Raw genomic sequence first — 72,089 nt, 5'->3', positions numbered from 1 at the left:
AAATTAATTTATACTGTAATGAACAGTACTGAGATGTTAAGGATGGGAGGGCCGCATGCTGATATGTTGATGTGTGTCATAATGTTTATAAGGGCAATGTTAATGTGTGTCACAATGTCTATAAAGGTATGTTCTGTCTAATACCCTGGAACTACTGTACTAAACTGTAAGTGTATGTCACATTTAAAAATTTGCCCCTTAAGTTTTTAAGACAGTACAGTACACTATGCCCTCCTGAGTGATTAGGTGCAGGGTACTAGAATGAACAATTCCTTTGATTGTGATGTCATAAAGATGCTGTCAATTTAGCATTTCATTGGCTGTACAGTATGCTGCCATTATACTGTATTTTTTTTTACAGGGCTGGAAGCATGATGGCAAAGAAGGCGGGAAAGGCGCCGCCGAGCTTGTTAGTATTGTCAAGTACAGTACAATACTGTACATAGTGATTTATACAGTATTTTCAATGTGTCCCACCCACCTGTCCTGACCAGCCCAGATAACTCACCACTCAAAGCATGCTCTGTGATTGATGCCTGTGTAGGTGCATTCATCCCTACACCAATCACAGAGCTTGCTTTGAGAGGGAAGAATTTCCTTAGTTGGAATCAGGATTAAAGAGCGTCTCAGTCACAGCTTGGTAACCACTCTGCAAAGCTGTTTCCTCATAATCAGACTTGCTGTGTGGATCATCTCTGGCCTTTGAAACATCTCCTACTAATTTTCTCTTTGTGTTCCTGCTGTTGAAATCTTCTGCTGGCCTCACTTGTTCCTGCTGGTTTCTACAGTTTCTCCATACAGTATTTGATCGGTAATTCTTTCATGTACTGTTTTCATTTATTTGTATATTTAAATTAATATCTTACTGTACTGTACGGGCGGCAGCCATTTTGTCAACTTGCTATGTGATCGAGTCCGATGTATCATAATGTGCATGGGCTACTGTACCATACTATACAGTAGATGTAGGCAGTGCAGCTGCTATGGGGCCCAGAGCTGAGAGTGGCACATATTTCCTGTCAAAGTTACATGTTACTGTACAGTATATTCATTTTTGAGGCATTAGGTGGCATGTAGAAGTCCTTTCAAACTTTTTACATGGGGCCTGCAATATACTGTACTGTATCTACAGTAGGTACTATATGCACCTTGGCCTGCTCATTGTAGGGTATCCGGTCTTTAGGTTGACAGTAAGTAAGTTGACAATGTTTGAGTTGACCACTATTGGTTGACAGTAAGTAGGTCGTCAGGGATGCTAGGTCAACAGGGTATTTAAGTCGACATGTTCTAGGTCGACAGGTCACAAGGTTAACATCCCTGTTAACCTACTTGCTGTTGACCAATAGTGGTTGACTCAAACATTGTCAACCTACAGTACTTAATGTCGACCAAACATACCACACCCCATTGTAGTGTGGTACAGTATAACATGAACTGTAGGACATTTTAATGCTACTGTATAGGGACCGAAGCTCTGTAATGAGGCACAATATGAATGGGGAGCACTATAAAATATTTGCACCAGTTTTCACGTGTAAAATGTTGCAGGGTATAGTGCAGTATCATAATGTGCACAGAGCTTGGCTATCTCTATCGCCCCTGTGTATTGTAGCTAGGGCATTCAGACGCTCCTTCAGCTTTGCCCTGTAGACTGAACCTGTGCCGTCGCTCACTCCATAGCCAAGGGCTTCCACGGGGCAAGGGAAAATGGGCGGCAGACGTTTTTGTCAACCTCCTATGTGTTCGAGTCTGGTGTATCGTCATGTGCATAGAGCTCGCATATCCCTATCGCCCCTGTGTATTTTAGCGAGGTTATTCAGATGCTCCTTTAGCATTGCCCTGTAGCCTGCAAAACCTTTGCCATTGCTCACTCCATAGCCGAGCGCTGCAATGAGGCGGGGGGGGGGGGGGGTGTCACGCGTGGTGGCCATTTTGTCAGTTTGCTATGCGATTGAGTCCGGTATTTCGTAATGTGCATAGAGCTCGCTTATCCCTATTGCCCCTGTGTATTTTGGATAGGGTATTCAGACGCTCTAGCATTGCCCTGTAGCCTGCAAAACCTATGCAGTCAGTGGCTCGATAATTGAGGGCTTCCATGAGGCAAGGAGTCACGGGTGGTAGCCATTTCAATCGAGTCTGCCCTGCTACAGAATTGTATGTGTACTGTACGGTGCATAAAACCTTATCATAGCCACTGTGTATTTAGATATGCTCCTGCAGCTTTGCCCTGCTTTATGTAAAACTTGTGTGCACACTTCTATTGAATGTGAAAGTATAGTACAGTACAATAGATACAAAAATACAAATATAATAAAGTGTCTGGAAAAAATGAACATGCATTCGCACTTTGGAAATCGAACCCGGGACTCTAAGCATGGGAAGCAGAACACTTCACCACTTGGACACATCGCCGCCAAAAGATGAATAAGCACATTGGTTTTGATTATGCGGTAATAGCTATGGGATTAGGACACTAACATACAATATCCCTAACAACAATAGACCACAATGTACCTGTAACACATTCGTTTGCATCCATGTACACTACTCATTGTATTTGTTGATTTGTCTGTGGGACTTGGACGCTCACAAATTGCTAACATCAATGGACTATACCAGAGGTTCCCAAACTGTGTGTCGTGGCTCCCTGTGGTGCCTCGGGACACATGCAGGGGTGCCCTGGATTGGTGGTCCAGGACCAATTCCAATTATTCATGGCCAATATAATAGGCAAAACCAGTGCTGGTGGCTGCCAGTCATAAAATATGTGGCCAAACAGAAGCAAATCTTGTACCTCACCACACAACTGACCCTAAGGATGACATATAAATGCGATCTACTTAATGTAATTGTCAGGAACTGGTGCAGAATACGGAATTCGGGATCAGGTACCAAGTGGTTGACGTTACCCAGAACAGAGGCGCGGAGTCTAACACGCCGGAAGGTTTTCACCAGGGAACCCCGCAAGGGGATATGGGCTTCGCGGCTTCCGACGTGCAGGTCGCGGCCCCCTGTCTGGGTCACTTGATTGATACCTGAACTGGACTGGAGTTATGGTAGAGGTGTTGTATATGACCAACCGCAGGGATACACAGGAACAAACAGGAATTGAAGAAGGTGGCAGGGTGCACACGGCCAGATGGTACGCTGGGGCCGTGGAGATGGAACAGCAGCAGGCACTCCAGGGGTGACACAGGAGGTAGCGGCAGTCGGCAGACTAGAGTTGTCAGCAAGATGTTGAAGCTGGAATTCAATACTGGAACAAGGCAATACCCACTGGACAGATGAACTGAGACCAGAGAGGAACCAGGAAGCAGAACACCACATGGAGTAGTTATAACTGGCAAAGCCTCTTGGGATTGAGAGGCTTAAAAGAACAGGCTGGACCAATCAGTTGTGAGCACCAGACAGGACCCCAGTAATTGATATAACATGCAACTGCAGTGCAGACTGAGCAGGCTGACAAGCTGAATAGTAGTTTCCAGGTAACGAGCTGTAATTACAGAATCCAGACACCTGTGAAGTCAGTTGCTGAGTGCAGGAGCAAAGGCACTGGGAGACAACTATGCAGGAGCTAGCTGTGACCTGTAGTTCCACAAACTGAAGCAAAGGTCATTTATAACAAAAACAAAACATGAGTGCTCAGGATTGTAACAGTACCCCCCCCCCCACTTGAAGAGGGGTTAAGAACCCCTAGAACCAGGCTTATCCGGAAATTCACAGAAGAAAGACCTCTTAAGTCTGGGTGCATGAAGAAACCGCTCTGGTACCCAGGTTCTCTCTTCCGGACCGTAACCCTTCCAATGCACGAGGAAATGAACTTGACCCCTCCTGAACTTGGAATCCAGAATTTTTTCCACAACAAACTCCTTGTGACCTTGAACTAACACAGCGGCAGGCCTTCTGGAAGGAGATCTTCTAAATCTCTGGGACACAAATGCTGGTTTCAACAAGGAACAGTGGAAAGTGTTATTGATCTTAAGTGATTTTGGTAAAAGGAGTCGAAAGGCTACTGGATTAATCTGTCTAATAATCTGGAATGGACCAATGAACCTAGGCCCAAATTTTTGAGAGGGCTGGCGTAACTTGATATTTCGAGTGGACAGCCACACCATGTCACCCACTTTAAGAGTACAAGGTCTTCGTCGTCTGTCAGCAAATTGTTTGGAACGAACAGAGACTTGGTTGAGTGCCAGACGTACTCTCCTCCAAATTTTCCTCAGACGAGCTACAGGATCAAGGGAAGAAGTCTGTTGCTGCAGGATGTCAAAAGCGTTAGACCTAGGATGGAACCCAGAGAGACAAAAGAAGGGTGACATGGATGAAGAAGAGTGACTGGAATTATTATATGCAAATTCAGCAAATGCCAGATGGTCCACCCAATCGTTATGGTACTTGGAAACATAACAACGGAGATACTGTTCAAGAGACTGGTTCACTCGCTCAGTCTGTCCATTGGATTGCGGATGATAACCAGAGGACAGACTAAGATTAATATTCAAGGCTGAACAGAAAGCTCGCCAGAATTGAGCAATAAACTGAGTTCCTCTGTCGGAGACGATGTCCTGTGGTAATCCATGTAATTTAAAGATATGTTGGATAAACAAGGTTGCCAATTCCCTGGCACTGGGGAGCTTGCGAAGAGGAACAAAGTGAGCCATCTTACTGAACCGGTCTACCACAACCCAAATGGTATTGTACCCCGATGACTTGGGAAGATCAACCACAAAGTCCATAGAAATATGGGACCAAGGTCTTGAGGGAACCGTAAGAGGCGTAAGATGTCCCATGGGAGTTTTACGAGGAGTTTTATGTTGAGCACAGATCTCACAAGCAAGAATGAACTCTCTAACATCTTGATACATAGAAGGCCACCAAACTGAGCGAGACAATAAATCCAGAGTCTTAGAAATCCCTGGATGCCCAGAGACTCTTTTTACATGAAATTCAGATAAAACTGCTTTCCTGTACTCTTTAGGGACAAAGAGGAGTCTTGAGGGAGTCCCCATGGGTGCAAGAGACTGTTTGGCTTGAATCTGGGAGACTAAATCTTGAGCAAGACCAGCATGGATATTGGAAACAGGAATAATTGGTTCAGAAGAGCAGGATGAATTTTGAATTGGAAGGAAGCTTCGTGACAAGGCATCTGCTTTAAGATTCTTCGATCCTGGCCGATAGGAGATCACATAGTTGAATCTAGTGAAGAATAATGCCCATCGTGCCTGTCTTGGATTCAGTCTCTTGGCTGACTCAATATAGGATACGTTTTTATGGTCAGTGAGGATTGTAATCACGTGTCTCGCCCTTTCCAACCAATGCCTCCATTCTTCTAGAGCCCACTTGATAGCAAGCAGTTCACGATTTCCAACATCATAGTTGGCTTCGGCAGGAGAGAACTTTCTGGACAGAAAAGAGCACGGGTGAAGTTTAGAATCCACTGGATCTTTCTGTGATAGGACTGCTCCCACTTCAGAAGCATCCACTTCCATAACAAAAGGCAGGTCAGGATTTGGATGACTAAGAACAGGTGCAGATATAAAGGCTTTTTTTAACTTGAGAAAAGCTTGTAGAGCTGAAGGTGACCAATGTGATGGATCCGCACCTTTCTTGGTCAAAGCAACAATAGGTGCAACAATGTCTGAAAATGAACGAATAAATCTCCTGTAATAATTAGCGAACCCAAGAAAGTGTTGTATAGCTTTAAGGTTAGTAGGTTGTGCCCAATATTGAATTGCTTGAAGCTTACTGGGATCCATGGAGAACCCCTTGGGAGAGATGACGTATCCTAAGAAAGCGACTTCCTTCACTTCGAATTCACATTTTTCTAACTTGGCGTATAGATGGTGCTCCCGGAGCTTTTGCAACACCATCTGGACATGGACTCGATGCTGCTCAAGTGACCGTGAATATATCAGGATGTCGTCCAAGTAGACTACAACAAATTTTCCCAGGAATTCTCGGAGCACATCATTGATAAAATCTTGGAAGACGGCAGGAGCATTTGACAATCTAAATAGCATAACAAGGTATTCATAATGCCCAGAATGTATGTTGAAGGCCGTCTTCCACTCGTCACCGGCCTTAATTCGTATGAGGTTATATGCCCCCCGAAGATCAATTTTAGAGAAGATTTCCGCCATCCAGAGTTGATCAAACAACATGGAAATCAAAGGCAAAGGATAAGAATTCTTAACCGTGATTTTGTTGAATCCTCTATAATCAATGCATGGACGTAAGGAGCCGTCTTTTTTTGCCACAAAGAAGAATCCTGCTCCTACTGGTGATTTTGAGGGACGAATAAACCCTTTGCTTAGGTTCTCCTGAATATAGTCTTCCATGGCTTTAGTTTCTGGCAAAGAAAGAGCATATAATCTACCCTTAGGTAATTTATCTTCAGATACCAGACTGATGGCACAGTCGTAAGGTCGATGGGGGGGAAGAGTATCCGCCTCTTTCTTGGAGAAGACATCCGCAAATGAATGATATGGAGTCGGTAGCCCCTCTGGTATAACTTGAGAGCATCGCACTGGCAAGGACAGACATCTTCCTGTACATTCTGTACCCCACTGTAAGAGTTCTCCCGTCTTCCAGCAGATGGATGGATTATGGGATTTCAACCATGGAAGCCCTAGGACTATGGAGGCCATGGGGCAATTGACAAGGAGGAAAATAATCTTCTCCGAATGCAGAAGACCAGTAGTTAAATGAACCGGAGGAGTTTGCTGAGACACTTGCCCACTGAGGAGGGGGTTACCGTCAAGGCCACAAATAGTCACAGAAGGCTTCATCTTTAGTATAGGAATGTTCCAGGACCGGGCGAAAGAGATATCCATAAAGTTGGCAGCTGCACCACAATCAACAAAAGCTTTGACTGAAACTTGCTGAGTAGGTAGACTAATTTGAACTGGAAGCAAGACTGAATTTTTTGGAGAGATTCCAGCCAGACCCAGGAGTAACTCCCCTATTACCCCTGGGTCTTGTCTTTTCCCGACTTCAGGGTGCAAACATTAGCAAAATGACCCTTTGCTCCACAATATAAGCATAGGCCCATCGATCGTCTACGAGATTTTTCCTGAGCAGAAAGACGAAAGGCCCCAATCTGCATGGGTTCACTGGAATCTTCGGCTTCTTCCAAGGCTACTGCTGAGGGAGATGGTGACCCTCCACCTTTCTCCATCCTCCGTTCCCTGATCTGACGATCTACTCAAATTGCTAACTGCATGAGATTGTCCAGGGTTTCAGGAGTAGGATACTGGACAAGGTAGTCTTTAATTTGCTCAGTGAGGCCTAAGCGGAACTGACTTCGGAGGGCTGTGTCATTCCAACCACTATCACCTGCCCATCTACGAAACTCAGTGCAGTATACCTCGGCCGTGTTTTTCCCTTGTCTCAGAGCTCGTAAGTGAGCCTCTGCAGAAGCTGCTCGGTCCGGGTCATCATAAAGAATTCCTAGAGCGCTAAAAAAGGCATCCACTGTGTGCAAGGCGGGATTCTCAGTTTTTAATCCGAACGCCCAGGACTGGGGTTCCCCCTGCAGGAGGGAGATAATGATACCTACTCGCTGAGCCTCAGAACCAGACGATAATGGCTGGAGTCTGAAATATAGCTTGCAGCTATCATGGAAATTATGGAACTGTTTCCGGTCACCTGTAAACCGATCTGGAAGATGCAGCTTTGGTTCAGGCCCAGAAGCTCTGGTTACAACCAATGACCTGCTAGTTTCTTCCTGGGTGGAAACTCGGAGCTTTAGATCTTGCAGTTGCTGCGTCAAATTTTGTATTTGACCAGCCAAGATTTGAGCCGGATTTTGCTGTGACGGGTCCATGCCCAGGAAGTGGTGGGCCAGTTATAATGTCAGGAACTGGTGCAGAATACGGAATTCTGGATCAGGTACCAAGTGGTTGACGTTACCCAGAACAGAGGCGCGGAGTCTAACACGCCGGAAGGTTTTCACCAGGGAACCCCGCAAGGGGATATGGGCTTTGCGGCTTCCGACGTGCAGGTTGCGGCCCCTTGTCTGGATCACTTGATTCCTGAACTGGACTGGAGTTATGGTAGAGGTGTTGTATATGACAAACCGCAGGGATACACAGGAACAAACAGGAACTGGAGAAGGTGGCAGGGTGCACACGGCCAGATGGTACGCTGGGGCCGTGGAGATGGAACAGCAGCAGGCACTCCAGGGGTGACACAGGAGGTAGCGGCAGTCGGCAGACTAGAGTTGTCAGCAAGATGTTGAAGCTGGAATTCAATACTGGAACAAGGCAATACCCACTGGACAGATGAACTGAGACCAGAGAGGAACCAGGAAGCAGAACACCACATGGAGTAGTTATAACTGGCAAAGCCTCTTGGGATTGAGAGGCTTAAAAGAACAGGCTGGACCAATCAGTTGTGAGCACCAGACAGGCCCCCAGTAATTGATATAACATGCAGCTGCAGTGCAGACTGAGCAGGCTGACAAGCTGAATAGTAGTTTCCAGGTAACGAGCTGTAATTACAGAATCCAGACACCTGTGAAGTCAGTTGCTGAGTGCAGGAGCAAAGGCACTGGGAGACAACTATGCAGGAGCTAGCTGTGACCAGTAGTTCCACAAACTGAAGCAAAGGTAATTTATAAAAAAACAAAACATGAGTGCTCAGGATTGTAACAGTAATATTTCTTTCTAAATTTCTCAATAAGAAATTTTTGACCTAGGGGTGCCGTGAAAAAAAAATCTGATATTCTAGGGCACCGTGATTCAAAAAAGTTTGTAAAACACTGGACTATACTGTGGCTTTATCATGTTTGCATCTGTATATACTGTACTACTGTATTTACGTCTGTACACTGTAATATACTGTATGACATACTGTAGCATATTGTAGCATAATGAGACACTCCAGTAAAGTAGTTCTTACTAATTATTTCAGTATTGTATTTTAATGGAGACCACACTCATACACAATGGTGATTTAAAAAGGCGACATCTGGTGGATGATCACAGGTATTACACTTAAAGGTAATGCCAAACGCTCTGGGCACCTCCCTATGACTAGGCACACCTCCCTACGACTAGGCACGCTGCGTATGCTCGATCGCGACTAACGCCTCAGCCAGCCAAGATAACAGAGGCTCCATCTGTATATCAGTTCTCAAATTAGACACATTGATAAGGTGAAACCCATATATTCCTGTTGAATGTAAGACTTACAAAAATAAGCCTCATTGAGTAGTAAGAAATTGATCTTAAATTGATGTCATATAAATGAATTACAGTTCTATGTCCCTGCTTCTAATATAGAACACAGGGATTCCCTTTACTGTAGGTAAGTATCATCTGCAAAAGATGATAAATGTAAAAATGATCACACTTAGTATAGTGATGAGCCGGTTCGGATCCTCGGAATCCGACCCGCCCGAACTTCACCTTTTTTTTACACGGGTCCGAGCGACTCGGATCCTCCCGCCTTGCTTGGTTAACCTGAGCGCGCCCGAACGTCATCATCCCGCTGTCGGATTCTCGCGAGACTCGGATTCTATATAAGGAGCCGCGCGTCGCCGCCATTTTCACACGTGCATTGAGATTGATAGGGAGAGGACGTGGCTGGCGTCCTCTCCGAGTCCGTTGTATTATATTAGAACTTAGTTAGTTATAATTGTGGGGAGGATTGGGGACGGGGAGCAGCTGTTAGGGAGTACAGTGCAGGGTTTTGAGTTTAATCCGTTGTTTCTCTGCCTGAAAAAAAACGCTCCACCATATCTGTGCTCACTCAGTGTGCTGCACTGCTGCATGATATATCTGTGCTGAGTGCACTGCTCACACTGCCTAATTGTGGGGACTGGGGAGCAGTTATAGCAGGAGTACAGTGCACCGTTTTGCTGACAGTGACCACCAGTCCAGTATACGTTTGTCTGCCTGAAAAACACTGTGGTGTTTTTTTTTTCTTTCTTCATGCTAGTTTGTTTAGCAGTCTGCTTACACTGCAGTGTCCACCAGGTCCGTTATACAGTATATTATATATATAATTAAGCACTAAGCAGCAGTACGGTAGGCCACGGCTGTACCTACCTCTGTGTCGACTCGTCACTCGTCGTCCATAAGTATAAGTAATACTATCCATCCATCTACATTGTATACCTGTGGTGTTTTTTTTTTTCTTTCTTCATACTAGTTTAGCAGTCTGCTGCTGACACTGTCCACCAGGTCCGTTATACAGTATATTATATTTATATATAAGCACTAAGCAGCAGTACGGTAGGCCACGGCTGTACCTACCTCTGTGTCGTCACTCTCGTCCATAAGTATAAGTAATACTATACTATCCATCCATCTACATTGTATACCTGTGGTGTTTTTTTTTTTCTTTCTTCATACTACAGTAGTTTAGCAGTCTGCTGCTGACACTGTCCACCAGGTCCGTTATACAGTATATTATATTTATATATAAGCACTAAGCAGCAGTACGGTAGGCCACGGCTGTACCTACCTCTGTGTCGTCACTTGTCGTCCATAAGTATAAGTAATACTATACTATCCATCCATCTACATTGTATACCTGTGGTGTTTTTTTTCCTTTCTTCATACTAGTTTAGCAGTCTGCTGCTGACCCTTCCACCATTTGCACGCCCCCTGCAAGTGTTGAAAGGAGCACCCGCAGTCCAGTTCCTGATAGTGAAATTGAAGATGTCAATGTTGAAGTACACCAGGATGAGGATATGGGTGTTGCTGGCGCTGGGGAGGAAATTGACAAGGAGGATTCTGATGGTGAGGTGGTTTGTTTAAGTCAGACACCCGGGGAGACACCTGTTGTCCGTGGGAGGAATATGGCCATTGACATGCCTGGTGAAAATACCAAAAAAATCAGCTCTTCAGTGTGGAAGTATTTCAACAGAAATGCGGACAACAGATGTCAAGCCGTGTGTTGCCTTTGTCAAGCTGTAATAAGTAGGGGTAAGGACGTTAACCACCTCGGAACATCCTCCCTTATACGTCACCTGCAGCGCATTCATAATAAGTCAGTGACAAGTTCAAAAACTTTGGGCGACAGCGGAAGCAGTCCACTGACCAGTAAATCCCTTCCTCTTGTAACCAAGCTCGCGCAAACCACACCACCAACTCCCTCAGTGTCAATTTCCTCCTTACCCAGGAAAGCCAATAGTCCTGCAGGCCATGTCACTGGCAAGTCTGACGAGTCCTCTCCTGCCTGGGATTCCTCCGATGCATCCTTGAGTGTAACGCCTACTGCTGCTGGCGCTGCTGTTGTTGCTGCTGGGAGTCGATCGTCATCCCAGAGGGGTAGTCGGAAGACCACTTGTACTACTTCCAGTAAGCAATTGACTGTCCAACAGTCCTTTGCGAGGAAGATGAAATATCACAGCAGTCATCCTGTTGCAAAGCGGATAACTGAGGCCTTGACAACTATGTTGGTGTTAGACGTGCGTCCGGTATCCGCCGTTAGTTCACAGGGAACTAGACAATTTCTTGAGGTAGTGTGCCCCCGTTACCAAATACCATCTAGGTTCCACTTCTCTAGGCAGGCGATACCGAGAATGTACACGGACATCAGAAAAAGACTCACCAGTGTCCTAAAAAATGCAGTTGTACCCAATGTCCACTTAACCACGGACATGTGGACAAGTGGAGCAGGGCAGACTCAGGACTACATGACTGTGACAGCCCACTGGGTAGATGTATTGCCTCCCGCTGCAAGAACAGCAGCGGCGGCACCAGTAGCAGCATCTCGCAAACGCCAACTCGTTCCTAGGCAGGCTACGCTTTGTATCACCGCTTTCCAGAATAGGCACACAGCTGAAAACCTCTTACGGCAACTGAGGAAGATCATCGCAGAATGGCTTACCCCAATTGGACTCTCCTGGGGATTTGTGACATCGGACAACGCCGGCAATATTGTGAGTGCATTACATCTGGGCAAATTCCAGCACGTCCCATGTTTTGCACATACCTTGAATTTGGTGGTGCAGAATTATTTAAAAAACGACAGGGGCGTGCAAGAGATGCTGTCGGTGGGCAGAAGAATTGCGGGCCACTTTCGGCGTTCAGGCACCGCGTACAGAAGACTGGAGCACCACCAAAAACACCTGAACCTGCCCTGCCATCATCTGAAGCAAGAGGTGGTAACGAGGTGGAATTCAACCCTCTATATGCGTCAGAGGATGGAGGAGCAGCAAAAGGCCATTCAAGCCTATACATCTGGCCATGATATAGGCAAAGGAGGTGGAATGCACCTGTCTCAAGCGCAGTGGAGAATGATTTCAACGTTGCCACACGTGAAGTCAGTTCAGACACTGCCAGCCTGAGTCAGGTCATTCCCCTTATCAGGCTTTTGCAGAAGAAGCTGGAGGCATTGAAGGAGGAGCTAAAACAGAGCGATTCCGCTAGGCATGTGGGACTTGTGGATGGAGCCCTTCATTCGCTTAACCAGGATTCACGTGTGGTCAATCTGTTGAAATCAGAGCACTACATTTTGGCCACCGTGCTCGATCCTAGATTTAAAACCTACCTTGGATCTCTTTTTACGGCAGACACAAGTCTGCAGAGGTTCAAAGACCTGCTGGTGACAAAATTGTCAAGTTAAGCGGAACGCGACCCGTCAACATCTCCTCCTTCACATTCTCCCGCAACTGGGGGTGCGAGGAAAAGGCTACGAATTCCGAGCCCACCTGCTGGCGGTGATGCAGGGCAGTCTGGAGCGACTGCTGATGCTGACATCTGGTCCGGACTGAAGGACCTGCCAACGATTACTGACAAGTCGTCTACTGTCACTGCATATGATTCTCTCACCATTGAAAGAATGGTGGAGGATTATATGAGTGACCGCATCCAAGTAGGCACGTCAGACAGTCCGTACGTATACTGGCAGGAAAAAGAGGCAATTTGGAGGCCCTTGCACAAACTGGCTTTATTCTACCTAAGTTGCCCTCCCTCCAGTGTGTACTCCGAAAGAGTGTTTAGTGCCGCCACTCACCTTGTCAGCAATCGGCATACGAGGTTACTTCCAGAAAATGTGGAGAAGATGATGTTCATTAAAATGAATTATAATCAATTCCTCCATGGAGACATTCACCAGCAGCAATTGCCTCCAGAAAGTACACGAGGACCTGAGATGGTGGATTCCAGTGGGGACGAATTAATAATCTGTGAGGAGGGGGATGTACACAGTGAAAGGCGTGATGAATCGGACGATGATGATGAGGTGGACATCTTGCCTCCGTAGAGCCAGTTTGTGCAAGGAGAGATTGATTGCTTCTTTTTTGGTGGGGGCCCAAACCAACCAGTCATTTCAGTCACAGTCGTGTGGCAGACCCTGTCGCTGAAATGATGGGTTCGTTAAAGTGTGCATGTCCTGTTTTTACAACATAAGGGTGGGTGGGAGGGCCCAAGGACAATTCCATCTTGCACCTCTTTTTTCTTTCATTTTTCTTTGCGTCATGTGCTGTTTGTGGAGTATTTTTTTGAAGGGCCATCCTGCGTGACACTGCAGTGCCACTCCTAGATGGGCCAGGTGTTTGTGTCGGCCACTAGGGTCGCTTAGCTTAGTCACACAGCTACCTCATTGCGCCTCTTTTTTTCTTTGCGTCATGTGCTGTTTGGGGAGTATTTTTTTGAAGGGCCATCCTGCGTGACACTGCAGTGCCACTCCTAGATGGGCCAGGTGTTTGTGTCGGCCACTAGGGTCGCTTAGCTTAGCCATCCAGCGACCTCGGTGCAAATTTTAGGACTAAAAATAATATTGTGAGGTGTGAGGTGTTCAGAATAGACTGAAAATTAGTGGAAATTATGGTTATTGAGGTTAATAATACTATGGGATCAAAATGACCCCCAAATTCTATGATTTAAGCTGTTTTTTAGGGTCTTTTGAAAAAAACACCCGAATCCAAAACACACCCGAATCCGACAAAAAAAATTCGGTGAGGTTTTGCCAAAACGCGTCAGAACCCAAAACACGGCCACGGAACCGAACCCAAAACCAAAACACAAAACCCGAAAAATTTCAGGTGCATATCACTAACTTAGTATATAATTTTTGGCTTTGATTTCAGTACAAATGCTTACAAATTCCATCACATACAATTTTTCTACTATATAAATGTTTTCACAATACTCATTCTATTGTTATGTTTAAACCATTAGTTATAAAATGTTAGCACCTTTGTTTACAGAATTTAGGAGTAAATGTATTATGGCAGCATGAATACTATGACACTCTTCCTGCTTCACCTCATTACTGAGGCAAAGCAGGAAGGCACATCGGTAACATCTTGTCTGCCGAAGCAGGGGAGTGAAAACTCCCCCCTCCAGCAATGCCTGAGACCAGAGTGCATCCGCGTAGTGCTGATGCACTGTGTCTCCCTGCCTGGCCGGCTCCACTGTGCATCTATGGGATCTCGCTACCTACGCAAGATCACACATGCAGCATGGAGCTGGCACCCGCCACAGCCAGGGACAGATCTGTTCCTGCTGTGGAGATAGGGCATCGCCACCTGCTGATGACCCTTCATACAGTGCACTGAATATTGGCGTGCAATCTTTCAGATCGCAGAGCCGATATCGACATAGGTACATAGCGCCCCTGTCACTGAGCCCACACCGCCAGTGTCATACATGGGAGAGAAGCAGTATCAGTGCACATAACGTTCGCTGATACCACTTCTCCCCATAACAAAGGATAATACATTTACCAGTATAATTTGACTAATCTACTGTAGATGGAAAATCTATTATGTTTATTTAAACCTGGATAAAAATATGCTATCTGGGTAAGTTTGATCACAAAAAAACCTTCTACACTCTTATCAAACTAGTGTAATACTGTAAAATTGATGGTGTATTATTGTTCTGAATTTTGCCTTCAGTCTGTTAAAATAATACTACATCTCCCAGAATACTTCTGGGAGGTAGTTTATTGGTGGAGGTGTTAGGAGGATGCATAGATTGATTGGAACCCTGCAAAGCTGAAGAACGCAAAGCAGATTGATACTGTAAGAAATATACAAATTCTGGTGCGCTGTCAATATCAGCTGGTAGGGGGGATGTCAGTCCCCTAGATAATTATACTAAAAAGAAGAGATATACCAGCACTTACTGATTAATGCCCAGTTCATGCTTCTGATGAAGCTGGGCACTCATAGCCCAGTGACTCACTTTAAGCTATGAGCTCTTTGTCATCTGGACTCCTGAACTACAATCTTCTGGACCTATTTGGACTGTAATACTCTCCATTGGAACAAAATCTGCATGGTTTGTTTAACTTGTGGATCATTCCTTAAGACCCATCCATCTGCAATTTTGTTACTAAGAGACTGCTACAGTAGGAACTGTCAAATCACAATCTGGAAATACCTTGTTGCTAACAGTGGAGAATTAATGGATACTATCTGGAGAGGGTCCTAATCCAATAATTTAAACCGTACATCTCTAGTAGCATTATTCACTAAGCGCTGGTATACGGTATCTCCTTTTTATAGTGTAGCAGGTTATTTACCCATTGTAGCTTTTAAACAGGCAGGTTATGGACAATGATAAATACTGAGGTGTTATTTAAGTAGGTATACAGTAATGTTAATTTGGTTGTGTTTACTGTGTTAATGGGAAGGGTGATGGAGCATGGTGAAGGCTCATGTGGGCCTTTTAGGGACAAGAGACACATTGGTATAGGAGGGGTACCCGGATGAAGAGGGGATTAAACCCGCAAGAAACCGGGGGTGGTTGGAAAAAGAAGGAGTGCATCTGTGAGGGAGGTGACTGAGAGAGAGACCCATCGGGAGCGCCTTGTCAACTGCAAGGGGAGGACATCTGCTCTGCCTACCGTGAGATGGAGGATTCCCTCGGGAAGTGGAGTGCTGGTGGCGAGTGGTATGACAATTGCCAAGCCGGGGATGAGAGTGTGAATGCAACCATGGCAGTGGGGAGCACCTGGCTACCGGCTCCAGCAACAGTAACTGGGGACGCCCATTGGGAGGAGATCCCATAGGAGGAGCCCAAAGCCACCCCCTCTCTCTCTGCTGATCAGTGAGTGGAGTAACGCTGATCTGGCCCACCGAACAGGAGGGAGCTCGACGCTGACACCCCTCCACCTCTCCCGTCATCTTAACAGCAGTTGGAGCACAGCAACCGCTGGAGCCGCCCAGCAGGAGAGGACAGCCTCATAAGACACCTCCCTCTTATACACCACATCTACAGTCTAACCTAGGGGTGGGCAACATGCGGCCCGCGGGCCGGATGCGGCCCGCGGACCGATCGTGCCTGGCCCGCTGTGCCCCACCAGAGTGCAATGACAAGCGGCCCGACAGGCCGCTTGTCATTGCACTGCTCGCAGACGCGGCGCCGCTGAGGAAATCCCGGTCACGTCACAGGGTCAGCTGACGGGATTTCCTCTGTTACCATGCGCGCGCTGGGCGGCACGGGGGGCGGGCACTGCAGTGAGCAGGAGCGGCGGCTGAGTGAGGAGAAGAAGCGGTGGCCAGCGAGCGGGAGCAGGAGAGGCCACATCAGCAGCGACTCCAGGCGGCAGCAGCAGCGCGGATCATCGGACAGTGGGGATCGTCTGCCACTGTGACAAACAGGTAAACCCCCTGTCCAGCCAGCCCCTGGATCAACGCTTCAGCTGCCATATAGGTTTAGGGGTGGGGAGGCCGCGGAGTTAAAATCTGCAATATGGGTTTAGGGGAGGGGGGAAGGGACTGTCTGCCATAATATGTAAAAAAGTGGGGCGCTGTCTGCCATAATGTGTAAAAAGGGGGACGATGTCTGCCGTAATGTGTAAAAAGGGGGACGATGTCTGCCGTAATGTGTAAAAAGGGGGACGATGTCTGCCGTAATGTGTAAAAACGGGGGCACTGTCTGCTGTAATGTGTAAAAAGGGGGACGATGTCCGTTGTAATGTGTAAAAAGGGGGACGATGTCTGCCGTAATGTGTAAAAACGGGGGCACTGTCTGCTGTAATGTGTAAAAAGGGGGACGATGTCCGCCGTAATGTGTAAAAAGGGGGACAATGTCTGCCGTAATGTGTAAAAAGGGGGACGATGTCTGCCGTAATGTGTAAAAAGGGGGACGATGTCTGCCGTAATGTGTAAAAACGGGGGCACTGTCAGCCGTAATGTGTAAAAAGGGGGACGATGTCTGCCGTAATGTGTAAAAACGGGGGCACTGTCAGCCGTAATGTGTAAAAAGGGGGACGATGCCTGCCGTAATGTGTAAAAAGGGGGACGATGTCTGCCGTAATGTGTAAAAAGGGGGACGATGTCTGCCGTAATGTGTAAAAAGGGGGACGATGTCTGCCATAATGTGTAAAAAGGGGGACGATGTCTGCCGTAATGTGTAAAAACGGGGGCACTGTCTGCTGTAATGTGTAAAAACGGGGGACGATGTCTGCCGTAATGTGTAAAAACGGGGGACGATGTCTGCCGTAATGTGTAAAAAGGGGGACGATGTCTGCCGTAATGTGTAAAAAGGGGGACGTTGTCTGCCGTAATGTGTAAAAAGGGGGACGTTGTCTGCCGTAATGTGTAAAAAGGGGGACGATGTCTGCCGTAATGTGTAAAAAGGGGGACGACGTCTGCCGTAATGTGTAAAAAGGGGGACGATGTCTGCCATAATGTGTAAAACGGGGGCGCTGTCTGCTGTAATGTGTAAAAAGGGGACGCTGTCTGCTGTAAAGTGTACAAAGGGGACGCTGTCTTCCGTAATGTGTAAAAAGGGGACGCTATCTGCCGTAATGTGTAAAAAAAAGGGCACGCTGTCTGCCGTAATGTGTAAAAAGGGGACTCTTTTTGAGTATTTTGTGTGTGGCCCTCGAATATTCGCTGGAAGTGTTAAGCGGCCCCCCAGCTGAAATAATTGCCCACCCCTGGTCTAACCTGTCGGTCACAGTGAGTCCAGACTAGTAAGTGACATACTCTCATCCCCTCAACCTGGGTGATAGAGGGGTTAACCCCTGTAAGTAGGAGCTACACAGGGCTGCCTAACTGTGCTACCCTGACATATATAACATCATCCATCCTAAGGGATAATGTGCACCGCTGGTAAGGTGAAAATAGACTCCTGAGTGGTCAGAAAGCAGGGATACCATACCTACCCACATAGGTTATCCGGAGTGTCAGCTTTAGGCTGGACATTGGAGTCTGTGATACAGTATCTGAAATAAATTGCAGATACCCTTATCACTGTGGATCCTATGTAAGCCTACAGTTTCATGCTAATACTGGTGACATCCCTCGTAACCAGGGTATTGGATAGAACTGAGGCACCTTAATTGCAGAGACCACTATCAGAGCACCCAGACCCACCCCTTGGTGTTACAGACATCGTCTGGGTAGCCTGGGACAGGTCAGGACCAACATAATTTAGCCGGTTCCAATTTACTCCTTTGATGGTGTTAGGGAGTTGAATTACATCCGGATTATTACTATAAAATAGACATATATATGAGAGGGAGAGACATTCCCTAGCACTGTTGTCATCTGCAGCCCACCTCTGGACCTTACAGGAACTCCCCGAGGGTAGTGGGGACTATCTATTCATGGTTTCAATGCACTGAACTAACTATATAATATATATTTGCAAATATATGAAGGGTTATGTAGGGGCAGGTAGTCGGGGTTAGAGTTTATTTAGGTGATAAGAGTGTAATGGTGTATTATCCATGTGTTCTCATTGTTTACCAGAATGTTATGTGATAAACTGCTATACTGACAAAAGAAGTGGAGTAAATACTATAATCTAACAAGAGGTGTGTTAAATTGCTGGTATCATTCAATATCCTCTGCCATGGATGGAGAGATGGCTTCCAGTATCGACACCTATCATTGGCAAGGCGATCACCATACAATTTTAGAGATAAAGGTAATACAGTACCAGGTTACAGGATTTCTCAAACCTCCCCTGCATTACTATCCATGCAGGGTAGTACAAAGGTTCGAGTGGAGGCACTAACATTGACTCAGGTAGCCAAAAGGAGGGCTACATTTGGAGGCACTGCTGAGATTTGAATTCAGGATCTCCTGTTTACCAATGGAATCTGTAAGTGAGAAGAGTATATACAACTGGTGTAAGGACCATGCTGTTGATGTACATTGTAGTATGTGTATTGTAGGAGATTTTCTTGGCTTTACTAATGAGGAGGTAATTCGAGAAGCACAGAGACTATACGGTGTAAAGGTCCCCCTATTGGTGGTTAAGTGGAAGTGAGTCACTGGGGAGATTCAGGCAGTATTGATAAAAACCCAAGATTGTTTAGACATGTCATTGATCCTTCCAACATATTAGTTGGAGGGGCATTGGGTAGCAGATGGCAGATAATGTGGCCCTGTGGTATGGTTGAAAATGATGGGGAGGCTCAAGAGGCCAGTGGATTCGGTGACGAGACAGAATTTAGGGGAGAGCTATCAAAGTGGAGGGGATAATTCATTGCCCAATGCACCACCTCCAAGTGAGACAATAGAGCCACAAGTCAAATCTGTTATGGATAAAGTAGTGAGCCATTTTGAACATTGGCACTATGAGAGAGGATATAGGAGGTTAAGGGCTGTCTCTGGCATTCTGCCCGTGCCAACTGGGGAAGAAGGCTATGATGCTTGGAGGGCGGCAGCAATCCAGCACTCAGAAGAATGGCGGTGTCGAGAGCACATAAAGAAACAGGATCATTGAGAGGCTAAGGGGTCCCGCCATGGGAATTATTCATGCCACAAGACGTATAAATCCTAAAAGACTATTTTAATGTATTGGATTACTCCTTTGGGATGCTCGAAGACTTAGGAGATATATTGGCATGGTTAAACCAGACCTACCAAGAACCCTCCAAAACTCTCACTAATTTCATTTACCTGATAGATAAGATATTTATTAAGAGGGGCACTGACTAATAATCCTGTTGCTCAACGGCTTAGGTGTTGTGCAATTGGAGTCCGTCCCCCAACATTGGGTGAATTGATTAAGGAATTGAAGTTGGAAGAGGTCCAAATTGAGAACAGAGAAAAGAGTCTTAAGAGAATGAAAGTTGTGGTACCATCCACTGATGTTTCGCCGGCTAGCAAAAAATTGTACAAACTATTAGAGGAACAGAACAAAACGCTGGATCAACTAATAACTTCACAAAGTAGTGTTCCCTTGACATCAACCCGGGGAAGAGGGAGAGGATCGACCCAACATGGGGACAACCGTGACCAAGTTATCTGCTATCAGTGTGGCTAGATGGGGCATCGATCCTTTGAGTGTCCACATATTGGAAGTTATGGATGAAGCACCAGCAACCATGGGAGTCTAACTGCTAGTCCATCGGAAAACACTAGAGGGACATCGATGAGCCCTGCATCGACTCCCGAGCAATAGTAGTATGTGCAATGGGAGGTACACAGTGGCTTCCAAACATTCCTGATGGGATGATGGGAAAGGCCCCTATGATACCAGCATTCATCAATGGCCAGATGTGTACAGTGCTGCTAGACAGCAGCTCTCAAGTGTCCATAATCTTTGAGAGTTGGTATCTTCAACACATGCCAGATGTACCCATATCGCCAGTGGATGGATTAGTGATATGGGGTTTGAGTGATCAAAAATATCTGTATCTGGGATACGTTGTAACTCACAACAAATTCCATCTGATATTGTTGGAAAATCACGCTGCTCAGTTACCGTTCATTGCCCTGATTTGTCCCGATCCCCCGGGGAATAGGGAGGTAGTGTCAATCACAGTTGTGACTAACTAAAATCTTTTTAAAACTTTGTCAGATTGGTGCCTATCTCAAGATTGTGCTATTCTACAGAAGTCAACAGGGGACCCAGATTTATCTCCACGGCCCAACACCTTTGAGGATGCCCCTGCCTCCCCCTCCATATATTGTGTTGCTCCCTCCAAACCCGAAGGTGACAGCATCCTCACTAAGCTTCGGAAGTGTTTCCAGGATGCGATCTAACCCTACAGGAGCAGGACAGTTAGTAAAAGAACTGTCTACACGGAGGCCGGTGTTTTCAATAGAAGAATGGGATCTGGGAATGGCAGTTGGAATGGAGCATTGGATTACTCTGAGTGATACCACCCCATTCAGAGAACAGTCCAGATGGTTAGCCCCTGCTGATTTCGATGATGTGCGACAACATCTGAAGAAATTACTTGAATATCATGTGATAGCCGACTCTGAGAGCCCCTATGCGTCACCAATCGTTGAAGCCCAAAAGAAGAATGGTGACATCAGATTATGCGTCAACTACCACACCTTCAATAGCAGAACGGTAGCCAATCAGTATACTGTCCCTCGAGTAGAAGAAGCATTAGACAGTTTACAAGGCAGTCATTTGTTCTCCATCCTGGACCTGCGGTGTGGATATTACCAAATACCCATGAAGCCCAAGGACAGAGCTAAAACTGCATTCATCTGCCCCATAGGTTTTTTTGAGTTCCTCAAAATGCCACAGGGAGTGAAAGGGGCCCCTGCCACTTTTCAACAAACTATGGAACAAATGGTGGGTGATATGTGCTACCAAGAAGTGTTAGTGTACTTGACGATATTATCGTCTTCGGGAGGACTCTCGCGGAGCACAACATTTGATTGCTTAAGGTATTAGATCGCCTTCAGCGTAAGTGGCTGAAATTGTCTATTGACAAATGTAAGTTCTGCCAGACCACGGTCAAGTATTTTGGGCATATAATTAATCGAGATGGAGTTGCAACTGATCCTGATAAGACCAAGGCGGTGAAGCAGTGGCCATGCCCAAAAAATCTGAAAGAACTCCATTCCTTCTGGGATTCTGCAGATAATACCGTCGGTTTGTCCCACAGTATTCGAAGATCGCTCGACCGCTAACGGAGTTGACCAAAGGCTACCCTCCAAGCAAAGGCTGTAACAGGATTAAATGGCCCAGAATCCCGTCTGACTATCTTAAGCCCCAGGAAGAGTTCGGGGATCAATGGAATAGCCTGTGTGAAGATGCTCCAGTTGAAGAATTGTCTAACTCACTCACCGGTCCTTGCCTATGCAGATCCTGCGTTACCCTATGAACTGCATGTGGATGCATCCCTTGATGGGTTAGGTGGGGTGTTATACCAATGGCAACAAGGGAAATTACGACCAATTGCCTATGTCAGTCGGGGATTGTTGAATAGTGAGCGGAAGTATGCTGTGCACAAACTTGAGTTTCTTGCACTAAAGTGGGCTGTAGTTGAGAAGTTCCATGATTATCTGTACGGAACTGACTTTACCATCCACACAGATGACAACCCTCTGACATATATTAACACCATGGCTAGATTCCAACACCACGGGACATCGATGGCTGGCTGCCCTGTCCAATTATAACTTTACGCTGAAATACAGACCTGGGACAAGTAACATTGACGCTGATGCATTGTCAATATTACCAAATCCTATGGTTTCTAGTATCACTGGGTAGAAGTTCCAGTGCCTGCGTTGCAAGGGTTATGATGTCAGACAATCGGCCTGCAAGGACAACCTCAAGACAATGTTAGTTCCCTAGAGGCATCAGAGACTGCATTGCCCTTGATGTATTGTTGGATATCTCAGGCCGAGATGGGGGAGATAGAGGTGTTTTCTAAAGATTAACTCAGAGAGGCGCAACAGCAAGTCGCCGAGCTGGTAATAGCTATAGACTGTCTTAATGGCACCCTCGGAGTGGATTGTGGATGTGAGGTATCTAGTACAACCCGAGTACTACTAAAACAGTGGAGGATATTATTCTTTAGACAGGGGATATTGCACAGAAAAAGTCCCGTGTGGGGAAGGACCGCTATCAACTGGTACTACCTTCTAGATATATTCCGATGGTGCTGCAATCCCTGCATGACCATCATGGTCACTTAGGATACGACAAAACAAGACAGTTGATTGCCAACAGGGTGTATTGGCCATTCATGAACAGGGACATTGAGGCCTGTTGTAGAAATTGCCAAAATTTTATTCTGCAGAAGTCGATACCAGCTCTTTCAGCTAGGTTAGTAAATATAGATAGTTCTGGGCCCCTAGAGCTCATTTGCATTGACTTCCTGCCGTTGGAAGGTCCTTCAGGGAAAGAGAGCAACATACTTGTGTTACCATCCATTTCACCCGGTATGCACAAGTGTATGTCACCGTAGACCAAAAGGCCATGACTGCTGCCAAGACGCTGTGGGAGAAGTTATTTATAAACTATGGACTGCCGGCCAGGATCCACACCGACCAAGGGAGGGACTTCGAAAGCAAGCTGATTAAGGAACTGTGTATATGCTGTCTAATACAAAAGTCCAGAAACTCTCCATACCACTCTCAGGGGGACCCCCAGCCTGAAAGGTTCAACCGGATGCTACTCAACATGTTGGGATCCCTAAACACAAAGGGATAAAGTTCAGTGGCGATGTCACGTTTGCCAACTTGTTCATGCATATAACTGTACAGTAAACGATGCTACTGGATACTCACAATATGTGCTGATGTTCGGGGGAGAGGCTCGATTACCTCTTGACATTTGCCTTGGAACTAGTACCACCAGTTCTAGCACGCATCCACCCACACACACCCATTATGTAAAGCGGTTGAGGAAAGAATTAAAAGAAGCCTTTGATCTTGCCCACCAGGCTTCACAGAACCAAGGTGAGAGAAATAAGCAGAATTCTGATAAGAATGTGGTTGAACAGGTCCTGTTACCCATAGATAGAGTGCTCTTCAGACATCTGGGGGCACCCAGGCACCAGAGGATAGTGAATTGATAGCAAATTGATGGGAAGAAACACCCTATCTGATCATCAGACAACTACCAGGTATTCCGGTTTATCAGCTCAGACCGGAAGATACTGATGGCCTGATTGTTACTTATCACCATCACCATTTACTGCCAGTAGGACAAGATATCTCCTTTGAAAATACTCATGATCCAGGTCTAAAGTTAAAGCAAGTGGAGGGGGACCCAAGCATCTACCAGTAGAAGGCACACTTGATTCTCTTAATTCCCTAGAGACTCTGCCCAGCAAGTTAAATACTCAAGGGGCGGGATACGTTTACCATGATGATACCTATACCTCAGTTGGGGAATTGGAAGACGGGGACTCTAGCCATGGGAGAAGGAGAGTCCCATGATGGATATAGGGCTCCCAGATGAATGGGGAGGATATAGTAATGACATAAATGTGTGAGGTGGTATTGAGACTGGCTGGGAGGAGGGGTCCGAAGAACATTATGTCAAAGAGGAACATCAGGGTGGAGAAAGGTCACCCATGCCCCAGAGGGTTTGACCCTATAGGGATCGTAGGCCCCCATTACTCTTAACATATGATCACTTGGGGGCTCCTAATGAAGAACCGCGATTTAATAACTCCAATATTATAAATTCCTGGCCATATTTTGGCTATAATGGTGATACATTATCTGTTGATCGCCTATTAGGCTATTAACAGCCGAAGGAAAATTGAGTAAGATGGTGATATGCATGAGTATGAGTTCCTGTATATTACCAGGGGGAGGAATGTAGTGGGTTATATACCCATTGTAGCTTTTAAACAGGCAGACTATGGACAATGATACATATTCAGGTGTATATAAGTAGGTATACAGTAATGTTAATTTGGTTGTGTTTACTGTGTTAATGGGAAGGGTGATGGAGCATGGTGAAGGCTTGTGCATTCCTTGTAGGGACAAAAGACATGCGGGTATAGGAAGGGAACTCGGATGAAGAGGGGGTTTAACCCACGAGAGACCAGGGGAGGTTGGAAAAAGGAGTGCGTCAGTGAGGGCAGTGACTGAGAGAGAGAGAGACCCACCTGGAGCATCTTGTCAAGAGCTGGGGGAGGACATCCACTCTGACTACCGTGACATGGAGGATCCCCTCGGGCAGCGGAGCAGAGGTGGCAAGTGGTATGACAATCGTCGAGCCAGGGGAGAGAGTGTGACTGCAACCGCGGCAGTGGGGAGCGCCTGGCTGCTGGCTCTAGCAACAGTAACTGGGGATGTACAACAGGAGGAGATCCCATAGGAGGAGCCCGAAGCCAACCCCTCTCTCTGCTGATCAGCGAGTGAAGTAGCACTGATCTGGGCCGCCCAGCAGGAGGGAGCTCAACGCTGACACCCCTCCACCTCTCCCGTCATCTTAACAGCAGTTGGAGCACAGCAGCCGCTGGAGCCACCCAGCGGGAGGGGACAGCCTCATAAGACACCTCCCTCTTATACACCACATCTACAGTCTAACCTGTTGGTCACAGTAAGTCCGGACTAGTTGTAAGTGACATGGGTGGTCATTCCAAGTTGATCGCAGCCAGCAACTTTTTGCTGCTGCTGCGATCAACTAGTCCACGCCTATGCGGGGAGTGTATTTTAGCTTAGCAGGGCTGCGTTCGCTTGTGCAGCCCTGCTAAGCTAAAAAAATTTAAAGCAAAACTAGACTAGCCCTGGACATACTTACCCTGTGCGATGAATCCAGTGATGCTGGGGCCGGGTTTGACGTCACCCCTCCGCCCTCCGTTCTGCTGGACACGCCTGTGTTATACTCACCACTCCCCGAAAACGGCTCCAAATGGTCCGGATCTGCCCTGGCACGCCTCCTTCCTGTCAATCTTCTTAGTGGTCAGCTCTGCGACCGCTTCCATTGTAAGTTGCGATGTAACCCGGCGACGCCCGGCACCGGGCAACGTTACGCACGCACACTGCGCCCGCCATGCATGCACATTCTGAACTCATTTGCACTGCAGCGATAAACCGCTGCATGCGAACGGGTCGGAATAACCCCCATACTCTCATCCCCTCAGCCTAAAGGATAGGGGGGTTATCCCCTGTAAGTAGGAGCTACACAGGGCTGACTAACTGTGCTACCCTGACATATATATAGTCATCTGCCCTAAGGGTTAATGTGCACCATTGGTAAAGGGAAAATAGACTCCTGAGTGGTCAGAAAGCAGGGATACCATACTTACAAACATAGAGTGGCAGGACACTGGATTTTGTGATACATGAAATAAATTGCAGATACCCTTATTACTGCGGATCCTATCTAAGCCTACAGTTTTTATGCTAATACTGGTGACATCCCCGTAACCAGGGTATAGGATAGAACTGAGGCACCTTAATTGCAGAGACCACTATCAGAGCACCCATACCCACCCCCTGGTGTTACAGACATCGTCTGGGTAGCCTGGGACAGGTCGGGTCCGACATAATTTAGCTGGATCCAATTTACTCCTTTGATGGTGTTAGGAGCTGAATTATGTCCGGATTATTACTATAAAATAGACATATATATGAGAGGGAGAGACATTCCCTAGCACTGTAGTCATCCGCAGCCCACCTCTGGACCTTACAGGAACTCCCCGAGGGTAGTGGGGACTATCTATTCATGGTTTCAATGCACTGAACTAACTATATAATATATATTTGCAAATATATGAAGGGTTATGTAGGGGCAGGTAGTCGGGGTTAGAGTTTATTTAGGTGATAAGAGTGTAATGGTGTATTATCCATGTGTTCTCATTGTTTACCAGAATGTTATGTGATAAACTGTTATACTGACAAAAGAAGTGGAGTAAATATTATAATCTAACAAAAGCTGTGTTAAATTGCTGGTATCATTCAATATCCTCTGCCACGGAAGGAGAGAGGGCTTCCAGTATCGATACCCATCGTTGGTAAGGCGGTCACCATACCATTTTAGAGATAGAGGTAATACAGTACCAGGTTGCAGGGTTTCTCAAACCTCCCCTGCATTACTATCCATGCAGGGTAGTACACAGGTTTGAATGGAGGCACTAACATTGACTCAGGTAGCCAAAAGTAGTGCTACAATAGGAAGAATAATAATTTAGCAGCAGAAGTTTCCAGAAGGTTCCAGAAGCCTCCAGTCACATCCAGAAGAAGGGAGGGTGAATCAAATGGACCAGCAGCTTTGGGCTGTTATTCACAGGCTGATTAATTTGCACTGCTACTGATCATCCCTGCATGCTCAGGATCACTGAGTATCTGCCAACACAGAAACAGTGAAAGATGACGAATAATTATTTTGGAAGAAGGTGAGTTTGCAGTTAAAGATGACTTTAATTGCAAAAAGTAGCCCACTCTGGAGTAACAACCAGTTTAGGAGTTACAAACAAGTTGGAGCTCACACACTGCCCATCGTATGAAGACAGACACATTTATTATTCATTTTGCCTTGTTGTGCTCAATTTATTAAAGGGAAACAATTGAGAGCTCTAACTGCAGATACTTGCTTGAAGTACAGTGATGATAATAAGGATACCTATGACCAGGGCAGTGTAAATTGCTATTAAGATGCTATTGTGCTGTTTAAAAAGAAATGTTTAGGCAGGCCAAAATTAATATATTTAAAACTTAGCTAAAATCTGATGCAGTGTGCGGGCCATAAATAAGGAATAATTTGCCATAAGAACCTGATTATTTTACACAGATTCTACTGTGGACTGTGTGGAACCTACTGTAAGTATTTCTTTCCTAGGAAAAATCTGTTTCTTCCATTGTAAAAAATGCTAATAGGAGATTGTGCTTACTACAGTGGAAGTCATTTAAAGGGGTATTACTGTATTATGCAGCATTACTGTTTCTTACATGCACACTTTTCCAAGCCTAGAATACATTTATGAATCAGGTTGATTATTGACCATGTTCTTTACAACTGCTGCCTTAACCTTTGTATTAAAATTTAAACTCTGGGTTCTCACAATTGAAAACTGACCTTCATTTACAGCCCTTTATTTTAAAGCATCAAGCTGGATTGACCTATGTTGCATTCCTGCTGTTTTTATCAGATAAGTGTAATCTATATAATTTCACTATAAAATCTACTCTGATTGGTATGTCTGCATAAACATATGTTTACTAAAAGGTGAATATAAGTCCAGGAATCTGTGAAGTTAAAATCTCAGATATTGATAGTCTGAGACTATATAGTAATATCATATCTGCTGCCAAATTATTAAGTGTAAACCTTTAACTTGCTGACAACTGGTTGTTAATCCGTGAAGTGGTTAAAATACCGTTAGTTGGGATCCTGGTGGTCACAATGCCAATGCTGGATTCCTGACTAGCGGTGAAATGCCGCAGCTGGAATATCAGCCACACAGGCTATTCTCACTCGGTGGGTGTCCACGACACTCATAGAGGGAGAATAGAACCTGTGGCGGGTGCATCGAGCCACCATGCCTGCAGTGTGGAGAGCACAGTGAGCCAGCAGGGGGCTTCCTAGCGCTAGCCCTGCTCCTGGCATTATGGCGGACGGGATCCCGATGTCAGGATCATGACAGCCGGGATCCCATCCTCCGGCATTTAATACTGATCCCATTAATCCTAGGTGCTGAGAGTTATTTATTATGGAGTGGCTGACATGATATTATGAATATTGGTGACCTACAGTAGTATTAGAATTGTTGACACAGAAGTACAGAACTGTTATTTAATATATGTTAGCTATTACATACATTTCAGAAATATTGTATTACTGTATTACATTGTTATAAAACTACTATTTAACTGCTGCTGGGATAAACTTCATGTTATGTGCAAAGACAATAAACCAATGAATTTTGCTGTGTAGCCCTGTCTGTTGTTTGATTTCAACACTTGGGGGGAATCCTTAGTCCTCTACTATACCATTGGACCTGTAGAATCTTATCTTACAGTACATCTGGCATGCCGACCATCATCCGTGTTACCCTAGAACTTATGTTGCAGTTTGTAAAATCTTTTCCAATAGCAGAGTGTTTTAAGTGTCTTTGTTAAATGATTCAGTGACTGTTAGATACCAAATTGAAATAAAATTTTTTTGTTGGATCTAATAATGGGGGTAATTCCAAGTTGATCGCAGCAGGAATTTTTTTTAACAGTTGGGCAAAACCATGTGCAGTGCAGGGGAGGCAGATATAACATGTGCAGAAAGAGTTAGATTTGGGTGGGTTATTTTATTTCTGTGCATTTAATACTGGCTGCTTTATTTTTACACTGCAAATTAGAGTGCAGATTGAACACACCACACCCAAATCTAACTCTCTCTGCACATGTTATATCTGCCTCCCCTGCAGTGCACATGGTTTTGCCCAACTGCTAAAAAAATTCCTGCTGCGATCAACTTGGAATTACCCCCATTATACAATGAGGTTTATAAAAAAAACAGTTGAAAGAGATACTTAGAATGCTTTAAAGAAAGTTGTCAAGAAGTATTGGGGAACTTCAAAGATTGATATTCCTTTATGCTTATATTTCCTCTCTGTGAATAAGCACAATTGGTAAGTTTGGAGGCAAAGTGTTTTGTTCATATGTTTGTAAATCCAGTCATAAGGACACAGAGACATGTGAGTTCACTGCTGTGCTGTTTATTTCATAACCAACTCCAGACACACTGCACACTGGACCACCCACTTCCCAGCATCCCCCTGGTTCCAGGGACCATCACTGAAGATTCAGGCTTACATTACTAAGGGAGTGTCTACAAATATTAAGCATTCTAATACACTAACATCACATCCTCTTTTCTTTAAAGATAAGCCCTGTACGCTTCAATGCAACAATTAACAACGTCATATTAAGAACATCATCTAACATGTTTCAATGAGTCTCTCATGTCTGCGAATTTCCCTTTTGGGTCTTTCATACACAGTCCGTGTTTCATCTACCATGTTGGACCTTTCTAGAATCGTGGTTTGTTCACCATTATGAGGATCATCATACATGTTAGATGAAGGGTATTCTTCAGTCATGTTGTCTTCATTAGGGTTAGGTTGAGATCTTAAATCCACCCGATTTCTTCTTACTTCCGTTCCATGCTCTGTACGTATAGTATAAGATCTTGGTGCTACTTGTGCTTGCACAATACCTTTCTGCACCCAAATACCTTTCTCGTGATCTCTGAGACGGACTTGGTCACCCGATTTTAGATCAGATAAGCTTTTTGTTCGCCTGTCATGGAACAGTTTCTGTTTCGCCTGTTGACGTTCCTTACTCAGTCTGACCAACGCTGAGTTATGTGTATTAAGCAGTTCATCATGTATCGGGAGATTTTCTCTAATTCTCCTTCCCATCAGCATTTGTGCAGGAGAAAGTCCATTCTGTAAAGGAGTAATAGGAATTATATATGCAACACCTCAGAAAAACAATATGTATCTCTCTGTAGGCAAAAAAAAAAACCTGGTGATGGACAGTATAGAGGGCAGCAATTTTACCCCAGAGATATGATTATATAGCTGCACAGGAGAGCAGATATATTACAAAGTATAACTGAGTACCTCTGATTAATACAATAGAGATAGGCAGTCACATTTGCGTATTAGGAATCAGCTTGAATAGCATTAAGGACCTTATCAGCATATGATATAAATTCAACTGAATAAACTCTTGAAATTGCACAGTATAAGACAGAACAACACCATTATTATCGTTGTCAGAGCATATTACAGACAGAACATGACGTGATAGTCAAATTTATATATATATAACGAATAAACATCACATAATGTTGTAGTACAACTGATACCAATATTGCATAAATGCCAATGTGTATGTGCACTGTAGTAAATGCTGGTAAAGCTGAGCCAATGAATTCAATAACTTTTATTTCCTATGCATGTGTAGCTGATTGCAGTGTATGGATATGGAAGAAGGGGGTAAATAGTTGGCTCAGGTATAGAATAGATTAAGAGGTGTTTAAGATTAATTTCTGCTGTCAGCAGTCAGTGGTATACAGATGCCCTGGAATCAGTATGACATTGCAAGGTAACTGTCCCACAAGATGCTAATGAGAGAATGCAAAAAGAAAGAGATGCCTGTGCTGAAATGGTCAGCGGCATATAGTTGATAATCACTGTGGATCTTCCCTGGTGCCCAGGACCGGTGATCATGTGTGCACCACGAGCCAATGGAAAGCCAGATGTAAACCCAAACTGATGCGCATTTTACCTAATAGGGCTTATTCACATACAGCTTGTAGTGGGTGTACAGAAGCTATGTTATTTGTATATGCATCCAGCCAATTATATTATTCTTTGCATAGATTGACAGGTTTAAGCTTCAATGAGATAACTATCAGGGACAGAGCATACGGCAAATTGTTAGGGTCTCCTGCCCTGTGCTGCCACGTCGTCATGGCAACCGGGAGACAAGTGCTAGCGGAGTGACCTGAGCGCAGCTGATACTCCGGTTCGGGTCTTTTGCTGTGCAGTGGTTATAGGCTCTGTGCATGGCGGGGGATCCGGTGCTGGTTTTTGTGCTCACAGTCTGTGAGGTCTGAGTGGGGCGTGGACAGCACCTGCTTTATAAGGCCTCTTCTCAGGGTAAGTAGATGCTGCTGAATCTTTGTTGATTAGTCAGTTTCTGAAAGTTAGCCAGTACTGTGTAGCTTTGTATTTGTTTGTTGCTTACTGCAAATAGGCCTGGGGATTTGGTATTACACTCTGCCAATCCAGACCTAGCAGTAAGACTGGAGTCAGTCGTTTAGCTTGCTGGGGTTCTGTTACTACTCTGTGAACTTAGCAAGTTTGCGGCTGTATTCTAAGACTTGCCTGTCTAATCCTGTCTCACTGTGCTAGGTGTCAGGGGTCAGTTTAGTGGCAGTAAGCTGAACCTGTGCACTGCAAGTGAGAAATAGGATTGTGGAGACTCTCCTTGTGTCTATCATTCCATCTCTGACCAAGGAGTTTACTGCCACACCCGTTGGTAACCCTTTAGGGTTTTGCTGTTGCCCTTAGCAACAGCATTTCGGGTTCTCTACGTATTAAAACACAACATCTTGCTTTTCCCATCTGAGCAGTTCTAATACAAGGGAGATACCCAGTTCCTTAGCCTCTGGGCTTCTCTGTTCACTTTGTGTGTATTTTGTTAACCTATCACCTTCTGTGTACGTTATGTCATATTCCCCAGTCTGTCTGTAAGTCCATTTGTTTTGCATAACAGTTCTAACACCAGTACATTCCTGCAGGCACTGGAGTGCATAACAGTCCTGACACCAGTACTTTCCTGCAGGCACTGGTGTGCATAACATATTCAGCAGCCTAATACTCCTGTTGAAATTTTGTGGGAATATGGAGCATACCCCTCAAAATACGTTGCAACAGGTGGTCGATCAGGTGCAGGTCCTGACTCGACAATTTAATGATTTGTCCATTAAAATGCACACCTCCCAGGCTGCTGGCGGAGCTCCCGCAGCAGCAGCACCTGCAGGGGTTAAGGAGCCGAAAGTAAATCTCCCGGATCGTTTTTCTGGAGATCGCTCGCAGTTCTTTTGTTTCAAGGAGAGCTGCAAGCTATACTTCCAGCTTAGGCCTCAGTCTTCTGGGTCGGAGATTCAGCGGGTGGGCATAGTGATTTCCTTGCTACAAGGAGACCCACAGGTCTGGGCATATGGGTTGCAGCCTGACTGTCCATCGCTTAAAAGTGTTGATGCTTTTTTTACGGCACTGGGCATGTTGTATGATGACCCTGACAAGACGGCCTCAGCCGAGGCTCAGATTTCGATCCTTAAGCAAGGGCGAAGGCCAGTTGAGGTTTACTGTACGGAGTTTCGGAGGTTGGCCCATGATACCCAGTGGAATGACCCAGCCCTGAGACACCAGTACCGAAGAGGTCTTTCTAACCAGATAAAGGACCAACTGGTACAATATCCCTTGCCTGATAGCTTGGATCAGCTCATGCAGTTATCCATCCGGGTGGATAGACGGCTGAGAGAGCGTAGGCTTGAAAGGGAGACTGAGATTTCCTTCCTTCCCAAGGGAACCTCAGACTCTGAGGAATTTTCAGAGGAGCCTATGCAGATTGGGGCTACCCGCCTCTCCTCGCGTGAGAAGACGCGGAGGAGACAGCAGGGGTTGTGTTTGTACTGTGGGAATAAAGGTCATGTGGTAGTATCATGCCCAGAAAAGCCAGAAAACTTCAGGGCCTGAGGGTGATGGGAAATATCCTGTCAGGCCAGAAGTCAGAATTTCCCAAGAAGACTTTTATCATTCCGGTGACCTTGAAGATCCTCGGTCAAACTGTCAAGACTGAGGCCTTTGTGGACAGTGGGGCCGACGGGGTTTTTATGGACCGCCAATTCGCCCTGAAACACTCTGTTCCCTTAGTACCCTTGGCATCGGAAATTGAGATTTGTGGGTTAAACGGGGAACCATTATCCCAAGGTAAAATTACCTCTTGCACTAGCCAGATTTCTTTGTTTATTGGAGCCACACACTCTGAAAAATTGTCCTTTTATGTGACTGTCTGTACTTTTGCCCCATTGGTGTTGGGGTTACCCTGGTTAAGGGCCCACAATCCTCAATTTGACTGGGTCTCTGGGGAGATTCTTAGTTGGGGTACTGATTGTTTCAGGAGTTGCTTGAGCCTTCCAGTCAGGCTCTCGCAGCTAAGTTTGCCAGGATTGCCAGGGTGTTATGCAGATTTTGCGGACGTGTTCTCCAAAAAAGTTGCAGAGGTACTACCTCCCCATCGCCCCTATGACTGTGCCATTGATTTGTTGCCAAATGCTAAGCTTCCCAAGAGCAGGTTGTACTCCCTGTCACGTCCTGAGACTCAGGCTATGGCAGAGTACATTCAGGAGAACTTGGCTAAGGGATTTATCAGACCTTCACAGTCTCCAGTTGGGTCGGGGTTCTTCTTCGTGGGTAAAAAGGACGGTTCGTTGCGACCCTGCATCGACTTCAGGGAATTGAACCGTATCACGATTAAAAACTCATACCCACTGCCTCTCATTTCGGTCTTATTTGACCAGCTTCGTACTGCCACCATTTTTTCTAAGATTGACCTACGCGGTGCGTACAATCTAATCCGAATAAGAGAGGGGGATGAATGGAAGACTGCCTTTAATACCCACTCAGGGCATTATGAATATTTGGTGATGCCTTTTGGGCTCTGTAATGCCCCGGCAGTCTTCCAGGATTTCATGAATGATGTGCTCAGGGAATATTTGGATAGATTCTTAGTTGTATACTTAGATGACATCCTAATCTTCTCCCATTCCCTGGAGGAACATCGGAAGCATGTACGCTTAGTCCTCCAGAAACTCAGAGACCACGGCTTGGGGCGAAGCTGGAGAAGTGCGAATTTGAAGTTCAGCAAATCGCATTTCTAGGATATATTATCTCCCCAGAAGGTTTCCAAATGGAGGGTTCCAAGGTACAGGCAGTCCTGGATTGGGTGCAGCCCACTAGTTTGAAGGCGCTTCAGCGTTTCCTGGGCTTTGCGAATTTTTATAGACGATTTATCGCTGGATTTTCGTCTATAGTGGCGCCCTTGGTGGCACTCACTAAGAAAGGGGCGGATGTTGCTCACTGGTCTTGTGAGGCTAAAGCGGCTTTTGCCCGTCTCAAAAGGGCATTTGTTTCGGCCAAGGTGCTGCGACACCCAGATCCAGAGCGTCCTTTTGTGGTGGAGGTGGATGCCTCTGAGATGGGTATTGGGGCAGTGCTTTCTCAGATGGGAGTGTCTGATAATCGCCTTCATCCCTGTGCTTACTTTTCCCGTAAATTTTCGCCTGCCAAGATGAATTATGACGTGGGTAACCGGGAATTGTTGGCTATTAAGGATGCACTCGAGGAGTGGAGACACTGGCTTGAGGGGGCTAAGTTTGTGGTCTCAATTCTCACTGACCATAAGAATCTGGCATATTTAGAGTCAGCGAAGCGTCTCAATGCCAGGCAGGCACGATGGGCTTTGTTTTTTGCTCGCTTTAATTTTCTGATAACATATCGCCCTGGGTCAAAAAACATCAAGGCTGATGCGCTCTCGCGGAGTTTTGCTCCAATCCAGGAGACCACCGAGGAGCCGTTGCCCATTGTTTCCCCATCATGTATTAAAGTGGGCATTACCCAGGACCTCTTATCATTAGTCCTTAGAGCACAGGAGCAGGCTCCTCCAGACCTTCCGATAGGTCTTTTGTTTGTGCCTCCTAGGTTAAGACAGCGAGTGTTCCTGGAATTCCATGCCAAGAAGTCTGCAGGTCACCCGGGTATTGCCAGAACTCGGGAGTTGCTATCTAGGGCGGTGTGGTGGCCCTCGGTGGCTAAGGATGTGGATCAGTGGGTTCGGGCATGTGACATCTGTGCCCGAAATAAGACTCCTAGAGGGGTTCCGGTTGGCCCATTACATCCACTCTCTATCCCATCTAAGCCATGGACCCACATTTCAATGGATTTTGTGGTGGACTTGCCCAAATCCTCGGGGATGACAGCCATCTGGGTTGTCGTTGACAGGTTTTCGAAGATGGCGCACTTCGTTCCACTGGTTGGGCTGGTATCGGCCAGACGCCTGTCTGAATTATTTATGCTGCATGTTGTGCGTCTCACACGGGTTGCCACTTGATGTGGTCTCTGACCGCGGATCCCAGTTTGTGGCCAAATTCTGGAGGGCATTTTGTTCCGATCTCCAGATTTCTGTCAGCTTGTCATCGGGCTACCATCCGCAGTCTAATGGGCAGACTGAAAGGGTGAACCAGTCCTTGGAGCAGTTCCTCAGGTGTTATGTCTCCAAGTGTCAGACTGACTGGGTTGCTCATCTGTCCATGGCGGAGTTTGCCTATAACAACGCGGCTCACTCTGCTACAGGGATCTCTCCATTCCTTTGTGTGTATGGGCATCATCCTAAGGCCAATTCTTTTGACCCCCTGGACTCCACGCCTGGTGGTTCCTCTGTGGTTTCGGTCCTTAGAGGTATTTGGCGGAAAGTGAAGAAAGCCCTTGTGTCTGTGTCATTAGTGACCAAAAGGGTTTTTGATAAGCGGAAAAGACCCTGCAGCTTCAAATTAGGAGACTTCGTCTGGTTGTCTACCAAGAATTTGAAGTTGAGACAGCCATCTCATAAGTTAGGCCCCCGGTTCATCGGCCCTTATAAGATCACCAGGGTTATCAATCCGGTGGCATTTCAGTTAGATCTGCCCCGTTCTTTGGGTATCAATAAAACCTTTCATTGTTCCCTTTTAAAACGGGCGATTAGTAATCCTTCTTCCAGTGGAAGACCTTCCCCTCTTCTGATACGTGGCCAGAGGGAGTTTGTTGTTGAAAGGATTCTTGACTCCAAGGTGGTTCGGGGTCGGCTGTCATTTTTGGTGCACTGGAAGGGGTATGGCCCGGAGGAGCGGTCGTGGGTGCGCAGTTGTGATCTTCATGCCCCCAGACTGATACGCTCTTTCTTCTCGCAGTTCCCCGATAAACCCGGTGGTAGGGGTTCTTTGACCCCTCGTCAGAGGGGGGGTACTGTTAGGGTCTCCTGCCCTGTGCTGCCACGTCGTCATGGCAACCGGGAGACAAGTGCTAGCGGAGTGACCTGAGTGCAGCTGATACTCCGGTTCGGGTCTTTTGCTGTGCAGTGGTTATAGGCTCTGTGCATGGCAGGGGATCCGGTGCTGGTTTTTGTGCTCACAGTCTGTGAGGTCTGAGTGGGGCGTGGACAGCACCTGCTTTATAAGGCCTCTTCTCAGAGTAAGCAGATGCTGCTGAATCTTTGTTGGTTAGTCAGTTTCTGAAAGTTAGCCAGTACTGTGTAGCTTTGTATTTGTTTGTTGCTTACTGCAAATAGGCCTGGGGATTTGGTATTACACTCTGCCAATCCAGACCTAGCAGTAAGACTGGAGTCAGTCGTTTAGCTTGCTGGGGTTCTGTTACTACTCTGTGAACTTAGCAAGTTTGCGGCTGTATTCTAAGACTTGCCTGTCTAATCCTGTCTCACTGTGCTAGGTGTCAGGGGTCAGTTTAGTGGCAGTAAGCTGAACCTGTGCACTGCAAGTGAGAATTAGGATTGTGGAGACTCTCCTTGTGTCTATCATTCCATCTCTGACCAAGGAGTTGTCAAAGTCAGAAAAATGTCCCAATGCACGTTGCCATATTTGCACCGCACACTGGACCGCGCTGCGCGTGCGTGCGCTCTCCCGTGGAGGCGCATACCCGCAATAGCGTGCACTCGCAGGCGCGGTATGCGTATTTACGGTAGAGTTTATGTAGTCGTAGCGTGCGACTCATTCGTTACAAATGTTCACAATTAATGTAGTTTATAGATCATGGTCCCTTTGATAGATTCTGAAAGTTTGGTTAAAATACAATGTCCCAGAGCTGAGGAATCCCTCTTTATATCGTACGAAGGGTCTAACAGGAATCATACAGCAGTGTTTGGTACCCATCGGAAGAGTATTTAATTAGCAATATTCCGGTGTTGGTTTGGAGCGTATTAATCGCTCGTGCGAATAGTTATGGACATAAGAAGTTTATGTCCATTTCTATTATTTACACATACTCAGGTATGCGGCGGGAAACCCAGTTTCCCACCCACCTGAGCTGTTGGAAATCGTCACAGCCCACCTGTATGAATCACCCTATGACCTTTTGTTATGATGCAGGGCCGAATTCCTTCGGCCAATGGACAATGGGATTGTAGGACCATGAGATTGCATTGTGTGTGGGGCATAAATAGGCAGGCCGACCACATCCAGCTCTCACTCTCTCATCAACGGTTATCTGCTGATAGCCGGGAGCTGGATATCGAGGCGCAGGCGATCATACCCTTTGTGCGTAAGTTTCTCTCCGTTATCATTGTCTTTCTGTGAGCCAATTTCTCTCATCTCTCTCTCTCTCTCTCTCTCTCTCTCTGTTCTGTTCTCTCATATCTCCCCTAGACTAGGCTAGTATTGTATCGTATTAGATAGTATTGTATTGTATTGCATTTAGGTCAGTGTAGTATTGTCTTTTTGTATTTATTGTTTAGTTCTGTGGTTAGGAAGTCTCTGTTATATTGTAGTGTATCATTAGTACTGTTATCCCCTTTTTACAAGTATATTAGATATAATACAGTTAATAGGCTTTGGAACCTAAACCAGTATCTGTGTATTTTCTATAGTGTTAAGTGTTCACTTGAGCGTCGGTGACGCTCAAGCAGCTTTGTAGTTAGTCAGGTTACACAAGGTTGCACTTACACCCTGTACTCACATTAAGGTATTCTGTGTATTTCATTGGTATAAGGTTTAAACATTAAGGTATAGTGTTGTGAGCGTCTGCATCGCTGGTGACCTCCTCGTGGTCTCGAGCGTAGGCTACGCTACAGCGAATCATTCCCCTAGACATAACCAATAACGTGTCCTGTGATCGCTGGGCCGCGAGCGAACGTGACGCTTGAGCGTCTCGCCTACGGCCGAGCGATCGTTACGCCAACAGCGTACCATTACGGTACTTCTTAAGTAAACAGCGTACAGTGTTCTTAGCTTCATAAAGGGTTGTTTATACGACAAAGGAATTTAGCATTGTCAGAGTTTACTGCCACACCCGTTGGTAACCCTTTAGGGTTTTGCTGTTGCCCTTAGCAACAGCATTTCGGGTTCTCTACGTATTAAAACACAACATCTTGCTTTTCCCATCTGAGCAGTTCTAATACAAGGGAGATACCCAGTTCCTTAGCCTCTGGGCTTCTCTGTTCAGTTTGTGTGTATTTTGTTAACCTATCACCTTCTGTGTACGTTATGTCATATTCCCCAGTCTGTCTGTAAGTCCATTTGTTTGGCATAACAGTTCTAACACCAGTACATTCCTGCAGGCACTGGAGTGCATAACAGTCCTGACACCAGTACTTTCCTGCAGGCACTGGTGTGCATAACACAAATCACTTTCATAGTTACTAGAATTGACAACTATATGCTGCAGTCAGTCAGCTGTCAGTAGTATACACACAATGAAACAGGAGTGATAGGAATAACAAACCAACGGGAGCTTAGACCACCCGTCTTTTCTTACCTATAATGTTACATAGTGATTGAGTGAAGAATATAGTTTAGAGAAACATAATGTAGTATGGAGAAATCACAAAATGTATCAGTATCTCAATAGTTGTTACGGAAAGAGAATGGGGATAGCTTATATGTTAATGGTATGCGATCATATAACCACGGAGAACATAGTTACTGGTTGTTATAGTTGTCTTTGATGTCTGGGCACCACAGCTCTATAAAAACACACACCATACTTCCCAAGTGTAGAACACTATGGGTGTGTGCATTATGATAGATTGACAGTCATAGATTAATATGAACTGGCTAACAGAATCTGAGCATCCAGCTGGACAGCTGCCGTATGTATACCATTAATGGAGGCCGCAAGCATATATGACAGGCACAACATCCAATCAGGGGCATGGCTACATATTTCTAAACCTCTATTACTGTTTTTTTTAAGTTACAGTAGTGTGTAGAAATTAGGAAAGCTAAGATAAAGGATATCTTCATGTCAATAATCTAGGGATCGCTAAAGTGATAATCATGATATTCGGTCGTAATAGGTATAGAAACAGGGGAAATGGTATTGATATTGTATGAATGGTATAGCTGTTGCAGCTCTGAGAGCATTCTGCATATCTAGTTGGTATATGAGAGTATATGAAGGTGGTGTCAAGATATAACATTACAATTAGTGATGTGCACCGGAAATTTTTTGGGTTTTGTGTTTTGGTTTTGGATTCGGTTCCGCGGCCGTGTTTTGGATTCGGACGCGTTTTGGAAAAACCTCCCTGAAATCTTTTGTCGGATTCGGGTGTGTTTTGGATTCGGGTGTTTTTTTTTTACAAAAAACCCTCAAAAACAACTTAAATCATAGAATTTGGGGGTCATTTTGATCCCATAGTATTATTAACCTCAATAACCATAATTTCCACTCATTTTCAGTCTATTCTTAACACCTCACACCTCACAATATTATTTTTAGTCCTAAAATTTGCACCGAGGTCGCTGGATGACTAAGCTAAGCGACCCAAGTGGCCGACACAAACACCTGGCCCATCTAGGAGTGGCACTGCAGTGTCAGACAGGATGGCACTTCAAAAAGAAAGTCCCCAAACAGCACATGATGCAAAGAAAAAAAGAGGCGCAATGAGGTAGCTGTGTGACTAAGCTAAGCAACCCAAGTGGCCGACACAAACACCTGGCCCATCTAGGAGTGGCACTGCAGTGTCAGACAGGATGGCAGATTTAAAAAATAGTCCCCAAACAGCACATGATGCAAAGAAAAAAAGAGGTGCACCAAGGTCGCTGGATGGCTAAGCTAAGCGACCCAAGTGGCCGACACAAACACCTGGCCCATCTAGGAGTGGCACTGCAGTGTCAGACAGGATGGCAGATTTAAAAAATAGTCCCCAAACAGCACATGATGCAAAGAAAAAAAGAGGTGCACCAAGGTCGCTGGATGGCTAAGCTAAGCGACCCAAGTGGCCGACACAAACACCTGGCCCATCTAGGAGTGGCACTGCAGTGTCAGACGGGATGGCACTTCAAAAAAATAGTCACCAAACAGCACATGATGCAAAGAAAAAAAGAAGCGCAATGAGGTAGCTGTGTGACTAAGCTAAGCGACACAAGTGGCCGACACAAACACCTGGCCCATCTAGGAGTGGCACTGCAGTGTCAGACAGGATGGCACTTCAAAAAAATAGTCCCCAAACAGCACATGATGCAAAGAAAAAAAGAGGCGCAATGAGGTAGCTGTGTGACTAAGCTAAGCGACCCAAGTGGACGACACAAAGACCTGGCCCATCTAGGAGTGGCACTGCAGTGTCAGACAGGATGGCACTTCCAAAAATAGTCCCCAAACAGCACATGATGCAAAGAAAAATGAAAGAAAAAAGAGGTGCAGGCATCGCAACAGACACAATTGGACTCTCCTTGGGGATTTGTGATTTAGAAGAACGCACAGTTCTTTGCTGTGCTTTTGCCATCTTAACTCTTTTAAGTTTTCTAGCAGGAGGATGAGTACTTCCATCCTCTTGTGAAGCTGAACCACTAGCCTTGAACATAGAACAGGCCCTCAGCCGTTCCTTGCCACTCCGTGTCGTAAATGGCACATTGGCAAGTTTACGCTTCTCCTCAGACGAATTTGATTTAGATTTTTGGGTCATTTTACTGAGCTTTATTTTTTTGGATTTACATGCTCTCTACTATGACATTGGGCATCGGCCTTGGCAGACGACGTTGATGGCATTTTATCATCTCGGCCATGATTAGTGGCAGCAGCTTCAGCACGAGGTGGAAGTGGATCTTGATCTTTCCCTATTTTACCCTCCACATTTTTGTTCTCCATTTTTTAATGTGTGGAATTATATGCCAATAATATATCAATATCAATGGCCTACTACTATATATACTGCGCACAACTGAAATGCTCCACAGGTATGGATGGATAGTATACTTGACGACACATAGGTAGGTAGAGCAGTGGCCTACTGTACCATACTGCTATATATTATATACTGGTGGTCAGCAAACTGTGCAAAACTGAAATGCACCACAGGTATGGATGGATAGTACACTTGACGACACAGAGGTAGGTAGAGCAGTGGCCTACTGTACCGTACTGCTATATAGTATATACTGGTGGTCAGCAAACTGTGCAAAACTGAAATGCACCACAGGTATGGATGGATAGTATACTTGACGACACAGAGGTAGGTAGAGCAGTGGACTACTGTACCGTACTGCTATACAGTGTCGGACTGGGGCATGAAGGGCCCACCGGAGGAATGCAGTGATAGGGGCCCATACTTAAGGGTGTGGCCAGCCTACAAAGGGTGTGTGGCTAGCCTCCACAGAGGCTTGAAATACACAATAGTCTAGTGCAGTGTAATGCTACATATCTACCATGTATTATACAAGTGCACAGTCTGGAACATGATCCCTAGAGGAAGGAGTGGGCACTCAGGCAGTGGGGCCTACCGGTGGTTTCCCTGGTACCCCTGGTGGCCAGTCCGACCCTGCTGCTATATATATAGTTATACTGGTGGTCAGCAAACTGTGCAAAACTGAAATGCACCACAGGTATGGATGGATAGTATACTTGACGACACAGAGGTAGGTAGAGCAGTGGCCTTCTGTACCGTACTGCTATATAGTATATACTGGTGGTCAGCAAACTGTGCAAAACTGAAATGCACCACAGGTATGGATGGATAGTGTCAAAGTCAGAAAAATATCCCCATGCACGTTGCCATATTTGCACCGCACACTGGTCCGTGCTGCGCATGCGTACGCTCTCCCGTGAAGGCGCATACCCGCAATAGCGTGCACTCGCAGGCGCGGTATGCGTATTTACGGTAGAGTTTATGTAGTCGTAGCGTGCGACTCATTCGTTACATATTTTCACAATTAATGTAGTTTATAGATCATGATCTCTTTGATAGTTTCTGAAAGTTTGGTTAATATAGAAGGTCCCTGTTTAAAGTAATCCCTCTTTGTATTGTACGAAGGGTCTAACAGGAATCATACAGCAGTGTTTGGTACCCATCGGAAGAGTATTTAATTAGCAATATTCCGGTGTTGGTTTGGAGCGTATTAATCGCTCGTGCGAATAGTTATGGACATAAGAAGTTTATGTCCATTTCTATTATTTACACATACTCAGGTATGCGGCGGGAAACCTAGTTTCCCACCCACCTGAGCTGTTGGAAATCGTCACAGCCCACCTGTATGAATCAACCTATGACCTTTTGTTGTGATACAGGGTCGAATTCCTTCATCCAATGGACAATGGGATTGTAGGGACTATGAGATTGCATTGTGTGTGGGGCATAAATAGGCAGGCCGACCACATCCAGCTCTCACTCTTCAACGGTTCTCATTGCTGAAAATCGGGTGCTGGATGTCCAGGCGCATGCGATCGTTTACCCTTGTGCGTAAGTTTCTCTCCGTAATCATTGTCTTTCTGTGAGCCAATTTCTCTCATCTCTCTCCGTCTCTCTCTCTCTCTCTCTCTTTCCCTTCTCTTTCTCTCGTATCTCCCCTAGACTAGTATTGTATTGTATTAGATAGTATTGTATTTTGGTTAGGAAGTCTTTGTTATATTGTAGTGTATCATTTGTACTGTTATCCCCTTTTTACAAGTATACTAGATATAATACAGTTAATAGGCTTTGGACCCTAAACCAGTATCTGTGTATTTCCTATAGTGTTAAGTGTTCACTTGAGCGTCGGTGACGCTCAAGCAGCTTTGTAGTTAGTCAGGTTACACAAGGTTGCACTTACACCCTGTATTCACATTAAGGTATTCCGTGTATTTCATTGGTATAAGGTTTAGACATAAAGGTATAGCGTTGTGAGCGTCTGCGCCGCTGGTGATCTCCTCGTGGTCTCGAGCGTCCGCTACGCCATAGCGAATCATTACTCTAGTCATAGCCAATAACGTGTCCTGTGATCACTGGGCCGTGAGCGAACGTGACGCTTGAGCGTCTCGCCTACGGCTGAGCGATCGTTACGCAACTAGCGTACCATTACGGTACTTCTTAAGCAAACAGCGTACAGTGTTCTTAGACTTCATAAAGGGTTGTTTATACGACAAGGGAATTTAGCATTGTCAATTGGGGACTCGTCCTATCCTTCTCATATCTGCACTAGGTAGATCAGCAGACATTATCCCCCCAGCAAAGGGTGGGAGGTTGTCTCGCAGTGCTGACGGGATAAGTGTCTGCTTCGCTTAGATAAAGAGTGCTGAAGGAATCCGGGAACCGGAAGTAAGAACAAAACGCTTGTGTCTTTTAAAACTGTTTTATTTCTCTTCTGTCTTGCGTATACACGCACGCACACATATATCTGCATTTCTTTTTCAAATTTCGTATATCACTATTCCTGTTTGCCAAGTTTTTTATAGTTGATAGAAAGTGCTAAAAGAGATTTGCTGTTATTTCATAGTAGAGGTAATAGTTAAAGTATAGACCAACACACGGCTTGTCTGGGAGATAAGACAGTCAGTGTGGTGTGCGGTAGATGATCAGGGATCACCTACATTGATAAAGGTAGAAATTGTGTTACGGTGGATCTTTGTTTTGCGTACACGTGTCCCTAACAAAAGACTTGCGTACGCAATCCAAACGGCAGACGCACGCAGCGTACATTACGCAACGTAGCGTCTGGTTACGCAACGTAGCTCAAGTCACGAAAAGTTGAATTAGCGCAAAGCGATAATTAGCGCAAAGGCGATAAGTAACGCACAGCGGTAAATAACGCGACGCGGTAAATAACGCAAATCTATTTTTGGAAAAATCTGAAATTTAGCTTAACAGATCCTGCTCCTAATTGGTAACACAGTTGGACTGAAGACAATTTCTGCGCAGAAATAGATATAGAAACAAAGTGTACATGTGTTGAGTGAGTGTGTTTTTATTACATAAGTTTATATAACTTAAGAGGTTGAACCAAAAGGAAAGTCGGGTACTCGTCAAGGGACACACGTGTAAGTGACATATACGGTGGCTAGGGAGGCATCCTTGGTTAAATAATATTTGAGCATTAGAGTATAGCGGACCATAAGGTAACAGACCAGGAGGTCATAAGGTAACAGACCAGGAGGTCATTAACAGACGGTAACAGACCAGGAGGTCATAAGGTAACAGGTAAAATAGACAAAGAGGTCCGCTATAAAAGTCCAGTGGCACAACCCCTGGGGGCGTTGGTGCAGAACCCATATAGGCCATAAGCTCTTGCTGAAGGAATCGCGGCCGGAAACATCGATTCCATTGATCTTTCAGTACATGACAAGTAGTGCTTATGTACTGAACGATTGGACCGCACGTAATTGTGTGCAGTAGTTAGTAATCTGACCTAATACCATTAGAGTAAAGTGGTCACAAACGCTATCTGTACATTCTGACGTGATTTGTGTAATTTTTTATTTTTAAAGGGAAGTTCGCTGGTCACTCAGGAACTATCTAACAACCCCAACTTTACTGGAAAGAGTAAGTGTCCTTCGGGTAACCCTCATATGTTCCAGTAAACAGAAGGTTCACAGGGGCCCTGGGTTGGGTACAGCAGCTCTGGTTACAGTTATTGCAGTACTGGCCAACGTGGGCGAGAAGTAAGTGGGGTACTTGGTAAACCGCCACCGCCGGCCTGCCCAGGACATCTTGGTTTGTTTGTAAGGGTTCACTGAAAACCTTGAGATAAAGATCCAAGGAGGAATAAGCAACACCTGCAGAATTATGGGGGCCAGTTGTTCAGGTAGGGGGCGATCAACCTCGGTTCGGGTTGATTCAGAGAACCGACCCGTTGGGTCGGCAAGGTACATCATGTGTGAAAAATACGGAAGTCACACAGAATCTTTATGTGATGAATGGGAGAGAATGACTGTACAAGACAGGGACAAATTCCCAAGAATAGGTAGCTTCAGTCCAGACGTGTTACAAAATTTAAGGAGGAGGATATGTCTCGTAAAATCAACAAAGAGACGAATTCAGCATCATGATTATTTACAGTTATGGCACCAGGAAGGTGAGATACAGAGAGGTTTGGCTCTGGCGGCAGGATCTGGGGCAGTCAGTAAGCTGATAGCCACAGCCCCTCCTCCACCATACATTGCAGGAGAGAGGTTGATTGCGGAGAGAAACGCACTGGGTTGTAAAACACAAACACTTAGTAACCCTGTAAATGTAAATGATGTTAACCAAGTAACTCATGCTATTATTAACCCGTGCAAGTTGTACCCTGTTTTGAACCTTCCTCAGGAGTGTGATCAAGAAGAAGATTCGGCAACAATTTCAGCTCTCTCTCTTGCGGCCACCATAGCAGAGACCACAGTAGGCACAGCGACACCCACGAGATTAGTGAAAGCCCCTAGCGGAGGGATAGGTGAGGTCGTGTCAACGGGTAAGTACGGCACCATGCACTACACTGAAACAATTGTACCACAAGTTGTAGAATCTACGCAGAATGAGGCTGTTAGAATTGCTCCTGTAAGGGTAATAGCAGTTCCCAATGGAAAAACAGATGTGTCTGGAGCCACTCCCATAAGGAACATTGCCATGTACACTCCATTTTCCCGAATGGAATTAAGAACAATAGTGTCCGAATTTCCTGACCCCAGGAAAGACTTAGTTGCTAGCCAAAAATACATCAGGGATCTAGGTAACACTGTAGAACCCAACAACAAGGATTGGCAGATACTGCTAAGAGCTTGTTTACCTTCCAATGTCGATGCAACTCAATTTTTAGTTGACTGCGCCTTGGATAAAGATGTACCGCTTACAGACGTGTACAACAAGGTTAATGTAAAAAGGATAAATTTACAGCTAAAGGAGTATTTCCCAGCCGTTGTTAAATGGAATAAAATATTTTCCATTAAGCAAAAGGAGTCCGAAACGGCAACAGAATATTTTCACCGGGCACTATTAGAAATGGCAAAGTACACTGGTATAGAAGACATTAAGACCAACCCAAACCATCGAGAAGTAGCAGTATCTGTACTGATGGATGGTTTGAAAGAAACATTAAAAGCTAGGGTACAGACCACACAACCATGTTGGCGAGGTCTGTCAGTGTCCACATTGAGAGAGGCTGCTATTGATCACGACAGAAACATCACTAGGCACAGGGAGTCGCAAAGTGATAAGTTGATGTCCGTAAGTATACAGGCGCTGACCACAAAGCAGCCTGCGTATGTACCACCGAATCCTGTGGGTAAGGCAAGTGTAATGACATGTTTTTCTTGTAACAGACCGGGACACTATGCACGAGAATGTAGAACAAAGAGTGTACAAAGATCTTTTCAACCCCCTAGACAACGACATGACACGCGACATTGGGAGCAGGGTCCACAGAGGCGGAGTTTCGAGCCACATACAGGGGAAACAAAAAGATATCCCCCGAACAGAGATTGGCATGCCTCTGGTAGTTCCCAGCTAACCCCCTCACAAGTAGTCGCTGCCAGCGGGATTCAGGGAGGTCAGCATACCCACTAGGGGTGTGGCCATACCTGTAATCTGCAGCCAGTTAAGTTGATTGCCAGTCTTGGAAGTGAACCAGAGATTGCAATCAATGTAGCTGGTAAAACTTTAAACTTTCTTGTAGACACAGGGGCGGCCAAGTCAGTGATAAATTCGACAGTGGGCATGAGAACCACTGGTAGGACAGTTCCAGCTATGGGAGTAACAGGAGTAGTCCAGCACTACCCTGTTAGCAAACCAGCCGAGATTACAATAGGGCCTTTGCATACCAAGCATTCCTTTTTGCTGGCTGCATCGGCACCAACTAATCTCCTGGGTAGAGACTTACTATGTAAAATGGGTTGCGTCATTTATTGTACTCCTGAAGGTGTATTCTTGGACATACCTGAGAATCACGCTCAGGAGGTACGAGACATGTTAGACTCCCCATCAAAATTAATGTCACATTCCATTATGACAAATAGGAATCCATCCCAAGTAGAAGAGATGACATCTCAGATACCAGAGTCACTTTGGACAAAAGATGGACAGGACACTGGATTAATGGCAAACGTAGCTCCAGTAATTGTACAAGTAAAAGATGGTAGGATAGCTCCAAAAATCCCACAGTATCCTCTGAAGCCAGAGGTGGAGTTAGGAGTTTTTCCCGTAATAGAGCGCTTGCTACAACAGGGCATTCTAGTAAGAACGTCCAGCACAGCAAATAGTCCCATCTTCCCTGTTAAAAAGAGTGGGGGGAGGGGTTACAGGCTAGTGCAGGATCTAAGGGGGATTAACAAAATAGTTGAAAGTCAGTTCCCCGTAGTGCCTAATCCAGCTGTCATCCTAATGCAAATTCCTCCCACTGCCAAATTTTTCACTGTTATTGACCTCTGCTCCGCTTTCTTTTCGGTACCTCTGCACCCTGACAGCCAATATTTGTTTGCATTCACATACAGAGGAGTCCAATACACGTGGACTCGGTTACCCCAAGGTTTCATAGATAGTCCAAGTATATTTTCTCAGGCTTTGCATGATTGTTTACAGTCTTTCCAACCAGACAGTGGATCAATATTGATACAGTATGTGGACGATTTATTACTGTGTTCAGATTCACTGGAAGCATCTCTGAAGGATACGAAACAGCTCCTGTTTCATCTTTCAGACACCGGACACAAGGTGTCCAAAGACAAGTTACAATTATGCCAAACTAAGGTAAAATATTTGGGACACTGTCTAACACAAGGACTGAGACACCTGACCGCTGATAGAATCCAAGCCATTAGAGACATGACACTGCCACAAACCCAGCAACAGATCAGGACGTTTTTAGGAATGTGTGGGTATTGCCGTAATTGGATCCCAGGGTTTTCCATATTGGCGTTACCTTTGCAGGAAATGGTCTCTTCAAACAAACCTGATCGGATTTCGCATACAGACGAATCCGAAACAGCATTTGAGAGACTCAAACAGTGCCTAACGCAGGCACCAGCACTAGGTATGCCAGACTATGGGAAACCCTTTGAACTATACGGAACAGAAAGTGCTGGGTGCGCAGCAGGTGTACTAACCCAAAAACACGGTGACGCCAGCAGGCCAGTCGCATACTACAGCGCCCAGCTAGACACGGTAGCGCGATCCCTCCCCACATGCTTGCGTAGCGTTGCGGCGATAGCATTGCTAGTGACAAAAAGCGAAGATGTCGTGCTAGGCCACAACCTCACAATCCATACACCACATGCGGTATCTGCCTTATTGAATTCTGCCCAAACCAGACACGTCTCATCTGCAAGGTTTACAAGATGGGAATTGGCATTAATGGCCCCAGTAAACATCACCATAAGGAGATGCAGCGCATTAAATCCTGCAACTTTTCTCCCAGGTGTGCCTGGTCAGGCACAAAGGGTGGAAGGTGAGAGTGATGGGGAAGGAGGATTTAATGCAAAGGAAGATACACATGATTGTATGGAATATTTGACCCAAAATTTCACCGCAAGGCCTGACATCAGTGACAATCCACTGGAAGATGCAGAACTCACGTTCTACACGGACGGTAGTTGTCATAGACAGTCAGACTCGGGAGACTTGTGTACTGGATACGCAGTCGTAGATGACCAAGACACCATAGAAGCGGAACCGCTAGGCCCACCTCACTCAGCCCAGGTTGCTGAACTGGTCGCCCTAACCAGAGCATGTGAATTGGCTAAGGGTAAGTCAGCCAATATCTACACCGACTCTAGATACGCCTTCGGGGTAGTACATGATTTCGGAGCGCTATGGCGTCTCAGAAATTTCATGACGGCAGCTGGTACACCAATAGCGCATGCAGCGTATATAAAAAGGCTTCTAACAGCGATACAGGAACCCGACAGAGTGGCTGTTATCAAATGTAAAGCACATACATATAGCCAAGACCCAGTATCCCTTGGTAACAGCCGAGCAGACGAAGCCGCAAAGCTTGCAGCTGCTACCCCCATACAGACAGACACCACACAACTGATGGTATTTAATACCATCAACACACAAAAGTTGTGTGAGATGCAGAATTTGTGTTCCACACAGGAAAGAGCAGTCTGGAAGGCAAAGGGATATGGCCAGGAGTCCTCAGGGCTCTGGACGGATGGACATGGTAAACCAGTGGCCCCCAGGGCATACCTTCCATGTCTGGCTGAAGCAGCTCACGGGCTGACTCATCTAGGCAAGGAGGGGATGTGCAAATTGGTAAGAGCATACTGGTGCGCCCCAGGATTCTCCTCTCATGCGAGTAAAAGAGCAATGTCATGCCTTACCTGTCTGAGAAAGAATATTGGAAAGGCAATACCTACAGAACCATCCCATATCCCACCTGCCGGCGGCCCTTTCCAGGTAATACAAATCGACTTCATTCAATTACCCCCATGTCGAAATTTGAAATATGTACTTGTTTGTATAGATGTTTTCTCGAATTGGGTCGAAGCTTTCCCAGCAGCTACAAATACCGCTATGTTTACAGCTAAGAAAATTGTGCAGGAATTTGTATGTAGATATGGTATCCCTAGAATCATTGAAAGTGATAGGGGTACCCATTTTACAGGTGATGTCTTTCAAGGAATGTGTAAGTTGATGGGAATTGATAGTAAGCTGCACACTCCGTACCGTCCACAGGCGAGCGCGAAGGTCGAAAGAGTGAACAGCACTATTAAAAATAAATTGAGTAAAGTAATGGCAGAGACAGGATTGACGTGGCCAGAAGCTTTACCCATTGTTTTGTATAGCATCAGAACCACTCCCAGGTCCCCTCTTAATCTGTCTCCTTTTGAAATCTTGTTTGGTCGACAACCGCATGTCATGATTAACCCTCAGGATGATTTGAAATGTAACAATGAAGTAACTGTGAAGTACTTGATTAACATGAGTAAGCAGTTGAGGAATCAAAATGATAATCTGAAGTTGGTGATTCCTGATTTACCAGATAGTAATTGTCATGACATTGAACCTGGGGATTATGTAATGATACGAAATTTTCTACGCTCAGGTTGTCTTATTGATAGATGGGAAGGACCATACCAGGTCTTATTGACTAGCACCACAGCATTGAAGGTGGCTGAGAGAGAGACTTGGGTCCATTCATCCCACTGCAAAAAGGTTGCTGATCCAGAGAAGTCCCGTGATAAGGAACAGACGGTAGAGGTTGTATCACTGGAGTGTCTGTTCCAAGTGGACTGAGGCGGCACCTGAGCCTTGAAGACCGAAAGCAGTTGTCGACTCCCCTCTCCCTTTTATTGTTTTTCTCCACTTCCCATCCCCTCTTCCTTGAAATTTCTTTTTTCCCCCTTCTCATTCTTCTCTATTTCCTCCTCAAAGATGGACTTGCCCCAAGAGACTGTGATCCGGATTTTGATGTTAACCGTGATGTTGACCAGAGCAGTCTGTTCCGGCGAGAGTACCATAGAGGTCGAGAGAGGATCTGGAATGGGTTCCGATTATGATGATGGAGGCGTAGTTTTCCAAGATCAACCAAACCAACAAGCAAAGGCGAGTATCAGAAAACGATCCGATAGAAGAAATTGTGATGGATTGTTAGCTGAAGAAAATTGTATCTGTAGGCTCTGTGATAATCTGGTTGAAGATGGATGCATAAAGAAATGCCAATCCAGTTTTAATATCCATATGGACCGGCATCCATTGAGTGACTATCACTCTTTAGTGGGTAACGTGTTAAACCAAACAGATTGTTGGGTATGCTCTCAAGTACCTCAGGGTCATAGCAAATCAGGGCTAGTACCATTTCCTTTAACGTTAGGGGAGGTACTTGAGCTAAGTGGTGGGAGACCGGTGGACCGGAGATTTAACATCTCCAGCCCTCCTAGTTTGAAGCTCCACCAATACCATGTGGATAGGTCCCTCTTATGTTTTAATATCTCCAACCCCCGTAAGCCGGGAAATTGGGAAGTGTCATGGAGCAACCTTACCATGACCTTTTCACACAGAGCAGATAGAATGCCTACAGATACAGAGCTTGTACGCCACATAGCCAGTAGAGGAAAATCTTTCCGGTATCGATATACCTTAGGAAATAGGATTACTAGAGTTGGAGAGGTATCACCAGGATACTGTGCACATATCGTACAAACTGATACGTGCATTAAGCAGATGGAAGAATTAGGGTCAGGAGATTTCACCTGGAAGGTTTGTAACATGGTAATGTCCTTCTCCGTCCCATATGTTCTCCCCGATGACGCATATTTCATATGCGGGAGAAAGGCGTACAAGTGGCTTGCCCCAAACTCTGAAGGATTGTGTTATATTGGAAAAGTATTGCCTGAAGTGATGACTGTAACACATGACAAAATGAAAGACATACACCGTGGTGCCCAAGCTCCTTATACTCACACTCATTACGAGCACCGAGTTAAAAGACAACTGTCAGAAAGGTTAGAGCATCCGGCCTCTGATCTTATCCATGAATCCACCGGGATTCAGGTCCTGGTAGCGTTAGATTTCACTCGCACCGCTCGAGGAGTGATGAATTATAGATACATTTCCGCACTCGCCAATTTGTTAGATAATATCACTGAAATGTATGATGACACGTTTAGATACACTGGAAGAGAACTTCAAGCTTACAAAACGGAACTAGTTCAGCATAGGATGGTTCTTAATTATCTTACAGCAGTAACAGGCGGATATTGTGTTACATTGGCAACACAGTACGGCATAAAGTGTTGCACTTATATCACGAATAGCACCGAGGATCCGGTAGAGGTCATAGACCAAAAGATGGACGATATTCTGCAATTAAAGTGGGAATTTCGTCGAAAACACAATCTCACCCTTGCTGCTGTAGGTAATGAGCTGACTGGTTGGGTGTCATGGTTGAACCCGCGAAATTGGTTCTCCGGTTTAGGAGACTGGGCTCAAGGAGTCATAATGGATGTTGGAAAGTTTCTACTATGTATCTTGGGTGTCGTTATATCGATTGGATTGATATTTAGATGCGGGCAGGCTTTAATGAGGTGCAAACAAAGTACAAAAGTGATGAGCTTGAGGAGTGAGGAAACCGTAATTAACCTGGATTTGATTTATGACCCAATGATAGAAACCAGGATGTGATGAAAATGCGATTATACGGTCCGTTTCTTTCACCTGTTTTTCTGCTTTTCTCCAAGATACAAAGACCCCCTTGGACGAGGAAGTTGACGAGACGCTATACAGACAACAGACAAGCACCAAAGATGAAGTTTTGACCACTTGAGAAATGGACACTTGATGAACTTTGCCATGGATCCCCAGTTTCCCTAGTACTTTTAAACTCACGCTAGCCCAACATTTTTTTGTAAATCCGATGGCTCTGACAAAGCTATTTGCTCATGCCCAAGGAGCAATACAGCGCAAAGAAGACGACTCTCAACAGATACCGAACACAACTTCGACGACAGATGTACATTTCCCTGACATAGAATATCATTGCATTTTTCATAAGTGTTCTTTATCTTCATCTCTACAACCCTCAGGTAATGACACACATAGACGATAGGGAATACAGGCACAGATATCAGCAACCACATACCTCCCCCATTCATGTATCATCAACTAAAATGTGCTCCCCATTTTGTTCAAAATCCGAAAAGAGCTCGGTAAAGTTTGACAGCCCATCCACAGACCTGTACCACAGGATAAGAAGGAATTCAAATGTATACTTCGCAATACCTCGAAGCTTGATTTACAACACGTACGGCACGATGATACATGACCCTCCAAACATGGACTCATACACACATGCTTCTGCTATCACACTAGGTCATACCCTCTTCACACCTACTCCTCTCTCCTCCCTCACCCAACCATGGAAATGAATTAACCCCTGACATATATTTTTCTCCTTTTGAAATGTTTTAGAAGGTGGCAGTTATTATTGACTGCCAAAGGGTGGACTGTCAAAGTCAGAAAAATATCCCCATGCACGTTGCCATATTTGCACCGCACACTGGTCCGTGCTGCGCATGCGTACGCTCTCCCGTGAAGGCGCATACCCGCAATAGCGTGCACTCGCAGGCGCGGTATGCGTATTTACGGTAGAGTTTATGTAGTCGTAGCGTGCGACTCATTCGTTACATATTTTCACAATTAATGTAGTTTATAGATCATGATCTCTTTGATAGTTTCTGAAAGTTTGGTTAATATAGAAGGTCCCTGTTTAAAGTAATCCCTCTTTGTATTGTACGAAGGGTCTAACAGGAATCATACAGCAGTGTTTGGTACCCATCGGAAGAGTATTTAATTAGCAATATTCCGGTGTTGGTTTGGAGCGTATTAATCGCTCGTGCGAATAGTTATGGACATAAGAAGTTTATGTCCATTTCTATTATTTACACATACTCAGGTATGCGGCGGGAAACCTAGTTTCCCACCCACCTGAGCTGTTGGAAATCGTCACAGCCCACCTGTATGAATCAACCTATGACCTTTTGTTGTGATACAGGGTCGAATTCCTTCATCCAATGGACAATGGGATTGTAGGGACTATGAGATTGCATTGTGTGTGGGGCATAAATAGGCAGGCCGACCACATCCAGCTCTCACTCTTCAACGGTTCTCATTGCTGAAAATCGGGTGCTGGATGTCAAGGCGCATGCGATCGTTTACCCTTGTGCGTAAGTTTCTCTCCGTAATCATTGTCTTTCTGTGAGCCAATTTCTCTCATCTCTCTCCGTCTCTCTCTCTCTCTCTCTCTTTCCCTTCTCTTTCTCTCGTATCTCCCCTAGACTAGTATTGTATTGTATTAGATAGTATTGTATTTTGGTTAGGAAGTCTTTGTTATATTGTAGTGTATCATTTGTACTGTTATCCCCTTTTTACAAGTATACTAGATATAATACAGTTAATAGGCTTTGGACCCTAAACCAGTATCTGTGTATTTCCTATAGTGTTAAGTGTTCACTTGAGCGTCGGTGACGCTCAAGCAGCTTTGTAGTTAGTCAGGTTACACAAGGTTGCACTTACACCCTGTATTCACATTAAGGTATTCCGTGTATTTCATTGGTATAAGGTTTAGACATAAAGGTATAGCGTTGTGAGCGTCTGCGCCGCTGGTGATCTCCTCGTGGTCTCGAGCGTCCGCTACGCCATAGCGAATCATTACTCTAGTCATAGCCAATAACGTGTCCTGTGATCACTGGGCCGTGAGCGAACGTGACGCTTGAGCGTCTCGCCTACGGCTGAGCGATCGTTACGCAACTAGCGTACCATTACGGTACTTCTTAAGCAAACAGCGTACAGTGTTCTTAGACTTCATAAAGGGTTGTTTATACGACAAGGGAATTTAGCATTGTCAATAGTATACTTGACGACACAGAGGTAGGTAGAGCAGTGGACTACTGTACCATACTGCTATATATATAGTTATACTGGTGGTCAGCAAAATTCTGCACTGTATACTACAATGCAGCACAGATATGGAGCGTTTTTCAGGCAGAGAATGTATAATACTGGTGGTCACTGGTCACTGGTCAGCAAAACTCTGCACTGTCCTCCTACTATATAATACTGCTGGTCCCCAGTCCCCACAATAAAGCAATTAGCACACTGAGCACAGATATTTGCAGCACACTGAGCACAGTCAGATATGGAGCGTTTTTCAGGCAGAGAACGTAGATATTTGCACTTGCAGCACACTGAGCACAGATATTTGCAGCACACTGGGCACAGATATTTGCAGCACAATTTGCAGCCCACTGAACATAGAAACTGAGAGGACGCCAGCCACGTCCTCTCACGATCATCTCCAATGCACGAGTGAAAAATGGCAGCGACGCGCGGCTCCTTATATAGAATACGAATCTTGCGAGAATCCGACCGCGGGATGATAACGTTTGGGCACGCTTGGGTTAACCGAGCAAGGCGGGAGGATCCGAGTCTGCCTCGGACCCGTGTAAAATGGGTAAAGTTCGGGGGGGTTCGGATCCCGAGGATCCGAACCCGCTCATCACTAATTACAATGGGTTCGTAAGTAAAACAATATACAAAAAAGTTATATGTAAATATCTAAATTAAATTATTGAATTAACAAGGTACTGTATGTAAAATTGTGTCTTGGAATGGCTGTCCAGATCGTGACATAGCGCCCAAAAACGGAGCCAGTTAGATTGGCCATATTATATAGTAACAGGGTTTAGTCTAATGATTATGTAGTGTTACAAAGCTATACATGAAAATATAAATAGTGTGAGAGAAATGCTTGGCGATAGTGCAGTAATTAAGTATTGGCTAAATAAATTATGTAATTGTGATATTAATTTATGGAACGGAGATAAAAGGTGAGTATAGCAATTAACATGTAAGCAAGACAAGTAGGTATGTTTAATGACCCATTAGGATAGTGAGACATGTGTGACTGTCTAACATGTATTGAGTTCAGTGACTGAAGTAGTAATTAACTAGTTTTGTACATGTGATGATGCGCCTGTATGTGTAATGATATATATGGGTGTGAATGCCTATGAGACATACAAGGACAAAGTAAATAATGATAAACGAAGATGATTAATGAGTTAATATCAGCAGTGCAAAGGATGTAGTCTGAAACACCATAGACAAGAAATCTGTCAAAATTTTTAGTCGACGGTTAATAATGTGATATTTTAATATGAAAAATGAGGTAACAAAATATAGTGGATGATCAAGTCACTGTCTAGGTAATCAAAAAGGCGCTGTAATTTAAGTTTTCATTGAGCCCTCTGGGTGAGAGTGATCCCAATCTGAAAATCTATATATCCTTTTTTTCAGTAATTCCTTTTCACATAAATAATTGCAAACACTTTTTTTTATATAAATATAGTTTTTCTTAATATTTATTAATAAAGGTTATATTTGAACTAACAGTTTCATAATTGTGCCCCCAAAAAGAGGTTTCCCTTTTGCTTTTTTCTCAAGCAGACGGATCCTCTGTTCATTCAGTACTTTCTAAACCCAGAGGAGCACCACCAACACTCACAGATCTTTCTAATAGGACATTCATCCATATACATGTTAAAAATGTTGGTTCTTAATATATAATGTTATGACTACTATACATTCCTAGTGCAGGATCAACATTCTCTTTCTTGTAATGGAATTGCAAAGATACCAACTATAAGCAAATAGTGAAAACATGCTAGAAAACTACAAAGTACTAGGTTGACCGATGAGCTTGAAAATGCATTTTCTGAAAACGACCACTTGCAATACTTTCCCAAAAACCTTGGAGCCATTAATAAGGAGTAAGGAGGAAGATTCCTATGAGACTAATGAGATGAAACGATGATACCAGTAGAGATGGAATATCAGCATAATCGGTGTCTGCTGTCAGATGCTGCACAGAGAAGAAATGCAAGCAGTGTATACAGTTGAAGATACTAAACAAAGCTTTAAAGGTAATAGAAAAAAGCAGTATAAGGACTTGGACAGTAAATTTAAGTTGTTTTTTTGTCACATCAGAATATTGGGGGTAATTCCAAGTTGATCGCAGCAGGAAATTTTTTAGCAGTTGGGCAAAACCATGTGCACTGCTGGGGAGGCAGATATAACATGTGCAGAAAGAGTTAGATTTGGGTGGGTTATTTTGTTTCTGTGCAGGGTAAATACTGGCTGCTTTATTTTTACACTGCAATTTAGATTTCAGTTTGAATACACCCCACCCAAATCTAACTCTCTCTGCACATGTTATATCTGTCCCCCCTGCAGTGCACATGGTTTTGCCCAACTGCTAAAAAATGCGCAACGGAATATGCTGCGCTATATAAGAAACTGTTAATAAATAAATAAATAAACAATGTGCTGCTGCGATCAACTCAGAATTAGGTCCATTGTTTTTGTTTGCAGGCATTTGCAATTTTTGGAAAATGTGTTAATTCTGTACCATGGCCCTCGTTCCGAGTTGATTGCTAGCTGCTTTCGTTCACAGGGCAGCAATCAGGCTAAAAAGAGGCACTTCTGTGCATGCGTATGCAGCTCAATGCGCACGCACGACGTACTTTCACAAAAGCCGATGCAGTTTTACACAAGCTCTAGCGACGCTTTTCAGTTGCACTGCTGGCCGCAGTGATTGACAGAAAGTGTGTGTTTCTGAGTGGTAACTGACCGTTTTCAGGGAGTGTGTGTAAAAACGCAGGCGTGTCAGATAAAAACGCAGGAGTGGCTGTGGAAACGTAGGCGTGGCTGGGCGAACGCAGGGCGTGTTCGCGATGTCAAAACAGGAACTAAATAGTCTGAAGTGATCACAAGCTAGGAGTAGGTCTCGAGCTACTCAGAAACTGCACAATCTTTTTTGTAGCAGCACTGCGATCCTTTCGTTCGCACTTCTGCTAAGCTAAGATACACTCCCAGAGGGCGGCGGCTTAGCGTTTGCACGGCTGCTAAAAGCAGCTAGCGAGCGAACAACTTGGAATGAGGGCCCATGTTCTTTATTAATGAGTACTTTTCTGGGAACTCTCACAATACATCTATCTAATCTATCCTGTTATCTCAAAACCTTTATGAACAGCATATCCCTATTTGGGGTGTGCTAAAACATGTATTTTTGTGTCACTAGTATGTTAATGTATTACCATAACTGTATAGCTGAAACCCTTCTACAGTATATCACTAATCCCATTTTCTTGTACCAGTGGAGTTATACCAGATCATAGGCGTGCTAAGGCTTAATAACTAATACTAGTTTTGCTCTGCAATTAATAGAGCTATTGTGTAAACTTATAGTCTCATAAACAGGTCAAAGCAGGGCCGGCTCCAGGCCTACTAGTACCCTGAGCGATAACATGTAAAAGCGCCCCCCCCCCCCACACACCACCAACCCCTATGCGTGGGCGTGGCCTCTGGAAAAGTGGGTGTGGCCTCATAACTTCATATTATTAGACTGTAAATAAATATATTTTCACCCCCCCTCTACGCACACAATTAGCAGCCTTACACATAACAGCCACAGTAGTGTTCCTTACACACAATGTCTCCAGTATAGTGTCAGATACACATAATGTGCAGTGCCAGATAGACATGATATGCCCCCCAGCAGTGCCCGCTACACATGACATGCCCCGCAGCCATGCCAGCTACACATGACATGCCCCCCAGCAGTGCCAGCTACACACAATATGCCCCCCCAGCAGTGCCAGCTACACATGATAGTGTTCACTTTTTAGGGCAGGGTGCTGATCACAGGGAGGTCACATTTTTAAGTTAGGGCAAAATGATGTACATACTGTAATGCTTGGTGCTCATCTACCTACATGGTAAAGCATGGACAGTGCGCGTTGCTTCGTGGGGAAGGTGCGTGGCCACATAATAGTGGCAATTCGCATTACACCACACATTAGTGCAGTTAATACACATTGCACCAGGTAGAACCTCCTATACACTTTGCGCCAGGCAAAGCACGTTAGACACTTTGTGCCAGGCAGAGCACGTTAGACACTTTGTGCCAGGCAGAGCACATTAGACACTTTGCGCCAGGCAGAGCACTGAGACACATTGCGCCAGGTAGAGCACTGAGACACATTGCCTAGCCACAGACGCCTAGCGGGAACACTACATGATATGCTCCCCAGCCGTGCCAGCTACACATGACATGCCTCCCAGCAGTGCCAGCAACACATGACATGCCCCCCAGCAGTGCCAGATACATAAATGGCCACACAGTGCCAGATATGTCCTCACAGTTCCAGATACATAAAGGCCCCTACAGTGCCAGATACAGAAATGCCCCAACAGTGCCAGATATGCCCCCAGTGCCAGATAAATAAATGCCCCCACAGTGTCAGATACATAAATGCCCCCACAGTGCCAGATATGTCCCCACAGTTCCAGATACATAAATGCCCCTACAGTGCCAGATACAGAAATGCCCCCACAGTGCCAGATATGCCCCCAGTGCCAGATAAATAAATGCCCCCACAGTGTCAGATACATAAATGCCCCCACAGTGCCAGATAAATAAATGCCCCCACAGTGCCAGATACATAAATGCCCCCACAGTGCCAGATACATAAATGCCCCCACAGTGCCAGATATGCCCCCACAGTGCCAGATACATAAATGCCCCCACAGTGCCAGATACATAAATGCCCCCACAGTGCCAGATATGCCCCCACAGTGCCAGATACATTAATGCCCCCACAGTGCCATATAAATAAATGCCCCCACAGCGCCAGATAAATAAATGCCCCCAGAGTGCCAGATACATAAATGCCCCTACAGTGCCAGATACATAAATGTCCCCACAGTGCTAGATAAATGCCCCCACAGTGCCAGATAAATGCCCCCACAGTGCAGATATGCCCCCCAGTGCCAGATAAATAAATGCCCCCAGAGTGCCAGATACATAAATGCCCCCACAGTGCTAGATAAATGCCCCCACAGTGCCAGATAAATGCCCCCACAGTGCAGATATGCCCCACAGTGCCAGATAAATGCCTCCACAGTGCAGATATGACCCCACAGTGCAGATATGACCCCACGGTGCAGATATGACCCCACACAGTGCCATCCATAAATGCCCCCCCAATACCTGCGGCGCTGTGAGGGTGAGGAGTGCTGCTGTCTGCGGGTGCAGGTGCGGCTGGACATCCTCCAAGGCGGTTGTGTGCGCTATGTGCGCTGCACAGCGCCGGCATCTGGCGTTAGACACCGGCGCCGCACAGCGCGCACTGGCACACGAGTTCAAGGCCGGGTAATGCTGCACAGGGCCGGCTCCAAGTTCGAATATGGCGGCACCAGCATGCGGCGGCCATTAAGGGTGGCGCCCTGCGCGGCCGCTCTATTCGAACATGCCTGGAGCCGGCCCTGGGTCAGGGGAAATTCTGGCCAGTGTACAGCTCCCTTTCCAACCAAAAGGCAAAAACTTGTATGCCCTGTGTTCACACACAAAATACACACTGGGGGTAACAGTATTTAACCTATCCTAGTAACTGCAGTGGCCAAATATAACATAACATGTTGTGAAACAATACTTCCCTTTTTAATAATTTTGCAATATGATGCGTGGATCCAAGTGTCTCGTCCTGTCACCTTGACTGAGATCATGTTAGTGAGAAGAACTTGGTATTGACCCTCAAATTGTGGGTCCAATCCTTTCCTCCCGTATGACCATTCAGATACCAGGCTCCAGGTCATGGGTTTATCCTGAGAAATTGGGACCTGGAATATAAGCAGACACATTTTGGTGTATTTTGGCTAGTTCTTGTTGTAAATAATAATAATAATAATAATAATAATAATAATTTTATTTATATAGCGCTCTTTCTCCAAACAGGACTCAAATGGATGACATACTGTGTCAAGTCTGAATGCTCATGCTTTTTTAGTTGGGGACTCAAACAGTATCTCAAAGGGGGTAAATTTATGATTAACACTATGACTATGACTGACTGAGAAGAGTGCCAAGGGTAAGCATTCCAACCAATCCCTATGGGTTTCAGCCATTAGTTTCTGCAATTTCAGTTTAAGTGTCTGGCTTAGTCTCTCCAACCTTTCACTACTTTGGGAGTGATATGGGACATGTAGGGCCTATATGATCAGCAGGTCTGCCAAGACGTGGTTTAACATTTTCACAGTAAAATGTGTACCTCTGTCACTCTCTATTACCTCAGGTACCCAATATCTGCAAGCTACCAGTTTCTTTGCTACAGTTTTTGTGTTTGCTGACTTGCAGAGCTAGATCTCTGTCCATCCAGAAAAGAAGTCCCCACACACGAGACATATTCATACCATGATACTTTAAGCAATTGTATAAAGTCATAATCTCTGAAATGGAAAGTATGTCTTAGGGGTAGCCTTAAGGTGCCCATACATCTAAAGATTTATCTTCCAATCTGGCTGGTTGGAACAAAAATCTGGTAATGGATGGGAGCAAATGACAGTTGACCATTTGAATTGGTCAACTGTCATTTGCCCCCATCCATGTCATTTGCTCCCATCCATTATCAGATTTTCGTTCCAACCAGCCAGATTGGAAGATAAATCTTTTGGTGTATGCACACCTTTAAGAGGCACAGAGACTGTTTTCCCTTGGAGCCATCCAATGTTTGATCAAATAATTGACCATAGTATCTCTAGAACTATGTAGTATCTGAGCAGTGGCGGATCTTGCCACGGGCAAGCAGGACTTTTGCCCGGGGCGCCGCCTTCCGGAGGGCGCCGCACCATGGCAAGATCCTCCACTGTCAGTGTGCGCCCCCGCTGTGCCCCCCCTCCCGCTGTGAGAAGGGAAACAGACGCTAAGCGTCTGGTTTCCCTTCGTGGCGCTGGTCCTCCCCCGCTCTGAAGGGAATCAGACGCTAAGCGTCTAGTTTCCCTTCATGGAGAGGACCTTTGGTGTGCGGTGCGCGATGACGTCATCGCGCACCGCACAGCATTGTGGCATAGACGCTAGGGGTCATAATTGACCTCTAGCGCTTATGCTGTGCTATGGGAGAGACGTCATGACTGACGTCTCTCCCATAGATCCGAGGAGAAGAGCGGCGCCGGTCTGCAGGGTCTGGAAACAGGAGCGGGGTACAGTAAGTATACTTTTTTTTTTTTTTTCCAGCGGCGCTACAAATGGGGGGCGTGACTGACCATGCCCCCATGTTAAGCCACGCCCCTAAATTTTGCCCGGGGCGCCGAAAGGGCAAGAACCGGCCCTGTATCTGAGCTATGACTGGGTAGAGTGAGCGGTGCATGCAATGGCATTGGTTCATCATCCATCTCCCTTCTTTTTCCTCTGCTCTTTTTCCAGGCTGTTATTTACTTCTGTGGGGCTTGTGCTTGCATTTTCTGCTGTAGGCTAGGGTTGAATAGTTCTACTTATACTGTTATTAGATTAACTGGAGATGTCTTCAGGGTGGCCTCCTTTGCTGTCCTGTCTGCCAATGCATTTCCTCTTACCTTCATAATATTGTTTCGGGTGTGCGTCTTTACCTTTATAATGGCCACTTGCCTAGGCAACTGCAGAGCAGCAAAAGATCTAATGCAATCTGCATGTTTAATTGACTTACCAGAAGACCCCATAAAATCTCTTCTCTTTCATATTGGACCATACATAGTAACATAGTATCTAAGGTTGAAAAAAGACAATTGTCCATCGGGTTCAACCTAGTTGTGGTCTCCTATGCACGATTATTTTGTATAAAATTTTGACTGAAGTTGCTGACTGCCGTTCCGATTAACCCCTCTTTTTTATAATAACCATAGTGCGTGACTATGCCCCGTAACCCTGGATATCATTATCCATTAGGAATTTATCTAACCCATTCTTAAAGGTGTTGACTGAGTTGGCCATTACAACTCCCTCAGGCAGGGAATTCCAAACACGTATCGTCCTTACCGTAAAAAAGCCTTTACGTCGTATTGTGTGGAATCTCCTCTCCTCTAACCTGAGCGAGTGTCCACGAGTTCTCTGGGTTGATCTAACCAAAAACAGGTCCTGCGCAAGATCTGTATATTGCCCCCTTATATATTTGTAAATGTTGACCATGTCCCCTCTTAATCTCCTCTTTTCCAGTGTAAACATGCCTAGTCTTACAAGCCTTTCCTCATATTCCAGCGTCTCCATACCCTTAATTAGTTTGGTCGCCCGCCTTTGAACCTTTTCTAGCTCCAGGATATCCTTTTTGTAGTAAGGTGCCCAGAATTGTACACAGTATTCAAGGTGTGGCCTCACAAGTGATTTTTATAACGGGAGTATAATACTCTCGTCCCTAGCATCAATTCCCCGATTTATGCATGCTAATATCTTATTAGCCTTCTTTGCTGCAGTCCTACTTTGGGTACTACTGCTTAGTTTGCTATCTATCAGGACACCTAAGTCCTTTTCCAGTACAGAATCCCCTAATTTTACCCCATTTAGTAGGTAGGTGTTATTTTTGTTCTTGTTAGCACAGTGCATTACCTTACACTTGTCTGTATTGAAGCGCATTCTCCATTTCGCTGCCCAAGCTTCTAATTTAACTAAGTCATTCTGAAGCAACTCAGCATCCCCCTCCGCATTTATAACTTTACACAATTTGGGATCATCTGCAAAAATTGACACCATGCTCTCTAGACCTTCTGTTAGGTCGTTAATGAAAATATTGAACAATAGCGGTCCTAATACTGAGCCTTGCGGCACACCACTTAGCACTTCAGTCCAAGTTGAAAAAGATCCATTAACCACAATGCACTGCTCCCTATTATCTAACCAGTTTTTGACCCAAGTGCTTTCTAGCCCTGATTCTTGTAGCTTGTAGATAAGTCTCATGTGTGGTACAGTATCAAACGATTTGGAAATATCTAAAAAGATTACATCCACCTCTTTACCCTGATCTAGGTTTGCGCTTACTGTTTCATAAAAGCCAAGTAAGTTGGTTTGACAGGATCTATCCTTCATAAACCCATGTTGATTCCTTTTAATGACCTTATTGACTTCAAGGAACTTCTGAATACTATCTCTTATAATACCTTCCAATACTTTCCCCACTATAGATGTAAGACTAACTGGTCTATAATTACCTGGTTCAGCTTTACTTCCCTTTTTGAACATAGGCACTACTTCCACTATACGCCAGTCTTTGGGAACCATACCTGATATTATTGAATCCTTAAAGATCAAAAATAGCGGTTTTGCAAGTTCTGAATGAAGCTCCATTAGAACCCTTGGGTGAATACCATCGGGACCTGGTGACTTATTAATCTTTAAATGTTTTAATCGGTCACATACTACTTCCTCGCTTAAATAAGTACCTATCAGTGGGATATTCTCATTATTGAGATTATATGTTAGTCCCTGAATTGGGTCCTCTCTAGTAAATACTGTTGAAAAAAACTCATTTAGTGTGTCCGCTATGTCATTATCATTTTTGCTTAAGACTCCCAACTTGTCTTTTAAAGGACCTATACTCTCCTTCTTTAATCTCTTGCTATTAATGTATTTAAAGAATTTTTTGGGATTCGCTTTGCTTTCCTTTGATACTAGTTTTTCAGTTTCTACTTTAGCTGCTCTTATTTCCTTTTTGATGTTTTGTTACATTCCTTATAGTACTGAAATGACTCTGCTTCCCCGTCAGATTTGTATTTTTTAAATGCTCGCCTTTTCTTGCCCATAAGTTCCTTAATCTTTTTGTTAAGCCACATCGGTTTATGATTTTTATTCCTTTTTTTGCTGCTCATAGGAATAAATTTGAGTGCATTTTTAGCTAGCAGGAATTTTAGTACCTCCCATTTCTCCGTATTATTTTTTCCTAAAAACAAACCTTCCCATTCAGTATCCCTGAAAAATACCCTCATCTTATCAAAATTTGCTTTGCTAAAGTTTAGAGTCCTAGTTGAGCCAGTATAGGGCTGTTTATGGAAACTGATATTGAATGTGACCATATTGTGGTCGCTGTTTCCTATGGGTTCCCCTACTATAATACCTGATACCAAATCCCCATTGTTTGTTAATACCAGGTCTAAGATTGCATTGTACCTAGTTGGTTCCTCAATTAGTTGAACTAAGTAGTTATCATTAAGTGTGTTTAAAAACATATTGCCCCTAGCAGTATCACATGAATCGTTTATCCAGTTTATCTCTGGATAGTTAATTATGAGCAATCCCATAGGGATAACTTTAATAAGCATAAATGTTCACTGTCTTTTTGCATATATATATAGGTGGCTGCCAGGGCCCAAAGCTCGGCTACTTGTGCTGAGCTGGAAGGCAATAGAGCCTCCTGTATAAGAATATCAGTTTCTGTGGTTACTGTATAACCTGAATGTGGCTCACCCCCCACATAATAACATGACTCATCAACAAACAGGTGGAGGTCTGCATTCTGAAGGGGCACGTCAGCCAGGATGGGAATGCCACTTGTCTCTAGTTCCATTAAGTCAAGACAATAATGGTCATCTGTATTAGTGTCCCTTTTCCTTTCTGTTGGACCCAGCGGTAGCAGGGTTCAGAATTGTACATAATTTAATTGTGATATTTGATGGTGTGAGTAATGCTATCTCATACTTGGAGAGTCTGGTGATGAAAGGTGTCATGATTGAGTTTTTTAGTGACAACATGTGGGTCCTGTATTTTAAGTGCGTACCCTAAGAAAATATCTGCCACTTTGTCTAAATAGTACTGCTGCAGAAGCAACAGCATGGACACAAGAGAGTGTTCCTCTAATTACAGGATCTAACTGTAAAGAGTAATATCCAAGAGGCCTTTAGTTTCCTCAATATTCTTGTGTGAGTACACCCTGGTCATATAACCTGAATTTTCATTACCGAAAAGTGTAAATCTCATACTGTAATCAGGGAATGCTAAAGCTGGGGCACTAATAATATCATTCTTAAGTTGTTCAAAGGTTTGGCATTGGTTCTCTGTCAGATCTACATATATGTTATTTCTTAAAATCTGAAGCTTTTGTAATGCATTTGCAATCCACTACCTACAACAGGTTATGAGGCCTAAAAATGCCCTAAATTGTTTTAATGTCCTGGGGAGTAGTACCTGTGAAATGGCCATTCTCCTTTCAGATGTAATGTGCTTGCTATAGCTGATATACAATGGCCTAAATACTGGATTCGAGTTTATGCCAACTGTAGTTTGTCTTTAGATGCTTTCCATCCCTTCTCTGCTAAGAATGTTCATAGTGAAAGTGTCTTGGATAAAATCCTGTTTAGTATTAGAGCAAAGAAGAAGGTCATTTACATATTGAGTGAGCACTGGGCTTTTATTACAAGCATGCCATTCTTTAAGGACTAGTGACAAGGCTTCTGAAAACACTAAAGGTGATGTATCCCCTCCCTATGGAAATCTAGTCCAACAATCCTGCTTGTCTGAGTATGTGAAGGCCAATATAAGTTGGCTGTCTTCTGGCAGGGTAACTAAGTAGAAGCATTTGCCAAATCAATGACTGTAAACTTCTGAGGTAATAGGAATTTTGTTTGCAGTATGTGAGGATTGGGCATGATAGGGTTATCTATCATCCTTGTATTGACCTCTCTAAGGTCATGAACTGTCCTGTAAGATACTGATTCACCTGGCTTGTTTTAATTTTTACTGGGAAAAGGAGTGTATTCCATGGGGAGCAGCAAGGCTTCAGTTCTCCAGCCTGTACATATTCGTGTGTATGCTTTCCAGTTGCATTAGTCTGGTCTGGATTAAGATCATACTGCTTCATATGCACAGGTTGGATTGTTTGAGTTGTATAGACACTGGTGTAATGAGCAAGAGTCCCACATTCATTTTACTTGTGGTCCTTTACACTGGTGTCTAATTAATGTGTACATCTAATGTCTGAGCATACATAAAGGTGTCAAAAGCAAAAGACTGGTGCTTGCCTGCTCCAGTTGTAATTGCTATATCCTCATATATGGGTCAGCTTCTGTTTTGCTTTTCAGTTAGTGTCATACTGGGGTATGATGGGCCCACTGGGGGAATGTAGAGGTAGGCCTATGTTTAAGGGTGTGTTCAGCCACCACAGAGGTTTAGCTAACCCTGAGAGTATGCATGTCTGGACCCCTTGATAATGTAAATATATAAATACTTCAAGTGCATGTAGGATAATATACCAAATAAATAACAGGAATGCACTGTAGAAAATATGCCATAGTCCTGTGCAGTATAATCTAACATATGTATAATTAAAGTGCACAGTCTGGAACCTGACACTAAGAGTAAGAGGTGTTTTGTAGGAAATTGTACTGAAAGAGGTTTGGTTTATTTTAATGGCATAGTAGTGCCATCTAAGCCAATGGCAATCACACAATCATTTATTAAACTGGGATGAATCTGATCTGCCCTTACAACAGTTCTGGTGCCCCCATTGTCCACTAGACACTGTATAGTTATTTCATGTTCTATTGCTACAGGTATAGCGCATTGAGGCTCTGAAACATTGGGTGCCACCATTGGCAGAGTGGATATGTGGCGGTAGTTTTCCTATTGTACCTTGGGTTTGTCATCCTTCTTGCTCTGACCCTTTGCTGCCAGAGCCAACAATCTCTTTTCCTGTGACCATGTTGATAACAATGAAAACAAAGGCCTTTGTGTTTTGCCTCTTCTGCCCGCAGTTTCCACTGACCCTGTCTTCCTCTTCCTGAACTGCAGTGGTCTCTGTTATTTCTGCTGTCTGTGGTTATAACATAGTCTGAGGGTGTTATGCACACCAGTGCCTGCAGGAATGTACTGGTGTCTGAACTGTTATGCAAAACAAATGGACTCACAGACAGACTGGGGAATATGACATAACGTACACAGAAGGTGATAGGGTAACAAAATACACACAAAGTGAACAGAGAAGCCCAGAGGCTAAGGAACTGGGTATCTCCCTTGTATTAGAAATGCTCAGATGGGAAAAGCAAGATGTTGTGTTTTAATACGTAGAGAACCCGAAATGCTGTTGCTAAGGGCAACAGCAAAACCCTAAAGGGTTACCAACGGGTGTGGCAGTAAACTCCTTGGTCAGAGATGGAATGATAGACACAAGGAGAGTCTCCACAATCCTAATTCTCACTTGCAGTGCACAGGTTCAGTTTACTGCCACTAAACTGACCCCTGACACCTAGCACAGTGAGACAGGATTAGACAGGCAAGTCTTAGAATACAGCCGCAAACTTGCTAAGTTCACAGAGTAGTAACAGAACCCCAGCAAGCTAAACGACTGACTCCAGTCTTACTGCTAGGTCTGGATTGGCAGAGTGTTATACCAAATCCCTAGGCCTATTTGCAGTAAGCAACAAACAAATACAAAGCTACACAGTACTGGTTAACTTTCAGGAACTGACTAACCAACAAAGATTCAGCAGCATCTGCTTAACCTGAAAAGAGGCCTTATAAAGCAGGTGCTGTCCACGCCCCACTCAGACCTCACAGACTGTGAGCACAAAAACCAGCACGGGATCCCCTGCCGTGCACAGAGCCTATAACCACTGCACAGCAAAAGACCTGAACCGGAGTATCAGCTGCGCTCAGGTTACTCCGCTAGCACTTGTCTCCCGGTTGCCATGACGACGTGGCAGCACAGGGCAGGAGACCCTAACAGTACCCCCCCTCTGACGAGGGGTCAAAGAACCCCTACCACCGGGTTTATCGGGGAACTGCGAGAAGAAAGAGCGTATCAGTCTGGGGGCATGAAGATCACAACTGCGCACCCACGACCGCTCCTCCGGGCCATACCCCTTCCAGTGCACCAAAAATGACAGCCGACTCCGAACCACCTTGGAGTCAAGAATCCTTTCAACAACAAACTCCCTCTGGCCACGTATCAGAAGAGGGGAAGGTCTTCCACTGGAAGAAGGATTACTAATCGCCCGTTTTAAAAGGGAACAATGAAATGTTTTATTGATACCCAAAGAACGGGGCAGATCTAACTGAAATGCCACCGGATTGATAACCCTGGTGATCTTATAAGGGCCGATGAACCGGGGGCCTAACTTATGAGATGGCTGTCTCAACTTCAAATTCTTGGTAGACAACCAGACGAAGTCTCCTAATTTGAAGCTGCAGGGTCTTTTCCGCTTATCAAAAACCCTTTTGGTCACTAATGACACAGACACAAGGGCTTTCTTCACTTTCCGCCAAATACCTCTAAGGACCGAAACCACAGAGGAACCACCAGGCGTGGAGTCCAGGGGGTCAAAAGAATTGGCCTTAGGATGATGCCCATACACACAAAGGAAGGGAGAGATCCCTGTAGCAGAGTGAGCCGCGTTGTTATAGGCAAACTCCGCCATGGACAGATGAGCAACCCAGTCAGTCTGACACTTGGAGACATAACACCTGAGGAACTGCTCCAAGGACTGGTTCACCCTTTCAGTCTGCCCATTAGACTGCGGATGGTAGCCTGACGACAAGCTGACAGAAATCTGGAGATCGGAACAAAATGCCCTCCAGAATTTGGCCACAAACTGGGATCCGCGGTCAGAGACCACATCAAGTGGTAACCCGTGGAGACGCACAACATGCAGCATAAATAATTCAGACAGGCGTCTGGCCGATGGCAGCCCAACCAGTGGAACTAAGTGCGCCATCTTCGAAAACCTGTCAACGACAACCCAGATGGCTGTCATCCCCGAGGATTTGGGCAAGTCCACCACAAAATCCATTGAAATGTGGGTCCATGGCTTAGATGGGATAGAGAGTGGATGTAATGGGCCAACAGGAACCCCTCTAGGAGTCTTATTTCGGGCACAGATGTCACATGCCCGAACCCACTGATCCACATCCTTAGCCACCGAGGGCCACCACACCGCCCTAGATAGCAACTCCCGAGTTCTGGCAATACCCGGGTGACCTGCCGACTTCTTGGCATGGAATTCCAGGAACACTCGCTGTCTTAACCTAGGAGGCACAAACAAAAGACCTACCGGAAGGTCTGGAGGAGCCTGCTCCTGTGCTCTAAGGACTAATGATAAGAGGTCCTGGGTAATGCCCACTTTAATACATGATGGGGAAACAATGGGCAACGGCTCCTCGGTGGTCTCCTGGATTGGAGCAAAACTCCGCGAGAGCGCATCAGCCTTGATGTTTTTTGACCCAGGGCGATATGTTATCAAAAAATTAAAGCGAGTAAAAAACAAAGCCCATCGTGCCTGCCTGGCATTGAGACGCTTCGCTGACTCTAAATATGCCAGATTTTTATGGTCAGTGAGAATTGAGACCACAAACTTAGCCCCCTCAAGCCAGTGTCTCCACTCCTCGAGTGCATCCTTAATAGCCAACAATTCCCGGTTACCCACGTCATAATTCATCTCGGCAGGCGAAAATTTACGGGAAAAGTAAGCACAGGGATGAAGGCGATTATCAGACACTCCCATCTGAGAAAGCACTGCCCCAATACCCATCTCAGAGGCATCCACCTCCACCACAAAAGGACGCTCTGGATCTGGGTGTTGCAGCACCTTGGCCGAAACAAATGCCCTTTTGAGAAGGGCAAAAGCCGCTTTAGCCTCACAAGACCAGTGAGCAACATCCGCCCCTTTCTTAGTGAGTGCCACCAAGGGCGCCACTATAGACGAAAATCCAGCGATAAATCGTCTATAAAAATTCGCAAAGCCCAGGAAACGCTGAAGCGCCTTCAAACTAGTGGGCTGCACCCAATCCAGGACTGCCTGTACCTTGGAACCCTCCATTTGGAAACCTTCTGGGGAGATAATATATCCTAGAAATGCGATTTGCTGAACTTCAAATTCGCACTTCTCCAGCTTCGCCCCAAGCCGGTGGTCTCTGAGTTTCTGGAGGACTAAGCGTACATGCTTCCGATGTTCCTCCAGGGAATGGGAGAAGATTAGGATGTCATCTAAGTATACAACAAAGAATCTATCCAAATATTCCCTGAGCACATCATTCATGAAATCCTGGAAGACTGCCGGGGCATTACAGAGCCCAAAAGGCATCACCAAATATTCATAATGCCCTGAGTGGGTATTAAAGGCAGTCTTCCATTCATCCCCCTCTCTTATTCGGATTAGATTGTACGCACCGCGTAGGTCAATCTTAGAAAAAATGGTGGCAGTACGAAGCTGGTCAAACAAGACCGAAATGAGTTTTTAATCGTGATACGGTTCAATTCCCTGAAGTCGATGCAGGGTCGCAACGAACCGTCCTTTTTACCCACGAAGAAGAACCCCGACCCAACTGGAGACTGTGAAGGTCTGATAAATCCCTTAGCCAAGTTCTCCTGAATGTACTCTGCCATAGCCTGAGTCTCAGGACGTGACAGGGAGTACAACCTGCTCTTGGGAAGCTTAGCATTTGGCAACAAATCAAATAATGATAAAAGTTAAATTTTTTACATGGTTTAAACCATGTGGTGTCCTTTACTTAGTTCTGTCTTTTCCTGTCTGTGTTGAACTATCACAGGGTAAATTCCTGCAGTTTTCAATATATCTCCATATGATATGCATATATCGGCATTGTACACAACTTTTGCCAGGCCAGTGGTGTAATCCCATACTACAGCCACATCTTCATGTTCTTTTAACTAGTTGAGGACCTTTTAGTCTTTCTAAATACGTCGTTATATTTCTTTTAAAATGGTAATTTCTCTTAAATGAAGGATATGATTCAGATCAAATGCTTTTTGTGCTTCTGTTTTCTTTTAATCTCTTTTTGCTTTCCTTTTTACTCATCTTTCTATTGCTTTCTATTTTTTCTTCATTTTCTCACCATTCTCTTGCCTTCCTTTCTTTTCCCTTTCATTTTCCCCATGTTCTTTAAATTTCTTACATTGTATCAGTGATATCTCGTGCCTGGCGGGCATGCAGGTTTTTTGGGACATGGCTGAATGCTTTCGCAGCTGAGTTCAACAGTCTGGGGCATGTCTGGTTCCTGGTTCAGGGGTCTCTTACAATGGGGCAGCTTCTTGCCATGGATATCCAGACACAGCAACAGAGTTTAACCCCAACTACTTTTGTGTTGTCCATGCCTACAGTTGATTTGGTTCTACCTGCATGAGGTTACGTTCATAATTTTTTTAAGGTGCATTTTAAATTCCTAGTTAACCCTGTCCGTGCACCACACAACAAAGCCTTACAATCTCCTCCATCCTGGCTTCTATATACTCTAATGCTGCTTTCACATCGCAAATGCCGGATCCTACCCGGTAAGAGAAACATGTACTTACCGGGTGGGATCCGGCATTTGCGCTCCGTTGCTGGCTTTCCGACCCGGCAATATACCGGGTCGGTTGCCATAGCAGCAGAGGGCGCAGCAGCAGCAGGGGCGGGGGTGGAGGCGGCACCGGGAGATGAGCTCATCTCCTGCGCCGCCTCTGCCTATACTGTGAATGGGAGCCGTGTCGCATCGGAACGGCTCCCATTCACACTGCGCCTGACCCGGTAATCAACCCGGTAATAACCCTTCTTTTTTACCGGGTTGAATTACCGGGTCAGATGACCCGCTAATTCACCAAAGGACCTTTCACATCGCACACGGACCCGTTTTGACACGGCAATATGCCGTGTCGATACCGGGTTTTTAGTGCGATGTGAAAGGGGTATAAGACACTGTCATTTGATAGTGGAGAGTACCCTCTTTCAA

Source organism: Pseudophryne corroboree, chromosome 2, assembly GCF_028390025.1.
Source record: "Pseudophryne corroboree isolate aPseCor3 chromosome 2, aPseCor3.hap2, whole genome shotgun sequence".
In the NCBI taxonomy this organism is placed as follows: Eukaryota; Metazoa; Chordata; class Amphibia; order Anura; family Myobatrachidae; genus Pseudophryne; species Pseudophryne corroboree.
This window is presented reverse-complemented; position numbering follows the sequence as displayed.